General features: G+C 37.8%; 3 protein-coding genes across 8 annotated transcripts in view; all 3 read left to right on the top strand.

The window, feature by feature from the left end:
- The first annotated feature begins 12,265 nt into the window (after positions 1-12,265).
- LOC141606518 (uncharacterized) lies at positions 12,266-43,402 on the top strand. Of its 2 annotated transcripts, none has more exons than XM_074425673.1 (6): positions 12,266-12,753; positions 39,883-40,207; positions 40,468-41,119; positions 41,226-41,530; positions 41,652-41,882; positions 42,377-43,402. In XM_074425673.1, exons 3-6 carry the CDS (start codon positions 40,801-40,803, stop codon positions 43,256-43,258), a joined length of 1,737 nt encoding a protein of 578 aa, XP_074281774.1. In that variant the 5' UTR covers positions 12,266-12,753; positions 39,883-40,207; positions 40,468-40,800; the 3' UTR covers positions 43,259-43,402. The 2 variants fall into 2 exon arrangements, with proteins under 2 accessions (XP_074281774.1, XP_074281775.1); XM_074425674.1 differs by having other exon boundaries at positions 39,964-40,207.
- Positions 43,403-50,620: 7,218 nt separating this feature from the next.
- Positions 50,621-61,306, top strand: LOC141606519 (uncharacterized). Its single transcript, XM_074425676.1, has 6 exons — positions 50,621-51,365; positions 56,252-56,570; positions 56,673-57,356; positions 57,628-58,169; positions 59,048-59,272; positions 59,354-61,306. The coding sequence occupies exons 1-6, from the start codon at positions 50,985-50,987 to the stop codon at positions 60,926-60,928; spliced, it is 3,726 nt and encodes a 1,241-aa protein (XP_074281777.1). The 5' UTR covers positions 50,621-50,984; the 3' UTR covers positions 60,929-61,306.
- A 4,709-nt stretch (positions 61,307-66,015) lies between these two features.
- LOC141606520 (dihydrofolate synthetase-like) overlaps positions 66,016-72,089 on the top strand; it is a 7,200-nt gene continuing 1,126 nt past the window's right edge. The window contains exons 1-9 of one of the 5 annotated variants that reach the window (XM_074425680.1): positions 66,016-66,137; positions 66,534-66,828; positions 67,590-67,687; positions 67,834-67,984; positions 68,415-68,477; positions 68,588-68,749; positions 69,424-69,615; positions 69,729-69,828; positions 70,310-70,441. In XM_074425680.1, the coding sequence (XP_074281781.1) occupies positions 66,580-66,828; positions 67,590-67,687; positions 67,834-67,984; positions 68,415-68,477; positions 68,588-68,749; positions 69,424-69,615; positions 69,729-69,828; positions 70,310-70,441 (1,147 nt within the window). In that variant the 5' untranslated portion in view covers positions 66,016-66,137; positions 66,534-66,579. Of the gene's footprint in view, positions 66,138-66,168; positions 66,829-67,589; positions 67,688-67,833; positions 67,985-68,414; positions 68,493-68,587; positions 68,750-69,423; positions 69,616-69,728; positions 69,829-70,309; positions 70,442-72,089 lie in introns of those variants that run through there. The other 4 variants (XM_074425679.1, XM_074425678.1, XM_074425681.1 and 1 more) reach the window with 4 other exon arrangements.

A 72,089-nucleotide genomic window follows, 5' to 3' on the forward strand; every position in this document is an offset into this window, starting at 1 on the left:
TGACAGGTGATACATTTGTTGAGCTTGGGGGCAGTCATGGGAGAGTCACCACGCTGGATTAGATGACACCATCACGAGCTTTAGTTATTGTTTTGGTAGTTGTTGCCATTTGGATAATTCGTTTATTAGATCTTGGAGACTATGTAACCTTTATAATTACCGTACATTAATAAATGTGTTTGGACTGTTGCTTTTGATATATACTAACCTCGGGCAACCGAGATGGTAACAACCTTTCATGCTGGGGTAGTCCTGGTAAGGTACCTTGGTATGAGGGGGTGTTACAAAGTGGTATCAGAGCCGACGATTCCGGCACCTAAAACAAATGAACCAAATGAACTTAGGGAGTCTAAATAAAATGAACCCGGGGAGAGTTGTTTGGAGCTACCGCAAAGACTTGGGAGACGTCCCGGAGTCGCACTAAGGCCCTTACAATCTCAAGCCGGTCACATGGGGGAAAATTTTGTATGTTGAGTCGTGTGTGTGTAATACTTGTAACTTGAGCCTTGTATTGTTGTTGGATGAAATGAAAGGATCTGACCATGGTGGTATATGATAAAGGAAGTGCGTAGTTGCGTGTGACAGAACCTGGAGCATGTTATGTGGTTACTGCTTGGCTTTTGAAACGGGGTGTGGAGTGTCATATATAGATGGAAAATCTTGTTTAATTGTGTTAACGAAAGGTGAAATAATTGGAGTATATGTAATGTGAGATAGGATGTATTTATATGATCATGATGATGTTAATGTTTGGTTGTTAGTAGTAGCTTGTGATTAAGCTCATGTGTCTATGCATATGAATGTCGTGTTTAATTTTCATGTGAGAATGATAAAAGTTCATCCATGTACTGGTATTTAGAAGTACTAAGTTGTTTTTGTTTGTTTTATGCATGTTTAAGTTGTTTTGTTAAGCAATTTTGATTTGTATACAAACCGATTTTGGAAGGGTTGTCTTAAAACTGTCATAAGTCGAGTTCTGGAAATGATGTTGCTGTGATTCCAAGTTGAGGTGATAGCTTGTCCTCTTACGATTCTAACGATAGGTCACACGCCCAGAATGACCAAGTAACGAGTGAGATATGACTGTTTTACAAAAACTGGACGGTGCTGAGAACTGCGCCTATACTCGACCGAGTAGTCCCTACTCGGCCGAGTGTCTTTTATACTCGACCGAGTATTCCATATTCGGCCGAGTAATATCTCTGTGATAATACTGTTTAGCGTCTGGAGTCGTGAACTCGGCCGAGTAGTCTTATACTCGACCGAGTAAGGTCTACTCGGCCGAGTATTCCCAATACTCGACCGAGTAATCCTTCTGCGGCAATTGAGTTGCTTCTGGAGTCGAAAACTCGACCTAGTAATATAGTTACTCGACCGAGTACCTTGTACTCGACCGAGTACCTCGTTGGGCGGCCACTTTGAGTCGGTGGCTATGTTCTTACTTTTGTTTTGAGTCGGTGGCTATGTTTTTACTTTTGTTTTGAGCCGGTGGCTATGTTTTTACATTGTTTTGAGTCGTAGGGTAAATACACATGTATGTTTTGAGTCTTAACGCATTCTTTTATATGTGAGACGATCTTGATACGTAAGTTACCGGAAGTTATGACATGGAGAATGGCGGCTTATGAGGGACATGTGTTGGGTAAGGAAAACATGTGTTAATGTGGTTGTGAAGGATAGTGGAAAAAGAAAAGGGAAGAATGATGAGCTAATCGAGGTAAAGAGCATGTTTTGTGAGATATGATGAGTGATATAGTCGTGTGTTGAGTAGTATAAAAGTAAGTGCATATGGGCAAGGGTGATATAAGTATAAAGAAACGTGAGAATGAAAGATTGAGGTGAGTGATACGAATAGTGGCGTATTGGGATGTGTAAGGATGTATGGAGAGAGGCGGTTTGGATTGAGTTGCTTAAGGATACATGTGATAAAAGGTCGCTATAGAGAGATGGAAACGAATAGTGTATAGTGAGGTCAAGTTATGCCGCGATGAGTAGATATATAGCAGTTTACTTGGGAAGTTGGAATATCAAGGGGTGAGCCTAGTGTGTAATTCTTTGGACAAACGGTATGAAGTGAATTTTGGTTTCTAGAGATGCGAAAGGGAGATACGACTAATTGAAGAGTAACTGTTAGTGCGTGGACTTGATGGTGACAAGGGTGAGTGTGAAGCAAGATGAGAGTTGATAAATGATAGGAAGAATGATAAGATATTGATATGAATTAATGGAATTAGAGTTGTGGAGCTATGGAAATAAACAAATTACTAAAGAGTTAGGTAGAAAGAGAAAGGAGATGATTTATTATTTGGCATTATTGCGTAAAAGGAGGGAAAGAGGGATGGAAGTAAGTTGAGTGAACGTTGACCGTGGTTAAGGAGCATGAAGGTAGGAAATTATGGAAATGTACGATAGCCTCACTAGAGGGTGTGAGTTAATGGTTATATAGGAGAACATGACGACATGTTAGCCGTGAGTTTTGAGGTATTAAGGGAATAAGAAGCTTGTAAAGTGTTTGCACGATCTGAGAACTTGGTGGAGAGTTAGGTAACGATATGATAAAGGATAGAATTGGGAATAATGTTGAGGTAGATTTTGTTGATGGATTGGATGTTCGTTATTTGGGATGATAACCAAAGAGAGGAAGCGGATTGTCATATTAAGAAGTGATAGTAAGAGAGTAATTGCATGGGAGGTGGTGGTGTCATAATGTTGTCTAGTGGTTAAGGATGAGGGTAAATAGAGAAGTTAGTCATTCTAAAAAGGTTGTTTTGTGGAGGCTTGGTTGGTATGTGTGGTTTTGAGGGACTGTAAAATATGGATATATGAGGTATTCGCTGGTAATTGGGTACTGATGATATGACTACGTTCGTCGGGTGGTGATAATTGAGTGTATGAGAGGGTATGTTATGAAAGGCACCTGAGTTAAGTCCGGATAAGAGGTATTCATTGTCAAGTGGTAACTTATGTGATCGGGATTGACTAGTTGGTTGTGATTACGGGTCTACGATATGTGTAAATGTTTGTGTGAGGTTCTGACCTCACAAGAAGTGGTATGGTGTGATAATTATAAAGTTGTTATATGAATGTTTTGTAAATTATGTTGGGTACGGTATACTAATGGAATGAGGTTCAAAAGGTAATAATTTGATTGATCTGGCATGGATAGTTAAAATTTTATGTGTATTGATGATACATGTTTATTTCGTGAAATGGTAAGGATGATGTTCATGATATTCTTGTCGGTTTATTCCGTATAATATGTTGTGTTATAATCTAGTAAAACGGTTTTGAATGAGTTTTCTTGCTCGAAATGTCATACTGAGTCAGTGTTTATGGGAATTATATGTGATTGAAATGTTTATCGATGTGGTTGTTGTGCCCCGAGTGGTGATCCGGGCATGGTACTTCATGTTGTGATGCGGGCATTTTCGCGCTGCGGTGCGGCTGTTAGTGGCGGTGTTGTGATGCCGTCACCGGTTGTGGTGGAGTAGGCGGGATGATTATGATTCGAGTTTCGACAGCACATACCAGTTATACATAGATTGTTGTTTCGTTTGATGTTACCCCCTGCGAGTTTCAGTTTATGCAGATAGACAGTTGTCTTGTTTATTGATGTTTTCTTTACCAGGTTAAGTTTGGGAATGAGGGTAGAGTATGATATGAAAGAGAGTTGTATATGTTTTTGTTGTTGTCATGGTATAGTGATATTTTGTTGATAGGATACACGGTTGTGAAAGGTTGTTACAGTAATTTTGACCTTGTTTCAGGATGAGATATCGGTAGTCATAGTCATGACAAGTGATTCGTGGAATATGTGTTATAATGATCTGAAAACGGCAGGCGGTTCATAATCTTTTGTTGAGATAGTGAGTGCAGGATATTGGGAATTGGTGTCATGTTAAGTTATGTATGAGTTTTGCGGTAATGAAAGAAAAGAACTTGAGGATCTAGTATGAGTGTACGTAACAAGTGTGGAATGTGAGTTATGCTTTTGGTGATATGAGTTTTATATAGTTTATATAGAGAGGTGTGTCATGTTGCGGTAATGTGGAAGATTTAAAGTTTTGGGTTAAGTTAAAGATTTCGAAATTGAAGGATGAGAGTTGTTTAAGTAAGAGAGCCTAAGATATATGCATGGCGACGGTTCAGATTATAAGTGGTTATCTTTGACACGCGGTGGTGATGGGGATAATGAGAAAATACAGCTAGGATTTAGTATTAGCGAGTTACGAGGACGTAACATTTATCTTAAGAGGAGTAGGATGCGATAAAGGATAAAAGAGATTTTGATGATTGTACATATGGTAGTATAATTGGAAGTAGAGTGTTGGTGTAGCATAAAGGTCGGATATTTGTTTTGATTAAAGGTCATGACCGTGCTTGTAGTAGTTCGATGTTTAGCAATGAGAGAATATTTCAACAGTGTTGATAGTTGAATGACAATGATTATGAGTCCAATAGTTTTGACAGTTGGAAGATGACGTTTATGTGTTTGAGTAAACTTCGAGGACGAAGTTCGTTTTAAGGATGATAGAATGTAACATTCCGTTTTGATGATTGATCTTCTTTTGCGGTTGAGTGCTATTGAGTGTTATGGAAGTGATACAAGGTTGGCAACATTATATTGTGGTTATTGGGTAATGTTATGGAGTCAGTATTGAGAGCCTATGCTATAGTTGAGACGATATCGTGAGCCATGTTGTGGAAGGAAGAGCAGTTTGTGGAGTTGGTGTTAAGTGTCCATGTTTTATAGGTTGGATTGGAACTTCGCGGTCGTGTTTTGTTTTGTTTGTTGTTTTGCTTTGAGTCGGGGTAATGATTTTGTGGTGACTTGTGTAGTTCCTTGGTGTTGTTATATGTGGTTGGTATAGTCTTGTGGCGTAGTGTTGTGCTTTGTTTTATAGTAGAGTGTGAACTTCGGGACGAAGTTCTTTTTAAGGGGGGAAGATTGTAACACTACGGATTTTCCTTGGTGACTACTCGACCGAGTAGCGCCTACTCGGCCGAGTAGTGCTGAGGTTGTGTGTTGTTTTGTTCTGCGAGGAACACTCGGCCGAGTATAGTTAACACTCGACCGAGTATGGGACACTCGGCCGAGTACACTCTTACTCGACCGAGTGTCCGGTTTGGCGGAGTGTTATTTCGACGGTTTGATTAGGGAATGTTTAGGGTATTTTATATTTCCGCGTCGCTTTCTAATATCATTTGAAAGCTTTATCATTCTACGATCTCTCCCTAATCACTCCCTAATCATCCTCATATCTCGTTGTGTGTGCAAATCGTCGTGATCCTTGCGTGTAGTCTCTTATTCTATTGTTGGTAAGTTTCATTCCCTTGTCATTTGTATTCTTTTGGGGTTCTTGAATATATGGAATTGGGGAAAATGGGTTTGTGCAATGTGTAATTGTAGTATGTGATTATTGTTGTAGGTGACGACGTGATAATTGTTATGCATTTGTGTGGTTGATTACACATATAGCGGATTGCGAAAAGGTAGGGTTTCCTACTCGGTTTCACAATTGATTTGAGATTGTGCTTGTTGTAATTGTTGTTATCTGCTGATCATCGGAGTATGGAGATTGTTGTGACGATGTTGGTATGAGCGGATTGAGATGGTTGTGATGTCATGTGATTGTGATTGTGGTGGAGTCACTTGCGGGAGTGGCTTCACACCCTAGTTCGCCCTCCGTGGAACCCGCCACGGGAGGGGATGTGCACATTAAGGGACAGAGATTGTTAGTCGCTCGTTGATGAGCTGGACTAGGTGGGGATGGGCTGCGGTCACCCATTGGCGGCGAGGATTACCTTGCGATGGGTAATGGCGCGGGGCTACACACTTCGGTGTGTAGTCGGTTCTTGTGCGTGAGATCGATGATCCGCTAGCGGTAATGTTGTTGTCTTATATTGATTGAGTAGTATTGACCCCGTGTTGTTGTTTTGTAAAACCTGCGGTGATCCATTCGGGGATGGTGAGCGGTTGTGACAGTGATACATTTGTTGAGCTTGGGGGCGGTCATGGGAGAGTCACCACGCTGGATTAGATGACACCATCACGAGCTTTAGTTATTGTTTTGGTAGTTGTTGCCATTTGGATAATTCGTTTATTAGATCTTGGAGACTATGTAACCTTTATAATTACCGTACATTAATATATGTGTTTGGACTGTTGCTTTTGATATATACTAACCTCGGGCAACCGAGATGGTAACAACCTTTCATGCTGGGGTAGTCCTGGTAAGGTACCTTGGTATGAGGGGGTGTTACATTTTCGACATAACTCGCCTAATCCGTTGTAATTATTGTAATTTTCATTATTGTAATTTATAATTATTGTATTTCTTGTATCATTTGTATGTTTTCATATGTAATTGAATATTAAATTTCTACTTCGACATTAATTGTATGTTAAACTAATTGTTCACCGACTTAGCCTAATTCTCACATGTTAGGATTAAAACTTGGATGTTGCATTGCATGCATATAACCGACGATATATCAAGTACGAATAACTTCCCTAATCATTAGTAGAGGCCGCTATCGAGGCGGGCGGGATTAGGTGTTCGATCAAAAGAGCTTCCTAATACGTACCCTCACCCCTTACTCCAGATCTCCGTGAGCACCCGTGTTCATTGGCATCCACGAGAGTCATTCTAGACATAGAATGCTAAGGGTAACGATTGCTTAGTGTTCATGTCACTACTTTATGTCTTGACATGACATGAGGTATTCGAACGGTTCCAATTTCCCATAAAAATTGGTGGCGACTCCAACAAAAATGCAAACGCTTGTTTCTCTTTCCTTCCAAGCGCCCCCGTGGGCCCCCGCTGTCCACATACTTATCTTTTGGATGCTTATGGTTTTGCGTGATATTTTTATTTCCTATGACGTTTTATCTCTTGTCTCGTCTTATATTATTCTAGTCATTTTTGATTTGTTCTTAGCTTTTCGATGATGTCAAGAGGGGGAAAGAACGTCTATAGTAAGCATCTACCTAAGCTTGCTCCTTGTCAAGACCAATTGTCTCTTAAAGTCCTTAAAGTTTCGGTTTTTGAAAAATCGTTTTGATCTTGCGTTGATCTTTATTAGCAAGATAACGGTATTGTATTGAGGGGGAACTACATACTTAGTCACAATTTTAGGAGGCTTGCCATCATCAAAAAGGGGGAATTTGTTGAACCATATAGCTTATATGTTTATGTTTTGATGATGTCAAGGTGTTTTACATTTTATATACTTGTTGCGTGTAATCGTTTGTCAAGTGTTTTAGAATTAACTTATTACAAATGAGCAACAAAGAAGATTGTGACAATTGCATGTAAAGTTCAAGCCTTCGTTCAAAGATCAAACGGTTCAAAGATTCATTCAAGAATTATGTGAAGACAAAGTTCGTCAAAAGATTAATCAAGCTTGGATGATGACGTAACCTATACTCGAAGATCTCCTTGAAGATTAGAATAGTATAGGTGATTATCTCGTGATGGTAATCAAGAATGAGTTTCTTGAATTGGTAAAGTTATAGCTTTGTAGCTATAACATTACTAATAAAAGAGCTCAATGTTATAGCTCTCCTACTATAACATTGAGATGCTGAGTTTTTACACACGACTTATATTGTTTCGAAAATTATTTTTATAATTGTTTAAAGTTTATTTTAAATGTTTTAATGAAAGTATTTATATAATAAAGCCCGTTTTAGTGAGGAGTTCGGCTTTGTATTGGACGTTAATTAGTAGTCGTGATGGATCAACTTATGAGTTGGACTTTGCTACTAATTAGGGTTCCAACATAGCCTCTCTTAAAACCTAAATTCTAAATCATATGTTAAGACTAAGGTTTGCACGAGTCACGAGGCATATGAGCCGTGACATTTCGTGTTACCTAGTGTATATTAGGTAAAGATTTTATTCTATAATAAAATCTTTACATATCTTATATATCTTACTTAACATATTTGTTTATGATAAAAGATATTCTTATTTTAGGAAATCTTATCATAATCTTAGAATTTATAGTAAAGATAATATTTGGATAAATTATATTCTATCTCGTGGAATATTCTTTATTATCTTTTAAGGCTTTTAGGAAAGAGATAATAAGAAGATATGATTTGTTTACATATCTTATTATTTTCGGCTATTAGGGTTTGTGCAAAAACCGTACGGCCTACTCTCTTCCTTCCTATAAATACTTTGCTATTTACAACATCTAAAATAGAGACCTTAAGCATAAAAATTGATTTCAACTTTACAAATCAAACCGTGTGTTTTCAAAGAAAAACCGTTTTGTTATTTTGAAAGGTCGTGTGTTTTAAAACTCGCATACTTGTTCTTATTTTATCGTTATAAGATAATAGTGCTTAGTTAATTTCTTAACTTGTTCATTAACGTGAACCTTTGTTAGAATCATTAGTGCTTTCTTATTAGCGTAAGTTAGTCACTCGAGTATTTAACGGTACTCATTGAGTTACAGCTAGAGTTAGTTGTACGAGTTGGGTTAGTAAATTTGTAATCCGTAGAAAGGTACTAAATTTATTAATCGAGAATAGTGGACGTAGGTTTCGACTTGTGAAACTGAACCACTTCAAAAACTGTGTGTCTCTCCGTTCTTTCGTTTGTTTCGTTTATTCCGTTTACTTTCATTAGTTGATTAGTTAAAGTTTAATCAATAAACTTTAAATAATCAATAACATACGCATAATCGAAAAAGCTTTAAAAAGTTTTAAATCCTCAATTCACCCCCCTCGTGAGTATTTTGGATCAATAGACTCTTCACAAACACCTCTTCATGATATAAAACTTCAGCATTCCGAACAATATTTTGAGTTGTTAAAGATGCCGGTATTTGAACAATTCAAAAATGAAGTTGATAGTGACGGAGCCACACCAGGGCCGTCCCTGACATTTTGGGGGCCCTGTGCGAAATTGAAAAAATAGGCCCCTCAAATAAACACATCTACGTTAATATATAAATATAAATTTAACAGCAACTTTCTTATAGGATCGTGACCGTCCTATAGCATATGACTGACCCAAAAGGAGAGTAGCCCATAAATAACATGTAATTTTATGTATATTTTGACTTTATCTTAATAACCCGATATCTTATAATGAAAACCAACATATTTAAATGCACAAATTATCAAAATAAATTATTGGGCTATCAAAATAAAATATTTTTGTACAATTATATTCACTAATTTACTTGGGCTTTGTGTTATTGGGTTGGTCTTATGCATAAAATGGTCCTACACAATAATTTGTGTAAATTTAATAATTGTGTACAAATATTAAAACAAATTTGATTAAAAAAAGTTAATGAAGTCTATCAAGTGTATAATATAAATTCAATTATCTTCCTTAATATAACATAAATTGTCTTTGCCATGTTGGTTAATAACCTCCCCTTTCATTCAGGTGGGGCGGGTTCAACTCTCTCTAACATCAAGTGAATTTCATTTTTTTTTTTTAAAAAACAAAACACAAAAATGACAGGGTGCAGAGTCGAACCCGGACTGTTGTGTGTGTAAAGAGTACACTATTACCGCTAAGACACTCACAATTTGGTGCTAAAATAGGGCGACATATTACTAATATAAGATTACTAAGCAACAGGGCCTCATATTGGGCCCCTAAAAATTGGGGGCCCTGTGCGGCGGCACGGGTTGAACACCCCTTAGGCCGGCCCTGAGCCACACCATTGCATCGAGCTATACAACGTGATGACATTAGACTTACTAGGGCCTTGTTGGAAACTAAAGGCATTGAAGTCAGCATCAAGGATAACAAGGGTACAACAGCCCTTTCTACGAGCTGGGTATGTAGCTATTATTATCCATGTTCCTCTACTCTACTCTACCTCGCCTTTTTCTCTTTGAGTAGAAGTTCTCAACATGTTAATGTCGTTTGACTGGTTATTGACGCCATACACGTATTACGTAAAACTTTTTCTTAGACGCGAGTGTGATCCCAAAACTTAAACTTGAGAATTTTAATTTGAATCGGACTAATAATATAATAGACCAGAACAAAAAAATAGTTTATTAAATTGTTTATGTTATAAAGATTGTACATTTATTTTGTGAGATGAGAAAACCATCAAAACGTTGTGGTCTTTGCTGCCTATAGGGTAAGATGTGAAGGGAAATAGAACAAGACGCAACTGTAAAAAAACTCCAACACCTTTTCCGGAAAATATGGTATGCAGAGCTCCTTGTCAGTGGTGGTGGCACTTGTGGCCACCCTTACTTTTGCAGCAGGGTTTGCGGTACCAGGTGGGCCCGATAGCAAAGACGGGACACCGGTGTTGGCAACAAAGACAACATTTCTTGCGTTCTCCATCTCCAACACAATAGCCATGTGCTGCTCCATAATGGTCTTGTTCTTATTGCTCGGCCCAATGATGTGGGACCTTCATCCTTCTCTCTTTTATGTAAACATGAGTTTATACCTCTTAATGATGTCCCTTGGTGGGACCATGGTGGCCTTTATGACCGGTACTTATGCTACCATGGGACCGAAAACTATGGGGGATGCCATCTTCGTAATTGTCTTATGCTCTTTAACCTTATTTGTGGCTTGCATTTTCTGGATGTTGACCTACTCGCCTCGATTGAAGAAGCAATTCTGCAAGCTCTTTACCTGGCCTAAGAAGGTAGCGGGGAATGAAATTACGCAGGCAGTTCAAAGCCTATCCATTGGAACTGTGGAACAGGCCCCAAAGAACTCAAACACGCCCCTAGTCAAGCCTCCAATAACATCGGCTTAATGGGTAATGTGCAATCAGGAAGCTCAAACACGACCTTCACTCATGCCTCTGAGAACAGAACGATTAATGTGCAATCATGAAGCTCAAACACGCCAATGACCGAAGGCTCTGGCTACGTAATGGCTAATGTGCAATCAGGATTCTCAAACACACCTGTCAAGCAAGCATCCTTAAGTCCAATAACGGAACGACAAACACCAAGCTTGAACAAGGAGGTCGGTCAACCCTCAGCTCGTACTTCACATCAGGCACCAGACCATATTAAAATCGAAATCAAACGTAGTTAGATGAGTAGACAACCTTGTAGATAGGATTACCAATTGTATACTACAGCGTGAGTTTTTTTATTTTTTATTTTTTATTTTTTATTTTTTTATGTTTCCAACTTCCATTATGTACTACTCCATAAGTCCGTATAACAAATAATCCTTTACAAAGAGCTCCACTCCGATTTTGACAAAATTTATGTATTTTTTCTTAAGATTTTTTACCTCGAATTTGTGATTGAATCAATGTATTACAAAATGCTGGATATAAGGTTCACTTGCTATTGCTATTGTTTCTAATGTAGTTTAATGTAAACACACTCGAAATTATTCAAAGGTGTATAAGTGTATCACAAATATAGTCAACTATTAAAAGCTTCATTTTTTCAAATTCATGAAAACTAAGAACAGGTGCTTCCGTGAGCACGCAATTATAATGCTCGACTGTTAACATTTTTCGTGTATAAAGTGAACTATAAAAAGTTCCATTTATTGTAATTTATAAACCATATTATACGGAGTAGAATTTATAGTCACTGAGTCACTAACACTACCCCTGACTCTAAGAGTACAACTGTACAATTTATTGAATTTAGTTGACCCTCGATATAGTTTTAAGATGAATATAGTAATGTGTACATATATTCTTATTTAAGATGAATATATTTGTTTTAAATGAGTAATAGGTTAAATATTTTTCATTTAACTAGATAAGTTGTCTCGAGAGTGCAAAAGAATTTGTCGTTACTATCAGTATGACCCTGTTATTTTGGACTTAAAGTCACTTAATTTAAGTTCACCTCAGATCCTATAAGTTCAGTTCAGTTCAGATCCAATAATTTCAGTTTAGTTCAGATCCTATAATTTCAGTTCAGTTCAGTTCAGATCTTATAAGTTTAGTTCAGATGCTATAAGTTTAGTTCAGATTCTATACGTCACTTAATTTAAGTTCACTTCGGATCCTATAAGTTCAGTTCAGATCCTATAAATTCATTTCAGTTCAGATTCTATAAATTCAATTCAGTTCAAATAAAATTAGTTTTAGTCCAAAAAAAACAAGGCCTTATGTGATACTCTAGTATTTAGATCTGTAACATAAAATAGACTTAGCTTGGGCTTAGTTCGTAAACTAGTGCACATGTTTTACGTAGGATGAGGCACATGCAGATGCTAGTGTAACTGTGCAAGTAATTTTTATTGATGACTATTGTAAGTCTTTATTTATGAAATAATTTGTGTTAGCATGGCATTCAATTCTTATTTATACTGCCCAAGTTTAGTGTTACGGATTCACATCATAAACCTCCACAACCTATCCATATATGAGACTGTCTCACGCTATAATAATAAGCTTTACTCAATAGAGTCTCATTGCGACATGGAGAATCGTTTTCTTAATGCAACGAGAAGGGCCGACGTAGAAACCGCAATGAATTTTTACGAGGATAACAACGAAGATCTGAGGCGTCACTTCTTGGACAGCAAAGAAGGGTCTTGGAGCATACTTTATAGAGCCGTCCAATATGGTCGTTACACCTTCTTGTTAAAAGCAATGGAGATCTTGAGCTCATATCCTAAATTGGTCATCGAATCAATCTGTCAAAAACATGGTAGAAAAGGTGACAACCTTCTTCATTGTGCTGTCCGGCGAGGAAATATCTATACACTCAAATTGCTAGTCAATGCCTATACCAGAGCCGTTTCTGCTGTTGGGAATAACCAGGTATATACTTTGCCTGTCCTTATCATTTGTGCACTTTTGATTAAGATACTTTGTACAAAGAATAAAAACTATAAACCAATGAATAAGACGGAAGACGAATTTAAGTATCACACATTCCAAGGCTTGTTTTAGACCTTTATCAAGTCATCTATAATATATTATCAATGATATTCTTAGTACTAATAGTAATCATCTTAATCAGCCTATATAGGCGAGCTATTGAGAATGAGCAACTAATTGTAAAAGATGTAATTTGTTAAATCATGCAAATGGGTATGGGCCTTACCCAAACGGAGGAGAGACGGACCACTCAACAACACAAGGGAGATTCCATCCAAAAACTAATTAGCAATAGGAGTAACCCCCTTGATTATAAAGTGGTGCAATTTCTCTCTCTCCTTCAATGTGGGACACTCACATGTTGGTTAATATGAGATTTTTCGCATAATTCAATAATAGGAAAGGGATATGACCCGATTGTGGGTTAATATCCGTATAATACCCTTTAAATTTAGGACTATAACGTAAATTTAAACATGTGATTATTGTCATAAAACATAAATACAATAGAAACGATAAGGAACAAGAAATAACCTCGGGTCCTTTGATGCACGGCGTAAAGAACAGAAATCAAACGAGATTCCCTCCTAATTGTTGCACCCAAGACCTTGTCCGAGATATGCCCTTGTGCTAGATGGTGTTCTCCGATTGCCTTGCAATATTGGGAGAACTGATGTGTGTTTTTTCGAGATGAGAGATCTCAGTTTTTCAGAGGAGAATGCTCTTCAAAACCCTAATAATTTTTTTTGGCAAAAATGAATTAGATTAGACAAGAGGAGAAAACCCTCCTTTTGTCTATGTGAGGCTCGGCCAAACCGAGTGAGAGAAGAGCTCGCGGGCTTTTTAATTTCCTCTTCACTTAAGCTCGCGGTCCGGTCCAAAACTCGCTAAGTGTATATGACGCAGTCTGATTATAAATCACATCGGTTATCGGAAATTAAGGCATCAGCTAATAATACGGGTTAGTTGAATTATTAATACGTGTCCGACAAAACAAAAGATTGTATAATTATATTCAATATACATTAATTAAATATAAATCGCTTATATTTAATTTTACGAATTAACTCGTTAATTCGCCTTAGCCCATGATATTTAATCAGTATTAAATATAATATCTCAACATCACATATTTGACTAATTACTTAGTCAAATAACTCGGACTAACTTGGTTAGTCAATTTTGGCATCTACATGACAAAGATTTTCATACCGTCACATCTCTCGAACGTATCTTATAGGTGTGACTTTTAGGGACCAAATTGATCACCGCCATCCGTATGACAATAACGTCAAACTTATCTAGCAAGCCAACCGTTATTGATAAACGTGGATCAACTGATAATAATACCAAAGTATGCCCTTTGATCCTTTTAGAGGTTTATAAGTCCTTGCACTAACTGTTAAGGACACCAACCCCAACAAGCTCCCACTTGTCCGTACAAGTGTATGTGCAATGACGTTATCCGCACTAACTGGAGGACACAAGCTCCAACAAACTCCCACTTGTCCGAACAAGTGTATGTGCGATAACCGATTCTCATATTCATTTAAAATTTCTCCCACTCAATGTAAAACAATTTGCGGATCGGATCCGCAAAGGTCGTATTTTACAATCGATCTGTATCTAGAGTGGTTTCCCCGACTAGAGAGTAACTTAACCGATAAAACGAATCCGTATCCGAGCATGGCCATGCATTTCGATTCTGACTCCTCGAGTGGCCCTGAGAAATATCGAGTACCCGATAAAGGCTGAATATTTCCTTCAACTCGACTCCTTCCGATCTAAGCACGGCATGAAATGACCTTAAAAAATCTACTTGGCCCCTTGTTACGGATGACCGTGAGAAAGAAACCAAAGTCACCCAAAATCTGCCTTAGTCTCAAGAGACAGTCGATAGTCAAAAGAATCGACTCTTAGGATCACCATGGAAGTCCTATCCACGACCGGGCAGCAAATGTTATAAAACATTTAGGACTCCACGTCGATGTCACAATGGTGTCCTACGAAATATCCGTATAAATCGCCTCTGTGATTGGTCACCAATCAAGTTGACTTATGGCTCGTTGAACCCACCATCAACCAACGTCACAAAATAATTGCCGAGTTATCGGCTCATGTGGGCAATTAAGGACTGAAAAAGATATGATGTTTGTTCAGTTCACTTTGTGGTGTTCAAAATTGTCGTACAATTCCACATGAAAAACAAAATATATATATATATATATCAAAACGATGATGTCGTATAGAGTACAAACGAGAATGAATCTAATCCATAAAAAGTACTACAACTCAGGAACACGTTTGATTCACATGGAATTAACGTGCCCTTCATGCTTATCTTGTCGTAATGCTTTAGTGAGAGGATCTGCTATGTTATCATCAGTAGCAATCTTTTCTATCACTACTTCCTTTTGCTCCACGTAATCCCGGATTAGATGAGCTTTCCGTTGTACATGTCTAGATTTGTTGCTAGACTTAGGCTCCTTAGCTTGAAAGATGGCACCACTATTGTCGCAATAGATGGTGATTGGGTCATTCGAACTAGGCACTACAGATAGTCCATGTAAGAATTGACGCATCCATATCGCTTCCTTTGTTGCTTCGACGCGGCATAGTACTCGGACTCGGTCGTAGAATCTGCCATAACAGTTTGTTTCGAACTCTTCCAAATGATCATAGCGCCATTAAGAGTAAAAACGAATCCAGACCGAGATTTCGAGTCATCTCGATCCGTTTGGAAGCTAGCATCTGCGTAGAATCAAGTTGCGCATAGCTTTTGAGAGCCTCCATAAGTCAATGCCCAATCTTTAGTCCTCCGGAGGTACTTAAGAATGTTCTTGACAGCCAACCAATGTGGTTCACCTGGTTGCTGTTGGAATCGACTTGCCATACTCAATGCATATGCCACGTCCGGACGTGTGCATATCATGGCATACATGATTGATCCTATTGCCGAATCATAAGGAATCCGTGTCATGCGCTCTTTCTCTTCCGGTGTCTCCGGTGCCTGAGACTTGCTCAAATGCACCCCTGGAGCCATAGGAAGGAACCCCTTCTTGGAGTTAGTCATGCTGAATCTCTCTAGGACTTTGTCTATGTAAGACTCCTGACTGAGAGATAACATCCGTCGTGATCTATCTCGATAGATACGGATGCCTAGAATTCTTTGTGCCTCTCCCAGATCTTTCATCTGGAAATGGTTTTTCAACCATATTTTCACCGAAGTTAAGAGAGGTATGTCATTCCCAATCAGGAGTATGTCGTCAACATACAATATTAGGAAAACAATCTTGCTCCCACTCGACTTGATATATAAACATGGTTCCTCGACCGATCGAGTAAATCCATTTTCTTTAATCACTTGGTCGAAGCGATGATTCCAACTCCTTGATGCTTGCTTAAGTCCATAAATGGAACGCTTAAGCTTGCACACTTTCTTAGGATGTTCAGGATCGATGAAACCTTCGGGTTGTACCATATACAACTTCCTCCAAAAAGCCGTTTAAGAAGGCGGTTTTCACGTCCATTTGCCAAATTTTATAGTCATGAAAAGCGGCAATCGCTAAGATAATCCGAATGGAACGCAGCATGACTACGGGTGCAAAAATCTCATCGTAGTGCAAACCTGGCACTTGGGTGAAACCTTTAGCAACTAGTCGTGCTTTGTAGGTATCTTGTTGACCTTCCACAGAATGCTTTATCTTGTAAAGCCATTTGCATTGAAGGGGACGAACCTTAGCAGGTAAGTCAACTAGATCCCACACGTTGTTCTCATACATGGAGTCCATCTCGGATTGCATGGCCTCAAGCCATAGCTTTGAGTCAGAACTAGTCATGGCACCTTTATAGGTTGCGGGTTCACTACTCGTTAAGAGTAGAATGTCATCTATGTCATGTTCCTCGACCATACCGATGTATCTGTCCGGAGGAATAGAGACTCTTCCCGACCTCCTAGGTTCCTCGGGAATATTCACCGCAGCCGGGATTGAAGGAACAGGTTCCTCCAATGGTTGCTCGGTGTTTGGTTCTGGAATCTTCGACAGGTCGAAGGTTCTATCACTCTTTGCATTCTCGAGAAATTCCTTCTCTAAGAATGTCGCACTAGCCGCAACAAAAACGCGTTGTTCGGTTGGCGAATAGAAGTAATGACCAAGTGTTCCTTTAGGATAACCTATAAAGAATGTCTTGACCGATCGCGGGCCGAGCTTATCCTCGTGTCTCCACTTGACATAAGCCTCGCAGCCCCAAACCCGTATAAAGGACAAGTTAGGGACCGTTCCCTTCCATAGTTCATATGGAGTCTTGTCAACAGCTTTAGACGGACTTCGGTTAAGTATTAGAGCGGCTGACAAAAGAGCATAACCCCATAATGAATCAGGTAAAATCGTGTGACTCATCATGGATCGAACCATATCAAGTAGTGTTCGATTTCTCCGTTCGGACACACCATTCAACTGAGGTGTTCCAGGTGGAGTTAACTGTAGGGCAATCCCACAGTCTTTGAGGTGTTGGTCAAACTCGTGAGAAAGATACTCGCCACCACGATCTGAACGTAGTGTTTTAATCTTTCTACCCAATAGGTTCTGTACCCTATTCTGGTATTCCTTGAATTTATCAAAGGATTCACTTTTGTGCTTCATTAAGTAGACATAGCCATATCTACTTAAATCGTCCGTAAAAGTGATGAAATACCTATAGCCTTCTCGTGCGGTGATTGACATAGGACCACATACATCCGTGTGTATGAGTCCTAATAGGTCAGCAGCGCGCATTCCAACACCTGTGAAGGAAATACGAGTCATCTTACCGATGAGACATGATTTACACGTGCCAAATGATTGAAAATCAAAGGCCGAGATAGCTCCATTTTTGATGAGCTGTTTTACGCGTTTCTCATTAATGTGTCCCATACGGCGATTACCATAGATACGTTTGATCTTTGTCACCAACCTTTAACTTTTTATTCATTACGTGTAATATTTCCGTGGTCGATCTAAAACATAAATTCCGTTCATGGAGACTGCGCTTGCCAGTAAATCATATCGTGTAATGAGAAAATGCAAGCATTATTTTCTATTACAAATGAAAAACCAAGTTTATCAAGCGCAGAAACCGAAATAATGTTCTTAGAAAGACTAGGTACATAATAGCAATCATATAATGACAACTCAAATCCGCTAGGAAGCTGGATCACATATGTCCCCTTGGAGATGGCGGCTACTCTTGCTCCATTCCCGACACGCAGTCCACCTCACCCTTTACGAGGGGTTCGATGTTTCGGAGCCCCCGCACATGATTACACAGATGAGAACCACAACCAGTATCAAGTACCCAAGTTCCGTAACTTGCGTGGTTAATCTCAATCATATGAATAAAAGTAGAAGAAGAAGACATACCAACGGGTTTAACACGACCGCTTTTTAAGTCCTCATGATAAACAGGGACATGTGCGTCTCCAATGCCCATCATGTGGCGGTGATGGCATTCCATGTTATCTTTCTTGCTCTTTGTCGCGCCTGATGAGTTACTCGACTCACCAGGACCACTCTTACCTGAGCCCGACTTCTTGAACTTCGCCTTACCTACTGCTAGGTTTGCCTGAGCTTTGCCCTTACCTTTCCCTTTATTTGCCACAACGAGAACATCCTGTTTCAGCTCCCACTGAACTTCATGTCCTTCTCGGTGCATGAGAAGGAGTGCGATTCATGGGGAGTTTTCTTCAAATCATTCATATAGTAATTCGCTCTAAATTGCGAAAAACCATCGTGGAGTGAGTGAAGCATACGGTCGATAACAATGTTCTCGCTGATGTTACAATTAAAGGTCTCCAACTTCTCGACATTCTCAATCATGCTGAGAATGTGTGGGCTAACCGGTTGGCCCTTCTGGAGTCTCGCATCAAAGAAGCGAGTGGTATGCTCATAGGTCACGATTCTCGGTGCTTTCGAGAATTCCTTAGTTAGCGTGGTGAAAATCTTGTTTGCACCATGGGCTATGAAGCGTTTCTGCAAATTGGGTTCCATTGCAAAAATGAGTACGTTTTTAATCGCACCCGCTTCCATACGTAAATCATTAAACTTGGTGATTTCGTTTCTAGCCGTGGGACTGGGTTTGCCGGGATGGGCTCTAATAGATATTTGAGCTTCCGTCGCCAGCAGTGCAGATTCCGTAATGCCGCCTCCCGATCCGCGAAGTTGGATCCATCATTCTTGATCGAGTAGACCGATTCATCCGATTCATGAAGATCCGAAGCCAGGACTCACGGTCCAATGTGGCACTTGGCATTGGGTTATCGGTAGAACCACCATTTGTTGTTTAGCGAGTTTAAAATCGTGATCTACACTGAAAAAGAAAGAAAAACAAAACGAAATAAGCAACTCATCGAGGTGATTTAAGTCTATTTAAAATTCATTTTAACATGTAGACTCTCGCACTTGCATAATTGATCTCCCTCAAGAATGATACAAGTGATCCCAAGACTCAATTTCTGTAAATTGATAAGCCAACTGTTTAGCTAATTCTTCCGGAAGAACTCTTGGTCGATAGATTTCCGTAAATCCTATCTATAGTCCACCATAGTCACAGGATCGTACGAGTGACCATAGTGTTGAGATAAAATAGGTCAATCGGTTCCAACTTATCCGACGTAGAAGGGGTCATATTATGCCTACCGACGAAGAAGGGACTCATTGGAGTTTGACCTATAAAGACCGTTCTCAATTTTGGTTTATACGAGGAAAATACCATCAACTAAGTTTTAATTCATTTTAAGTGAACGAATAACTAGCGTCTGTCGTGAACGAATTAATTTAGATGATGGCTTTAAAACGTGTGACATGAGAATGTCAATGAAAACTAACTCGTGACCTCTATATGTGTCAGTTTTCATGCAATAATTAGGTGGTTTGGTTTTTAGGCGGAATATGATGCATATTATCGTTACGAAAAATAAATAAAGGAATGCAATACGTAAATAAAAATTCCTAGTGTGGCCTATCCTAGTAAAACAAAACATAAAACAACTTTGGAATCCACCGTTGGACCCGAGAAGCTTGTCTTGATGTTCCATCTTGATCCAAGTAGCGGGAGTGAGCATCCGGTCTCCATCTTTTGGTCTTCTCAAAAATTACAATTAAAATTACAAAATATAAACCTAATTACATTCTAATTAAAACTGTAATTACAAGTGAAAAATCCAAAACGGAGATACGAGATCTCAAAATACAACCAAGACCGTGTTCCATCATTACGGTAACACGTTTGATAAATAGTATTTTAGTCACTTTTTACCCCGCATTTATATCTTATTACGACTCGATTTTGCGTGCTTAATTGTCTAATTAGCTCATTTATTTACTAATTTATAATATTAGTCGTCGTAGTTATATTTATTAATTAGTCGGATGTTTTACTCAATATTAATATTACTATTACTTTATTACAATAATGTGTAGACAAGGAGGCAAATTGACACGGAAATTGAGGAGCAAATTGGGTTGAGACGGAAATAAGACGGAAGATGGACGAGTTAATTGAAGAAAATGAAATAACTTGTTTAAGGCAAAGTCAAGCTTGACAGTTGACTTTACCAAAATAACAAGTTTGTTCACTGTCGTCCCTGTCAATGAACTCTAGAGTTGATCCCTGCATTTCCAATTTCCATAACCAAATACCACCATCACCATTATTCATAATCACCTGCATCTCCAATCACCATTTCCACTCCGTCATTCACCATAACTAGCAGCAGCTCTACCAATTCCAACCATTCATGACAACCACGGCCACACTAGCAGCAACTCCGCTCCATTAAACAACCACCAACTTCACTGCAACCACCGTGCCCATCGTCGGATTCACCATTACCTCCACTCAAGATCACCTTACAAATCAAATTTCCATCTCCATTCATTTAGAATTCCACCATTCATTTACATCTTTACTCTATAACCTTCCATCAGCATACCAATTAACCCAATTCACCATTACCTCCACCATTTCCATATTCTTTGCCGAAAACCCGACATCGGAGCTTCACAATTGCATCCACCATGGCGACATCAACAACGGCAACTCCACCATCACTAAAGCACAATCAGATTCGAACTCGGAATCGAAACAAGTTATTTAGAAACCATTGTGCTCCATGCCGGTGCCCCGGCAGTCGACGTCCTCTACCGGCAGAACACACCAACTTGTTCTCTTTTTTGTGAAGGTCTCGCTACCGGTATAGGGACCGGCAGCCGGCTTACCGGCACGCAACACCAAAATCAACATTCTCGCATCAAATTGTGCTCCATGCCGGTGCCCCGGCTGCCGACAGGCCGGCATAACGCACAAGACATCAATTTCTTCCCCTTTCTTCAATGGCCTCGCTGCCGGCATCAAGCCCGGCCGCCGGTGGACCGGCGAGACACCCCTAACTGCGTAATTGCTGTGTTTCGTCCGTGTCCTCCCATCTTTACCTTTTTGTTTTGGTTTAATTAGGAAGTCTTATGTAAAAAGTGTCGATTAGTTTTACTTCTTAAGTTTAGTATATTAGTAATTAATATTAGCTGTATTATTTATTTTAGACTAGTATAAAACACACTACCACATTACCCCTTACATTACTACCTTAGAAATTAGATTAGAAATTATTCTCTCTTACTCTCTCAATATTTGTAGAACCCTAAATATTTCCCTTTCAATATTTCTTCAATAAAATTTGTAATCATTACTCAATTAGTTTAATCAATCTCTTGTTTATCCAAGTTATTCATTCCATCAATTCAAGTCCCCATGTTATTGGTATAATTCCTTACTCTTATTTCACTCTTTAATTTCAATTGTTTACATTTGCCTTCTTTTAAGTTTTGTTTAATTGTTAATGTTTGAATACTACTTCTTATTGTTTAATTGAGGTTATTCTCTTTCTTGTTCATCTTTTCTCTATTCACCATTGTTGTTTACAAGATTGAATCTTTGATTTCTCATGTTAAAGATTGAGTCTTTGTGTTTATTGACTTAAAGCTTGTGCCTTTAAGTTTAATCTTCATTGTTTCTTGAATTAAATTGTCTTTCCTTGTAATTGGAGTTGGGTATTTGCATGATTAGTAATAGAATTCACACTTCCATCATGATTATGCATAAAGAAACCATCTTTGTTATTTTTATTGCTCTTGGTACCATGATTAGTGAGTAGTCTTCTACTAGGACTCGGTTTGACCCAACATGAGTAATTTCACTAATTAAATCTCATAAAGGCTAATTATTTGGGGAAATTGGTGAGGGTAGTTTGGAGGATTGATTTGGTTTATGGGTTGATTTTGGGTAGTGTCGATTTATAACCCTTGTCCACCAACGAGAGTTGGTTAGGTTGTGATTTGGATATCCGGGACTTGACCCTATTGTTAACCTTGGTTGAGACCGAAAGGGAGAACCGGGGTAGGACACCTCTAAACTAGCGTTTGAAATCGACCCTCGAGAGAGGGAGTGGGATGACCCGGAAATTGATGGGGCTTAATGACCTTGACCAAGTTCTTGACCTCCTCGGAAATATGCATGTTTTTGGGGTAGTCGGGTATTGAGTTAGGGATTCCGACCTTCGAACCCGAGAGGGGGGTTGGTGGGTAGTACTAGTGTCCTATTTCGAACCCGAGAGGGGGGTCTTAGGCGAATTAGAGACATCTCCTCCTTGCCCGTTTACCTAAACGATTAGCCTAGGGAATTAGTATGTGGAATTACGAATTGTTGTGGGAGAACCGAGTTCTAGGCCTTTTAATTATTTGAATTACAACTTAGTCCTTCTTGCTCATTTTACATTCTCTAGTTAAATTGCATTTCATTTTGTTTAGTCTAGTTTTTAGATATTTACACTCATCATTTATTGTCGACTTAGCTAAACAAAAGAGTTAAAACGATTAGTAGTCTTCCTAGCTCCTTGTGGGATCGACCCTCAATTTTGCACAACGATAAATCGTGCACTTGCGAGGTATTATTTGATAACCATCAACGTTCTACTAAGGCCACACTAAGTTACAACTGTAATACCCCGTATTTTTATATAATTAATTAAACGGATATTACTAATTAAGGCGGGTAAATTGTTGAGTCGATAATTATGTTAAGTTATTTTATTTAACTCGCGTCGTATCGAGCTAAGTTAATTGAGTCGGTTTTATATGGAATTCGAAATGTGAGCTGGACCATTGAGCTGGCCCATTAACTGTTCTGCCCATTTAACCCTAATTAACCCTAAGCCCAGTAATCATAACCCTAAACCTAATTACAACCTAAACACTACCCTAATCCCTACCCTCTACCCGCCTCCCTCCTACCTCTCTTCTTCAGATCCAATCTCAAGCCTCACGCAATTCGAGAGAGAGAGAGAGAGAGAGCGTGGGCAGTGACGACGCAGCAGGGAGGAGCTTAGAGTGTTTGTCGACGTCTATGGGTGGCCGTGGTGGCTGTGGTGGCGGCAGAAATGTAAGTACGCAACCCTTTCCTCTGTTTTCAGTTTTCTGTCGAGTTATTGTGGATTGTTTCGTGTCTTATATGGGTGTTGATGGTGGCTGTTAGTAAGGTGAGGGAGTAGTGTGGTAAGGGTCGAGTGTAGTGGTGGTTCTTTGAGGTGGTTATAGGTGGTGTTGGTGGTCGTGAAAGGCGGCAGCGATAGGGGAGTAGAACACGGGTTAAGCAGCAGGTTTCAGATGGGTTTTAGATGGTTGGGTTTGGGGTGGTGCCAACGTCGACTAGGGGGAGGTCGACAAGGTGGTGTTGTGGTGTCTGTGTTCGTGGGTTGGCGGCGAGCTGAATGGTGGTGATAAAATAGTTTATGGTTGGTGGTTGCGGTGGTGGTCAGGAGAGAAAATGAGGTGTTTGGGGGTGCGTGGTGGTGAACCAGGCCAAATGGCGGCCGTGGTTCACCTCGCCGGCGGGAGTCGACCCTACTGGCGGTGGTCTCTGGTGGCTGGGATGAAGTGGGTGTTGGGGCTGGTGGTTGGCACGGCCCTGTGGTGGCCGGTGGTGGTGCGTGGGTGAGAGCGAAGGTGTGCGTGTGTGTAGTCGGGTGCGATTCGTTCTCTTTATTATTTAAATTATCGTGTTGGTAATTTAATGAACTTCCGAGTTATTTAAAGACGGGTTTTCATAATTTAATCATTATATTTCGTAATGGGTCGCATTCTTAATTAATTTATTAATTCCCGAGTGTATTAAAATAATTAAAGACGGGTTTGAGTCGGGATTGTCGAGTTGTTCAAATGGTTGATTCGGGTTTTTCTTAAATCGCATAAATCGTTAATCCTTTAATTATCATTTGGTTTAGTTCCGAGTTGCTTAAAATAAAATAATAATTAATCATAATTAATTATCTTGAGTCGGGTTGTTAAAAGAGGAAAGTTACTATATCGGGAAACTTCCATTTTAAGAAATTCTACTTTGGTAACCTTCTATTTTGGGAAGTTGAGTCAAATACTAATCGGGTTATTTTAGCTATCAATTAGGCATAAGTTGGTGTCGGGAATGTATTTCGGGAAAGCTTCTATTTTGGGAAATTACTATATTTAGTAGTTAGTAATTATAATTATTATAATTGTTTTAGGTGACGAATTCGTGAAGGATCGATAATCAAATTCATTGCTTTACTTTCCTGGACTCGCTTAATCGCTTAATTGGATTTGGTTTGCACTTTGAGGTAGGGAAATACACTTGTCCTATTATCGTTATTGATCGAATTGTGTTGACTTGTTTCATGGTGGTTGAATTACGTTATCATTTATATTCGGGAAGGTGATTGATTGATTTGATCGTATTGAGTATGATATCACAACATCGGGTAACTGGCATGACTTTACGATTTATCGGTTCGATGATTTATATACATATTGCATTGCATTAATTACTGTTGAGCATTTCATATGCATTGGAGTTGGAGGATGATGTGGTAGTGACGATGTTGAGATACGATGTGATGTTGTGATAAGGCCCAGGCGGGTTCTGCAGGACTTGCCCTGGTGTCCTCACTGCTGAGGTGGGATCGGCTTCGGTCGATATATAGTCTACAATGGATCGGTATGGTCAAGGCGTTCGGGGTATGAGATGTGTGTGATGAGTTGAGATGGAGATGGAGGTGGCAGAGTATCATGCATATCATATTTTATTGTTTTATTGTTTTCCCTACTAACCTCGCGGTTGACCCTGTGTATTCGTGAACACCTGTGATGAACCATAATGGGGAGCAGATTTGACAGGTACTAAAGATTAGCTGACTTGGGAGCTATGGGGTGCGTGAGGACTTGGCCAATCTACCTAGAAGTTTAGACCACATAGAAGAATTTATCACATAATTTATTTTCCGCTGCGAGTTGTATTTATCTTATATTAAGTTTAGTTGGATAAATTGTAATAACATGTAATCGTTAAGTTTTAATTTAAAGTACTTTGGTATTGTTGTACTTTGTTATTCACTACCTCGGGAAACCGAGATGGTAACAGTCCGGTTTATTAGGGAATGTCTTGCTAAAGGCTCCTAAATAAACCGGGGTGTTACAAAGTGGTATCAGAGAGAACGATCCTCATGCCTAAACCAATGAGCCCAATGAACATAGGAAGTGTCTAATTAAAATGAACCCCGGATAGAACTCATTAGAGCACACTAAGGTAAGGTATGAGTTAGGGGCCCCCTCACACCGAACCAGCGGCCCTCTCAGTTTGACCCGGGAACCCTGAGTGTACATGAGAGAAAGGGTAGAAAAGTTGCTTGAGGTTGAACATGAAATTCAAATATCGTTGCCTAAGTATTAACTGATTGATACGTTGATTATTGCCTAATCAAATTGATGAATACCTTGAGACCCATATATTCTAACCATTCTCACAGACCACGCTACGGTAGGTATTTTGTATGACTGATGACGTGATCATAAATGTTGTGGAAGTGAGAAATAAGATTTCGAGTCAGGTTAATAATCAATGAAGTGTTGTGCTAGTCGTGAGCATGAAAACAATTGTGAGTCGATGATAGTTACCTGGTTGGATGTTGAATGATGTGTTGATAGTACTATTATGTCTAGTAATATGCGGTTACGTGATCCCAAAGCCATGCTAGTATAGTCTTGTGATAGTAATTAGAAACACTTTTGAATTGCATGTTTATAGTCATAGCAATCGTGATTTAGATGTACGGAGTAGATCGATAGGCGAAGGGATTCTACGGGATAGATGTTTACGAAAGTACAGTGTGAGATTTAAGTTAGGATGGGTTAGTATCGATAATATGGTTGTAAGAGTTTGGAACATAGAAAATGAACGACTTAGTCTTTGAAACTTGCTTTGTTTGATTGTACCCTTTAATTGACCTTACTGCCATTTCTTTTCTGTTTATTACCCATCGATGAAAATTTAAAGAGAGATAGCCTCGTGAGTTAGCGTTCATTTGACGTTGGCTTCATGCTTATATGATATACAGACTAGGAGTAATAATTATTTTAGTGGGCTGTGGTCAGGAAGTTTCTGTGCAGTGATGTTTGACCAACGATTTTGTAAAAAAAAAAAAAAAAAAAAAAAAAAAAAAAAAAAAAAATCCTCATTTAAATTGTATTAATCATTTTCGCATAATTCCAACTCCATCAGTCATAAAATTCGCATATGTTTTCAAATTGATAAGCCACGAAAATTTTTGATGTCTCTATATTAAACGGTAGGTTTTGCAAACTGACCCAAGTTTTGGACCAATTGCTGTCACATGTTTGTTTGGACCAACTGAGTTGTAAAATTCTTTAAAAATGAAATTTTGTGCTTTAGACCTAATTCTTTTTCCCCTGTGTTTTTTATCTCTCCGTGTTTTATAAAAATAATATGAATCAAGTTTTAATCGAACGGTTATTTATTCGTGATCTTTGAAAGTTACAACGTGAAACATGACTTGTAAATGTGTGTTCTAGGTTGAGTTTCATACAGTTGTTGATTAATTCATGAGCCTTAGTAATGTGAATTTATAATGCTTTATATGACGATAGTAGCACGCATGTTCAGTAGTTATGTATCTTAACCAGTGATAAAATTAAAGTCTAATCAATAACCTTGTTGGCATGATAGTATGAGTAGAATTGGATAGCTTAATTTGATTTTTAATCAAGGGTGAAATGTTATACGAGTCCAGTTGTTTGCATACGTTATATACATTTGGCATGTTGTAATATTTCTAGGGTGTTCATCATAATTGCATAGTGGTCGGATATATATAAATATAAAACTACAGTGTCATATCGTGGTAAAGTCGATGGCGTTAAATGATAATTTGATTGTTCTAATATAATCGCATGAATTTTTGTAATAATTATGTTTAAATGTTTACACATGGATGGTAATAATGAGTATGTCCAAATGTTCACACATGTAGGATGTCATCTGAGTTTTTAAGACTTTCATGTGAGTTGTGTGCCTAAAGTTATACTTATTACTTTCATTGCATTAAATTATTTCAATTGAACCTAAAACCTATAACATGATAATAACCGTGTTGCTATTCATTATTGAATATGTTTGTTATTATATTGTCATAAAATGCTAAAGTGATTCTTGCAATCGTAACACGACATTTAGCATATCTATATTCTCGAGTCATCACTAACAATTATATTCTAATAAGGATTGTTTATGATAACTATGTTGGCAATATTATAATGGGATAACCCTTTTATGATTAAATTACGATATATGAGTCGACACCTAAGCTTGTTTTGTTTAAAGGAATTGAATTAAGTTTATCTGCTTTTGAGTTTCGTAATAAGCTGTAAGTGGATTCTATGACGGCCCTGTTATAAGGTCGTGTTAAGAAAATTATTCACCGTCCAGTATGAAAGTAAAAGTTTTGAAAAAGGAAGTTAAAATTTGTCATATGAGTATAAATTGAATGAGATTTCCGGCCGATTAATGTCCGTTGCATGGTTCATAATTTTGCTAGTCGGGGGGAATGAAACTAGAACGGAGTCACAAGTAGTGAGTTAATTTAGTCATGTGGTTTGTTCATGTAACGAATTGGTGGGTTGTGGTTAGTTATGAATGTCAAAACGGGAAAGGTAACGTGATGATTTAAGTGAGTTATGTGATTAACGCGATATGTTGATATTAGCATGATATGCAAGGGAATAATTGTAAATTGGTGCAGTTAAATACATTTAATCTTTTATGTCATGGTATTGGGTGCAGTCAAAATATATTTAAAACCAAGAACGAAATTTTATGCATGATAGTCTTGTATGTTAACTTTCCAATATCGTTGTTTACTCGCTTGTTTGACTCGACCAATATGTTTGTAGAATTCATCAATCAAGGTGCATTCGTCATTCGTGAATAATTCCCAAACCCTTTGCTATAAGAATTAAAAATATGTCTAGGATGATAAGTAATGCGAAACTGGATGTCTTCATTTTATTGGTGATTCTGTGTCTTGACCTAAATCTGTAAAATTAAGTAAAGGAAAGTCAGATTGGACCTATTAGGTTATAAATTTTCATAAATCGATTTATCAAAGTATTGACCCTAATTCTTTTCGGATGTTGAGTGATTCCCTATGTTTCTAAGGTAAAAGACTACCCTAATTGGTAAAATGAATAATTACTAATGCTTTTTACTGGAAACGGTAGTCTCTTTCAGTTGTTAGCCGTGGTTTGAGATCTGTAGTTATAATAATAAAGGTTACGAGGACGTAACCATGTTTTTAGTTGGGGAGGATTGTAAAATCTTGATGCTTAATTTGCACTTGTTTGTAGGTTATAGTTGACCAAGTTGACCTTTAGTTGTGGGGTACCTATGCGGATGAGTTCGATATGTTTTGTTCCTACTTCGGTTAGTTGATTGATGTGTAAAAGGAGAGTGTGATTAAACTACTGGTAATGTGTTATGAGTTAGCCTATGAGCTGAGTTATGGTTACGGGAGATACGTTTGCGGTCCAGTGCGACCACGGTTAATGAGTTTATGTTGAGTTTGAGATCGGAATTGAGATGGAAAGATGATGGTGTTCTCAGATGAGTACTTAGTTGTTATACATTTGTGTTCTCAGGTAGTTAGTAGTTGCAGTTAGTTGAGTTAAGAAAAGACGAGTTAAACTTCGAGACGAAGTTTATTTTTAGGAGGGCAGAATGTAACATTCCGTATTTGTCATGTTAATTGGTGTGTCAAAAGTGTGTGTTAACCGTGTTAGAAATGCGTGACGTCCGTAAGTACAATATACAATACCTTTCTGTTGTTGAGTATGGGAGCGAACTTCGGGACGAAGTTCATTTTAAGGGGGGAAGACTGTAATACCCCGTATTTTTATATAATTAATTAAACGGATATTACTAATTAAGGCGGGTAAATTGTTGAGTCGATAATTATGTTAAGTTATTTTATTTAACTCGCGTCGTATCGAGCTAAGTTAATTGAGTCGGTTTTATATGGAATTCGAAATGTGAGCTGGACCATTGAGCTGGCCCATTAACCTGTTTCCGCCCATTTAACCCTAATTAACCCTAAGCCCGAATCATAACCCTAAACCTAATTACAACCTAAACACTACCCTAATCCCTACCCTCTACCCGCCTCCCTCCTACCTCTCTTCTTCGTATCCAATCTCAAGCCTCACGCAATTCGAGAGAGAGAGAGAGAGAGCGTGGGCGTGTGACGACGCAGCAGGGAGGAGCTTAGAGTGTTTGTCGACGTCTATGGGTGGCCGTGGTGGTGGCCGTGGTGGCGGCGAAAATGTAAGTACGCAACCCTTTCCTCTGTTTTCAGTTTTCTGTCGAGTTATTGTGGATTGTTTCGTGTCTTATATGGGTGTTGATGGTGGCTGTTAGTAAGGTGAGGGAGTAGTGTGGTAAGGGTCGAGTGTAGTGGTGGTTGCTGAGGTGGTTATAGGTGGTGTTGGTGGTCGTGAAAGGCGGCAGCGATAGGGGAGTAGAACACGGGTTAAGCAGCAGGTTTCAGATGGGTTTTAGATGGTTGGGTTTGGGGTGGTGCCAACGTCGACTAGGGGGAGGTCGACAAGGTGGTGTTGTGGTGTCTGTGTTCGTGGGTTGGCGGCGAGCTGAATGGTGGTGATAAAATAGTTTATGGTTGGTGGTTGCGGTGGTGGTCAGGAGAGAAAATGAGGTGTTTGGGGGTGCGTGGTGGTGAACCAGGCCAAATGGCGGCCGTGGTTCACCTCGCCGGCGGGAGTCGACCCTACTGGCGGTGGTCTCTGGTGGCTGGGATGAAGTGGGTGTTGGGGCTGGTGGTTGGCACGGCCCTGTGGTGGCCGGTGGTGGTGCGTGGGTGATAAGTGGCATTTTAGTCGTATTTTACCACGCATTTATACCTTATTCCGACTCGATTTTGCGTGCTAAAATGATTAAATAGCTCATTTATTAATTAATTAAAAGTTTGTAATTTTATTATATTGATTACAAATAATTGATGTTCTGGTAGAATTAGTTAATGCGGTTGTTGTTATATTGGCTATGTAGGTACGAGCTCGTGAATAAGAGAAAGATCGTGTAACGAGATGGATCGAGATGGGTCTATAAATAAACAAAGAAGGGAGCAAAGTACAATAAACAAAAGTCAACTATTGACTTCAACCAGATTTTCACAAACAAACCAGTTGGCATTCACTTCCCCTTGATCCATCTTCATCTGCAACATAGACAACATCACCTGCATCTCCATTCACCAACACCAAATTCATTCACCATGCTCGTGTTCATACCTCCATCACCATTAACTCACCTCCATGGCCGTACACATCATCCCCTGCTCCATCTTCATCGTCTTCACACCGTCATCATTCCACCATCAACCTTTTCTCGCATCACCAGCAGCAACATTGCAAACAACTCCATCAATTACCACCATTCACCATCCACCATCACCATTGTTGCGCGCCTGAGCTCAGTCCATCACCATCCTCCGTCAATGCACCTGCAAACGACATCCATGGCAGCTCAAACACAATCTCCATCACCACCTGCTCCGCCCCATATACTCCACCATTCATCCACCAACATCAATAACAGCAGCCTGGTTTCAAAACCCGACACCGGAGCGACAACAACAGCCGCATCCCCATTTCAGTCATCAAATTGACCAACCACGGCCACCACGGCATGACCCAGTCAGCCGCTGACAACCCGACTCCAGTCCGCCACTCAGTTTGATTGAGCAGCCCAGAAATAATCCTAGATCGAGTCGCCTTGACTCGATTGCGGCATCGAAACCCGAGTTGAATTGCGGTCGATGCTTTTAAGGAAGAAGGAAGAAGAAATCAAGAAGGGGATTTAATTGCAGCTAACGGGTAAAACTTTGCAGCCGAGGGAGTTAATTATGCCCGGTCGGGTGAAGGTGATGCCCGGTCGGGTATAATGTTACCCGGTCGGGTACAATCTTGGAGGAAGCTGATTTGGCCTTTTGCAGAAGAAGACAAAGGATACTTTGAAGCTGTGTGTGGCTGGATGCTGATGTCGTGTGTCATTTGAGGATTAGATTATTATTATTATTATTATTATTATTATTATTATTATTATTATTATTAGATGAGTATAAAACAAAGACCTCATTAGACACAATTAGCTTACCTTAAAAAAATTAGATTAGAAAATTAGACTAGTTCATCCTTCTCTCAAATATTTTAGAACCCTAAATTAATTTTCCTCTTACCCAAATTGTAATCTTTACTCAAAAATTAATACAATTGTTCTCTTGTTTATCCAAGTTCTTCCCTTTTCATTAATTTACAATTAGTAATTTTGGGTTGTATTTGGGGAATTGAAGAATCTTTTCATTCTTTCAATCCAAAGTTTACACCTTTTGCAATTAAGTGGTATAATTTCTCTTCCTTATTTCATTTGTTTACATTTTGTTTTTCTCTTAATTCTTGTTTAGTTGTTCATGTTAGAATACTACTTCTTGTTGTTTAATTGATGCTAATCTCTCTCTTGTTCATCTTTTCTTTGTTTTCCATTGTTGTTGCTCTCAAAGATTGAGTCTTTGAGTTTATTGAGTTAAAGTTTGTGCCTTTAGTTTAATCTTCATTGTCTCTTGAATTAAATTGTCTTTTCTTATAATTTAAGTTGGATTGTTGCATGATTAGTAATAGAATTTGTACTTCCATCATGATTATGCATAAAGTTTCCATCTTTGTTGTTTATTTAGCCTTTAGAGACATGATTAGTGAGTAGTCTCTTTCTAGGACTCGGTTTGACCCGATATGGGTAATTTCATTAATTAATCATCATTAAGGCTAATTTGTGGGGGAAATTGGTGAGGGTAGTTTAGAGGAATTTGCTTGCTTAAGGTTTGGGTTTTGGGTAGTGTCGACTTGTGACCCTTGACCACCAACGGAAGTTGGTTAGGTTGTAAGTGGGATACCCGATATTTGACCTTAGAACCGACTAAGGTTGAGACCTAGGAAGGAGAACCGAGGGAGGGTGCCTCTAGACTAGCGTTTGAAATCGACCTCCGGAAGGGGGAGTGGGATGACCCGGAATATGATGAGTGCTTAATGACCTTGACCATTTACTTGACCTCCTTGGGAAAATGCATGTTCTTGGGGTTGTCGGGTTTTGAGTTAGGGATACCGCTTTCGAACCGGGAGGGGGTTAGTCGGAATAGCTAGTGTCCTATCACGAGACCTAGGAAGGGAGGTTCTAGGCGAATTAGAGCCATCTCCCCCTCACCTAACTACCCCTTTTGATTAGCCGAGACGATTAGTATGTGGAGTTGCTCATATTCATGGTCGAACCGAGTTCTAGTCCTTCTCTTTATTTGATCTATCCCTTATCTTTTAACTTGTTATTTTCTTGTCTAGTTCATAGTCTTTAAATTTGTTAGTCTAGTGTTAGTTCGTTACCACCATCTTTGTTTCTTTCCGACTTAGCTAAGCACGAGAATTTAGACAATTAGTAATCACCCATGCTCCCTGTGGATTCGACCTCGACTACCCTACTACATTAGTTGAGTAAATTGTTTGATTGGGGGAGTGCGACAAACCCCGTATATCAGTGGGTGAGAGCGAAGGTGTGCGTGTGTGTAGTCGGGTGCGATTCGTTCTCTTTATTATTTAAATTATCGTGTTGGTAATTTAATGAACTTCCGAGTTATTTAAAGACGGGTTTTCATAATTTAATCATTATATTTCGTAATGGGTCGCATTCTTAATTAATTTATTAATTCCCGAGTGTATTAAAATAATTAAAGACGGGTTTGAGTCGGGATTGTCGAGTTGTTCAAATGGTTGATTCGGGTTTTTCTTAAATCGCATAAATCGTTAATCCTTTAATTATCATTTGGTTTAGTTCCGAGTTGCTTAAAATAAAATAATAATTAATCATAATTAATTATCTTGAGTCGGGTTGTTAAAAGAGGAAAGTTACTATATCGGGAAACTTCCATTTTAAGAAATTCTACTTTGGTAACCTTCTATTTTGGGAAGTTGAGTCAAATACTAATCGGGTTATTTTAGCTATCAATTAGGCATAAGTTGGTGTCGGGAATGTATTTCGGGAAAGCTTCTATTTTGGGAAATTACTATATTTAGTAGTTAGTAATTATAATTATTATAATTGTTTTAGGTGACGAATTCGTGAAGGATCGATAATCAAATTCATTGCTTTACTTTCTCGGATCGCTTAATCGCTTAATTGGATTTGCTGGCACTTTGAGGTAGGGAAATACACTTGTCCTATTATCGTTATTGATCGAATTGTGTTGACTTGTTTCATGGTGGTTGAATTACGTTATCATTTATATTCGGGAAGGTGATTGATTGATTTGATCGTATTGAGTATGATATCACAACATCGGGTAACTGGCATGACTTTACGATTTATCAGTTCAGTGATTTATATACATATTGCATTGCATTAATTACTGTTGAGCATTTCATATGCATTGGAGTTGGAGGATGATGTGGTAGTGACGATGTTGAGATACGATGTGATGTTGTGATAAGGCCCAGGCGGGTTCTGCAGACTTGCCCTGGTGTCCTCACCGTGTTGAGTCGGATCGGCTTCGGTCGATATATAGTCTACCGGGGATCGGTATGGGTCGGGCGTTCGGGGTATGAGATGTGTGTGATGAGTTGAGATGGAGATGGAGGTGGCGGAGTATCATGCATATCATATTTTATTGTTTTATTGTTTTCCCTACTCAACCTCGCGGTTGACCACATTCCCGTGTATTCGTGAACACCGTGATGAACCATAATGGGAGCAGATTTGATAGGTACTAAAGATTAGCTGACTTGGGAGCTATGGGGTGCGTGAGGACTTGGCCAATCTACCTAGAAGTTTAGACCACATAGAAGAATTTATCACATAATTTATTTTCCGCTGCGAGTTGTATTTATTTTATATTAAGTTTAGTTGGATAAATTGTAATAACATGTAATCGTTAAGTTTTAATTTAAAGTACTTTGGTATTGTTGTACTTTGTTATTCACTACCTCGGGAAACCGAGATGGTAACAGTCCGGTTTATTAGGGAATGTCTTGCTAAAGGCTCCTAAATAAACCGGGGTGTTACAACAACCGTTTGCAAAAATTAAATACGTAATAAAAAGGCATTCACGGCATTCAAGATAAATGATAAATAAAAATGCATCAACTAAAAACAAATTCATTCGTGACATAATTCCGTAATTATGTTAAATTTATCCAAACCACCTTTTAATGATTAAAATTCATGTGATAAAACCGCTTCTATCATTTAATTTTAATCCATTACAATCCGTCACTTTAAATACGCTTTAAAATAACTTAATGGTACGTGTGTGAACCGTTTCACAATCATAGCGAGCGTACAATATCCGTATAAAGTACATATTGAAGCCAAAAGAAAATTTAAATCAAAAGAAAAAAATTTTCAAAGCTGTTAAAACGGAAATCCTTCGATCCAGGGACATAAGTGCTCGATCGAGGGACAAAAGGGCTCGATCGACTGAACTGCAAGTCGATCGAGAGGGTTGCAAACAGAAGTGCTCGATCGACTAAACGGTAGTCGATCGAGTACTTATATCAAACAAAGCCGCTCGATCGAGTACGAGGACTCCTCGATCGAGCAGTGGGGTTTTGGAAATGGTCGATCGAGTACAGCAAGGACTCGATCGAGTGAAAACAAGACAGAAAACCACTCGATCGATTAAAAACATGGTCGATCGAGCACAAAACTTTCTGAAAACTTCAAACCCTCGAGAAAACAGTTTTGTTGAAGCAAAACAAATGCAATTTTGATCAAAACCGATTAAAATCAATTCTACAAATTTGCAAAACTTGACATATTGTTATAATCTCCGTATAAAACAACAATATGCAAAAAAAAAAAACAACGAAAACAACATGAAATAACCGTGTAAAACATGTCACGGTTTCATAAAAAACACAACAGCCAAATCAAAAAAATTTCTGCCGTGAGAAAAATTGGCTGATGCCGCACGGTTTTTAAGACAAAAACAATCGTTTCAAAATCGTTTTATGAAAAACACATAGAAAATTTACGTGGCCTCGCTCTGATACCACTTGTGGGTTAATATCCGTATAATACCCTTTAAATTTAGGACTATAACGTAAATTTAAACATGTGATTATTGTCATAAAACATAAATACAATAGAAACGATAAGGAACAAGAAATAACCTCGGGTCCTTTGATGCACGGCGTAAAGAACAGAAATCAAACGAGATTCCCTCCTAATTGTTGCACCCAAGACCTTGTCCGAGATATGCCCTTGTGCTAGATGGTGTTCTCCGATTGCCTTGCAATATTGGGAGAACTGATGTGTGTTTTTTCGAGATGAGAGATCTCGCCGAGGAGAATGCTCTTCAAAACCCTAATAATTTTTTTTTGGCAAAAATGAATTAGATTAGACAAGAGGAGAAAACCCTCCTTTTGTCTATGTGAGGCTCGGCCAAACCGAGTGAGAGGAGAGCTCGCGGGCTTTTTAATTTCCTCTTCACTTAAGCTCGCGGTCCGGTCCAAAACTCGCTAAGTGTATATGACGCAGTCTGATTATAAACTGTTATCGGTTATCGGAAATTAAGGCATCAGCTAATAATACGGGTTAGCTGAATTATTAATACGTGTCCGACAAAACAGTATTGTATAATTATATTCAATATACATTTAATTAAATATAAATCGCTTATATTTAATTTTACGAATTAATCGTTAATTCGCCTTAGCCCATGATATTTAATCTGTATTAAATATAATATCTCAACATCACATATTTGACTAATTACTAGTCAAATAACTCGGACTAACTGGTTAGTCAATTTTGGCATCTACATGACAGCATTTTCATACCGTCACATCTCTCGAACGTATCTTATAGGTGTGACTTTTAGGGACCAGTTGATCACCGCCATCTGTATGACAATAACGTCAAACTTATCTAGCAAGCCAACCGTTATTGATAAACGTGGATCAACTGATAATAATACCAAAGTATGCCCTTTGATCCTTTTAGAGGTTTATAAGTCCTTGCACTAACTGTTAAGGACACCAACCCCAACACCGATTTCCCACCAACAATTCGAGTTTTTCGTCATGATTCCCTATGACTAGCTATTGGGGTGATACGTAAGCATGAGATGACTCTAATTCGCCTAATACCTCCCTCTTGGGTTCACATTATGACACTAGTTCTCCCAACCCCCTCCCTTTCGGTCTCGGAGGCCGAAATCCTAAGGTAGAAACCCGGCTAACCTTGAAATGTGCACTTTCCCAAGTTATCCTAGCTTCACCTAAGTCCATTAAGCCCTCATCATTTTCCGAGTCATTCAACTCCTTCTCTCAAAGGTCGAATTCAAACACTAGTCTAGAGGTGCCCTCACTCGGTCTCCCTTTCGGTTTCAATGTAGGTTAGCAAAAGGTCCAATTTTCGGATACCCGATTCCTGACCTAACCAACTTCCGTTGGTGGACAAGGGTCACAAACCAACATTACCTAAATTAATCAAATTATCATATCAATCCTCTAGCCTATCCTTACTAATCCTCCCCAACAACTATTTTTATAGGAATCAATCAAATAAACCACTCATGTCGGGTTTAAATCGATTCCTAGTTAAAGGACTACTCACTAATCATGTTTATTAAGACAAAACAAATGATAAAGGTTGACACTTTAACAATAGACATGTTATCAAATTGATTTCTATAACTAATCATGCAATTAGTAACAATGATGATGATAATAAACTAATTACGCTTTGATTAAAGTTTAATTAAAAAAAAGTTGATAACTTTAACTACAAGTAACGTAAATATTCAAAAATAAGACAAACATAAACTAAGGAAAATGAAATTGATGAAATAAAACAAAAAATTAACGAGAAGTAAAGAAATTATACCAACAAAGATGAAATAAATAAACTTGATTGAATTAATTGCTTGAATAATTGAAGAACAAGATGAGATTGTTCTTTCGCATGAATAACCAGAAAAGAAAGTGCACTTTGTTGATATGAGTAATACTTTCAATCCTTTTAAGCACTAGTCAGCTTTTAAGCCTATCAATGGACCTTTTCAATGGGGTACCCCACCCGAATAACGTCTTCGGTTCAGTGGAGTATTACACACCCCCACTTGAAAAACGCAACGTCCTCGTTGCGCCTGACATCATCTGACCACATCCAATTAGCGAAGCCCATAATCCCCCCCCGCTATGTTGGCTGACTCGGGTACTCAAGACCACAGGCTCACCAGACGGTCGTAGGATTGCTCTGAAACCACTTATAACACCTCGACCCAAATCTAGGGTCGAGAGCGGTCACTCATGGTAACTTGCCAAACTGTGTACATGACCCACAGATCAACACGGGTCCTTTCCAGCGCATTTTTCCTCACTCATGAGCATCCCGGGAACCTTCACAGGAGGTCACCCATCCTAAGATTACTCACAGCCAAGCACGCTTAACTGTGGAGTTCTTTCGTATGGATAACAAGAATAGAAAGTGAACTTTGTTGATATGAGTAGTACTTTCAATTTCTTCAAGCACTAGTTAGCTTTTAAGTCTATCAATAAACCTCTTCAATGGGGTACCCCACCCAAATAATGTCTACGGTTCAGTGGAGTATTACATATCTAGTGGTGTTGCAAATAATAGGGTTTAACTATTTATACAAAAGGCCTAAGAACACAATTACAAGAGTCAAAATTGAGCAAAGCCCAAATGACGGACCCGTCCGGTGTTGGAGAACGCCAGCCGCCTCCTCTTTACGCCGGATGGACCTCGGTTACGCACATTCCTAAAAAGATACACCCACAAGGCTAATTTTATACACCCTATGTGTAACACTCCACATACCAAGGTGCCTTACCAAGGACTAGCCTAGCATGTGAAGCTGCTACCATCTCGGTTGCCCGAGGTAAGTATATCAAAAGTAACCATTCAAGAACAATTATTAAAGTATAAATTTTAGTGAATACATCGTCTCAACCGAAAACCAAAGTAAAAGTATATAAATCTCAATACATTAAAACAAAGTATCTAAACTCGTAACAACGGAAGCTAGACTCAAAGTGATGACATCCCATTCTCGTCCCCGCAGCTATAGATAACCATCACCTGTCAAAATATGCTCACCATTCCCGAATGGATCACCACAGTTTTACAAAACAACAACGGGGTTAGTCAACTGAATAATCAAGATAAGCAATACATAAGAACAGCCACGACAACAATTATACAACCATCCTCCACTTCTATTCATGCCTCATGTCTCATATCTGACTACACACTCAAGTGTGTAGTCTTGCCAGATTACTGCCGCAATAGATAATTCACACCGCTAGTGGAGGACCGCAACCTTGCCCATTTAAGCCCCGCTCATCGCAACGAGCAACAACCCATGTCCATTAATGTGCACATCCTCCTTGTGACGGGAACCACAAGGGGTGAATCAAGGGCGTGAAGCCACTCCCGCAAGTGACTCCACTCAGTTGAGGGCGCACCTCGCAAACCACAGACAATCAACAACCAACCACAATACTGATACAATTAATGTCAATAAACAATTACATACAACAGCATGCCAATCAATCAAATAACCATCTTAAATCAATTAAGCAGTCAAATGAGTAGCGAAATCCTACCTTAGCGCTGATCCAAAAACAAGTATACAGCGGAAGTTAGAAACACTCTTCTACAAATCCTTCGCCTAACAATTAACACAACAAAACCTATGTCACAACCATAATATTCTACCTTTTTCCTAATATAAGCCACTAGGGCAAACCCTAGAAAGCAATATAACCAATTAACAAAGATACTAGTGACTTACTGACGCAACTGATATTGAAGAGACGAACAAAAACATCTCGAATGATAAAAATTGCCTTGAGAGTGATTAGGGTGATTTGGGAGAGATGAACGTCGTTAGGTTTTGGTAAAAATGATTTAGAAACTGTAAAAGCGTAACTTATATAACCCCTAATCACCTTAACTAAACCGTGGAATTTAACCTTTCAGACCAGATACTCGGCCGAGTAATAAGAGTACTCGACCGAGTACGCCCTACTCGGCCGAGTAATACACTACTCGTTCGGGTGTTCCCAGACAGTACCCTGACCAGAAAACACTCGACGCTCTACTCGGCCGAGTTAGCCCTATTCGGCCGAGTATACTAGACTTAGAAAACCGTGATATTACACTATGAGGTCTCGTTGCACCTTGACTGAAGTCGTTACACCCATGCTTAACTCAATACACCCACAAGGCTAATATGATACAACCTATGAGTCATTGTTAAACCTTGACTGAAGTGCTTACGCCCATAAGGCTTAGAAGGACTTCAAGACGGCTTCAAATCTTCACTTCTCTTCTTGCAAATGGTTCCGGCCTCTACACGATCTCTTACTTCACCTAGAAAAGCGCGAAGTATTACAATAATCTAGGAAAGCCATGAATAAAGTATGTAAATGCAAATTGATCATAGAGCAAGACTAATTAGCATAGGAATGCATCAAAATTGAGATAAAGTAAAGAGTTTTCGGTTAAAATTGTAGGGCGATAATGTAGTTATCAGGACGCCTGTATTTTTGACTCATATACCATTTTCTCTTACAGGAAACACCACCTTGGTTAGCAAAGAATTCTGATGAATATAATCCACTTTGTTGTTGCTTGGGGAACGATATGACGACACAGGAAAACATAGCAAGGTACTTAGTTTCACTGGATGAACATTTGTTAAGAACTTTGGGCAAAGCTAGGTACCCATTGGACCAGTGTAGCACTCTAATTTTGGACAAAGGCCATCGAAGCATTGTCTTCATTGCTATGCAAAGAGGCTTCTCGCAGTTAGTGAAGCAAATACTCAACTCAGATCTTCCTTACGAGTTGAATGGCCAGAACGGTGAAACTCCTCTACACTATGCCTCTAAATGCAACGGTATGAAGTTCTCACCATCGTCTTGATTCAATATCATTTCTTTGAGACTTTGACACCACAGTTTAAGAATCCGGCGCTTGACACTTGGACAAAGGTATGACACATTGAGACTCTGACACCTCATTTTAAGCTAAAATAAATATGGTCTAGCCTGACCCTTTGACACGCACCTATGTCAGATACTTTTAAACGAGTACGAATAACATAACATACAAGACAATAAACACCACCATTCATGACCTTGGAATTAACATATGCAGAGGAAGTGTCGAGGCTCTTACTTAAAAAACATCACGAGCTCCTCACGAAGGTGTCTTCATCTGGTAAGACGATGCTTGATCAAGCTGTCGAAGATGGTGCTACTTGGTTTATTAGATTGATGCTTACACAAGAAGAGAGCATACCATGGACCAAAGCATACAAGAAACTAATATGGCACATGAACAAAAATGGTGACACTCCCCTTCACATAGTCATGAAAAGGGCACATTGAAATTGCAGAACTTTTAATCCAAGGTTTCAAGTCTGCCCTCCAAAAGGAAGCCGAATATTGCGATGCTGCAGATGATGGGTTTGAGCCTGGATATGATCTCATGGGTGTAAATCCACTCTACATTGAGAATTTTGAAAAGGACATACCATTAGTTCTGTCCTTGCGAAGAAAACACGACGATTGTGGAGTAATGTTGTCCAAGGAGACTTTTCCATTAGTAGTGAACTACAGCCTTATTCCCTTATACAAAAAATGCTTACCTGTTGCCATGGATAATGGTTGTCTATCATCTGCCAAGATGATACTAGAAAGAATATTAACTCATGATATAGGTAATTTGGGAGATCGTCTCCATGGTGCTGGAATTACAAATCCTGTTGTTCGTAAGATGGCCAATCACTTAACTGTAAAATATCCAGGTACATACGACACGCTTACATCTATTAGATATATTATATATACCTCATCATGCAGTCTCTCTCTCCTAGTGATTGAACTTATTGTTTAAATTTTTTGGGTTGTTAGTGAAGCAAATAATGATAAACTCAGAGGACTTTGAAAAGTTCTTAGAAGTACTTCCTAGGTTCCATGGGAAAAATCATAAGGATTCAAAAACAATCCTCAAAGAAGCTGTGGAAAGAGGTGAAGATTGGTTAGTCAGATTGGCTTTGAAGAGCGACATACACTTAGTTACAGAGTCCGCACCAGCTTGGCAATTAGAATGCGATAAGGGCTACTTTTCCACTCTACTTGTCTTTCTTGAAGTGTGTGATCCTGAAAAATTCATGAAAATTTGCAAGGACGAGAACATCTTAGTTTCTACACGATGGGTACATAACTAATACGGTCTTGAATGCAATTTTCTTAATGAATTATCCTAAAACAATAACTTTTATTATGCAAAAAGGGTCACTACTCACTAACTTATCATATACTGTCAAATTTTTGCAGTTTGAACATTCACAAAATATGGACTATTTTAAGCTGCCATTGTTTAAGGCGCTCTTGAACAAACGTGATAAGCATGGAAGGACACCATTGCATCATGCTATTCAGCGTGACGACCTTGAACTGACTAAAGCGTTGTTGGAAATTGAGGGAATTGACGTTAGCATCAAGGATAAAAACGGTAAAACAGCCATTGATTTACTTCAAAAACACTGCAGATTTTCTCCTTCCTGGGTACGTTCCAATCCCTGACTTTAGGATGTATCCATGTTATATACAGATTTTAGTTTTTTTTTTTTTTTTTTTTAAAGTGAAATAGCCTAAAATAGATTATGACATAGCTCTCAAAAGTGTCAAAAATAATAATATTTGATTCATAATATAGTCTCTTCCATTCCTTTGCCTTGTCTTTTTCTCCACTAATTAATGGTAATTGTCCATCGATCAGCTTCATGCACAACTTTGTTTGAATTTTTTGTCAAATGCGTGTATGATTCCGAATATTGAGAATTTGAACCAAAAGGAATACAATAGAGCAACGAAAAAAGCAAGTGTTTTTGTTAAAGCATTATCCTCGTAACCATTAAGGCATCGGAATTAATTGTTTGGTTAACCAGTATTACTTGAATATTTCAAAAGCAAGTGTTCTGGTTAAATAATCCATTTACTCTATGTTCTGTGTAGTGTAAGATGTGATATCATCATCGTGTGGTGTTTGTTGCCTACAGGGTAAGATGTGTGAAGAAATCAAACAACACTCGGCTCTCAAAGAACTCAAGTACCTTTTCTGGAAGATATCATTTGAGGGAATGAAGAACACTATGTCTGTGGTAGCAGCCCTTGTGGCGACCATTACTTTTGCCGCAGGGTTCACCGTACCAGGTGGCCTCGATAGTAAAGACGGGACACCGGTTTTAGCAACAAAGGCAGCATTCCTTGTGTTCTCCGTCTCTAACACAATAGCCAGCATGTGTTGTTCCATTATGGTCTTGTTCATATTGCTCGGCCCAATGATGTGGGACCCTTATCCCTCCCTCATATATGTTAACTTAAGTTTGTCCCTCCTATTGATGTCCCTTGGTGGGACCATGGTGGCGTTTATCACTGGGGTTTATGCCACAATGGTAACCAAAGCCAAGTGGGAAGCCATTTTCGTAATTGTCTCATGCTCCTCGATTTTATTTATGGCTTGCATTGTTATGTTGCTGATCTACTTGTCTCACTTCCAAAAGCTACTCAGCAAGCCGTATATCTGGTTTAAAAAGATTTTTATGGAACACAACTACGTAAACGGTTGGACCTCATTTATTGCTACTGCCAATAGTTCACAACAGCCTGCATGGAGCTCAAACAAACCTATGTCCCAATTCTCTGACAGCACAATGGCTGATGTGCAACCAGGAAGCTCAGACACGGTCGTGCCTATAGCCTCTGGCGATACAATGGCGGTTAATGTGCAATCAGGAATCTCAAACACACTTGTTACTGAAGTCTCCTCAAGTCCACTAACGGAACGACACACACCACGCATAATCATGGAGGTTGGTCAATCTTCTGGCACTTCATATCTGGCACCGAATGATATCAAAATTGAAATTAAACACAACTGAATGAATTGGTAGCACGAATTTTTTATTTCGGCTTGAAACTATCACGTACATTTTAGTTGTATCATCATATCATGTACTAGTACTAATGTTCATGTTCAAAGAGTTCCACCCTGGTTTTGCGAAAAATAATATTGTTATAAACTACTCCCTCTATCCCCGGTCATTTGTTGTCATATTCCTTTTTGGTGTGTCTTACTCAATTATTGTCTTTTCTATATAAAATAAGAATGTTTCTTCAAGCGAAAAAAAAAAAAAAAAAATGGATGACAAAATGCATAGTTGGTCGAATCCATCTTTACCCGGCCCATCATCCATTTCGTGAAAAGATGACGAACTCTATACATTTACTAAGATGGCCAATAAAGAAAATGAGACCGCTCACTACAAGGCTCACAATTCAGCTCTAGATTTTATTTCGAGTTTTATTGAATAATAAATTTCCGTTTATTAAAAACAAAAAAAATAAACATTCTTAAGAGTAGGCCCGGCAAACGGGTCAATTTGGTCGGGTTCGGATTCAAGTCAATTTTGGGTCGGGTCTGCAGACTTCAGGTCAGGCCGGGTTATTTTCAGATAAACTATTATCAAGTTATTTATAGATGATCTTCATTTTGCAACAATGAAAATTTGGGTGGGATTATGTTGGATCGGGTCAAGTTCGGGTCTTGAATACGAATATCAGGTCGGGTCAATTTTGGTAGATCTACTCAAGGATATAACCTTTCCCTCAAAATAGTTCTCACTTAGCACAAAGCGTACTACTAACAACATGGGCTCATATGCTCAATGATGCAAAGTTTGGAGCTCGAGTTAGGCCCAACTTACTACTGGGCTTGAACTTTTTAGTGGTAGCACCAGGGACTATGCAAAATCATTATATACTACTTCATGTTGTGGACTTGTGGTACCTTGCGTATAGACCTGACAAAACGGGTCAACAGGTTGGGTTCGGGTTGGGCCAATTTGGGTCGGGTCAGTTCGGGTTTCTCATTGATTTCAGGTTAACTCGGGTCGGGACGCGTCATTTTGGGTTTCGGTTCTGTTTCGGGTTTGTTTGTCGGGTCAGTTCCGCGTCAAGCGGGTCGGGTTGTTTGGGGTCGGGTCATTTTTGGGTCAATGAATAATAGAGAAATTGTCATTTCAAGTCTTTTCAGTTCAATTAGAGTTATATTTTGTCGGGTCATTTTCGGTTCAGGCCAGTTCAGGTCAAGAAAGCTCGGGTAATGTTCGGGTCGGGTCGGGACAATTCGGGTTTTCAATCACATTCGGGTGATGTAGTTCGGGTCATTTCGGGTCTCAGGTCAGCCTTTTCGAGTCGGTCAATCGGGTCGGGTTGCTTTTGTCAGGTCTACTTGCGCAGCATGAGCTGTTGAGCATCGGAAGTAATAAGACGGGAGATCAGATGAGACATAAAGGTAAGAGGTAAGACAGATATCTCAACTCTTGCCGACGATAAAGTTTGGAATTAATAACTATGTACTCCTCTGTCCCGGTTATTTGTTGTCCTTTTTCATTTGGGGGTGTCTCAATCATTTGTTGTCATTTCTATTTTAAGAATGAACTTGATGAGTAATTTGATTACTCTCATACAATTTATTCCATTTGTCATTTAGTTATTGGCCCTCTCCTCTTTCCTTGGTTTTTGTGCCAGAACCAAAGGACTGTTAGGAATATTTCCTAGTTTCATATTGTACATATTTTGTTAATATTCTCGCTTTCCTTATTCTCGTAATTACCTTAGCTAGCTTGTTTATTTTAGGAAAATATGTTAATAGTTTTCTTCTCTTCCAAGCCTTGTAATAGTATATATATTATGGTTGTAACCCTTGTAAAATCATCAATAACAATTAATCTTTTCAAAACCTTACATGGTATCAATCGCCTCTCGATCCTCATAATCATCGTTCTCCTTAAAACCCTAGCTAGCCATGTCGAGCAACACAATCAAAAACATTCATGAACCGAGTGTCCCACTCTACATCGTCAACCTCACCATGGTGGACAAACTTACACCATTAACATTCATGCAATGGCAAGACCAAGTTGCATCGTTCCTTGTTGGTTACGACCTTCTCAAGTACCTCGATGGTACTCACCCATGCCCACCCGCCACCATCGATGTCCCAACCGAATCCAACAAAACAGCCACCACCACAAACCCTGCCTTCCACACCTGGACTCGCCAAGATCAACTCCTCAAAGGCGCCTTACTTGGCACCCTCACCCCGGAAACTCATGCCCTCGTTATGTGTGCACCAACTTCGCATGATGTATGGACCATACTTACCAACACCTACGCCAAATCAACCCGTGGCCATATCCTACAAGTAAAAGACCGTCTCAAATCCATTTCCAAAGAGGCTACACAATCTGTCACTGACTACATGCACTCCATCAAATCCTGCACCGACAAACTAGCCATCCTAGGCAAACCTATGGACCACGATGACATTATTGCTGAAGTCATTCGTGGACTCGACTACGAAACCTACAAACCCATTATCGACGCCATCAATGCTCGTGGACTCGGTAGGGGATTGGTAAACTCGGTTAGGGGAGAGCTCAGATCGGATATCCGATCCAACATTCCAAAGTACTAGTTCGGATCGGATATCCATATTAGAAATTCCTGAAGTCAGATATCCATATCCAAACCAAATGTTTCGGATATCCAAAATAATCGAATCGGATGCGGATATCCATATTTTGGAATTTACTTTAAATTTAAGTTTGAAACACGATTATATTCATCGTCTTACATGATGATTTTCTTTAGTATTCTTACTCCAATGTTCTCGACATAAAATTTAAGTACCGCTTACATATTTCTCTAATATTTTAAACTTTAATTAAGTTATTGTATAAGATAAACTGTATTTTCACGAAATTATACTAGAAAACTATAGTTTTGGATCGGATCGGATATCCAAAAATTCGGATCGGATATCAGATCAGTTTGAATAATCGGATAAATTAATTTGTTAGTTTTGTATTAAAAAAAATTTACCACGTATTTAGTTTGTAAAAAAAATATGAACTAATATATTAATTTTGTGAAAAAAAATCTTTAAAATTATTTGAAAAAAATTATAAATTAAAATCAATAATTTCATGGTAAAGAATTTTATTAAAATACACATTTCATGACTTTAATCAATTCTTTTGTTTAGTTTTCCGTTTCAATTTTTTTTATCCTCATATTAAAATATGAAAAATTAATAATATTTCTATTTTAAATCTATAAATAATCAATACATATATATAAAGCAGAAACTTTTCGAGCGATATTAGAGAGTCCAACTTTTTTAGAATTCCTAACAAGAGTAGATTTCGAAACAAATTTAATAAAATTATCCTAATAAAAGTAGATTTCTTAATATTTTAATAAAGTTATCCTAATATAAGTAGATTAAATTTATTTTAATAAGATTATTCGAGTAGGTGATACTCAAAATACACAATGTAATTAATTATATGATATATATTAATTATAATATAAACATTATTCATATACTATATCGAGTTAATTAGATTTTAGTCCCTTTTGAAATTCACACTTTTAAAATTACTCCCCTTTGATTCTTTTTGCTAAATTACTCACAAGTTGCATTTCTTCCTAAAATTACTTCAAAACTCCAATTTAAGTGACCTATTTCGTCTGTTTTTGAACTTATTCTGTTTGCGCCTTAGCCAATTTATATACTTTGAAGGTATAACTATGTAGACAAATGGATGGAGAGTTCAAAAATAGAGAAAATAAGTCACTTAAATTGAAGTTTGGAGCAATTTTAGAAGGGGAAAAAAAAGCAACTTAAGGGAGTGATATTAGCAAAAAAAAAAATCAAAAGAGAGTAATTTTTAAAATGTGGATTTCAAAAGCGCGTAAAACATAATTAACTCTACTATATCTTAAATTTCGTTTGTCATACTAACTGAAAAGTTAACTGAAACCTAAAAATGTAGCTTAAAAGGTAATTGAAAATTAAGAGGTGATAATTTAATTGATTAAGCCAAAAATGTTTGGCAAACTAACCGAAAGGTAGCTTTTTTTTTGGTAAAATGATATAAAAGAACATAATAAGTTCTCTATATTTAATATTATAAATTGAATAAATAAAAAAAATAGGTAACTTATTTCTCACATTGCTACTCTTATTTTGGTAAATAATTTATCTATCAAATATTTACAAAAAAATTAAGATAAATGAAATTTTGCTTAATAGCTAATTTCTTTGAAATAAAGCCTAAATATGAGATTTTTCGTGATCTCCCGACCTTCCTCATATCTAATTAATTAATTCTTGATTTTTTTTTTTTTTTTTTTTTTTTTGCTAATGTTTACGTATTTTTGACCCTATTGTTAGTAGTTGATCTTAAGTTCCAATAATTTTCATTATAGTTATTGGTTCAGAATAAATATTAGCAATTAGACATTGTAACACAAGGTACATATATATTCAAAATCATGAGGAACATAATAAATAAGTAATTGGTTCAAATAAATGTTCGCTTTCTACATACGAATAAAAATTATTGTTAGCTCTACAATAAGAAAAAAGTAAATTAATTTGATCAAAAAGGAAAATCTATCACAAGTGTCCAACTATATCGCATTTGTCTTGGATGTAGTGAATATAAATAAAGTTTTAGACTCAAACTGAATTTTAAATCGTTCCAATTATGGGTGTAATATATGGGTAAAATAATATCAGAATTATTTGAGAAAGTTATTGAATAGACGACTATATGACATTTAAATGGAACGAAACTATTTTAAGATCTCCCAAAGTTGAAGCGGTTATGGTTTTGAAATTTTTTACTTGCAACAAGTAAGGGAATGTAATTTTTCTATTAAATACGGGTATGAGAAGGCCTGACATTCATCATGTCTTATCCCCCATTTGACATCCTTACTTTTAGGCGTTGCTTTTATTTTCATTATGCGAGATTCGGTCGGGTATTTTAGTTGGTGTAGACTTTGGGAGTAAGATTCATTATCTTTTAGGAATTTCACACTAAATGTATTTCATCCTCTTTGCAATGATCTTCCGTATTGCTTCTACACAATTGTTAATGCGGAAGTTTGATCATGATTTTCGACATATTAATGGTCAAAATTATAAAAGTTTGACTTCTAAGAAGCAAGGTGAAAGAGTTTAAGAAGGGGGAGAGAGAGTATACATCATGAATTTTTTTAATATAACTCATAATAGTATGCTCAACCAAGTGTGGTATAACAGGACCTGTCTTATTATCAATCGCCCTCGAAAATTCATAGTAGAAGGGAAGATACTTACGGGTTCCAAAGTCGGCAAAAAGTCCTGAACCCGAGGATAGTAATGACTTCCTCGGATACAAAGATTCTTTTCGTTCTTAAGCATAGACAATATACGTAGAGGCCTTGCTACGTAGACGTGACAAACAGAGCAGGTCGTGTCGGGTTCAGGTGTCACGTTTAAACAGGTCACGAACTCTTCAACCCAAACCCGAACCAATTAAATCTCGTGTCTTGTTCGTGTCGATCCAGTTACATTAATAGGTCATCAAATCTCAAACCTCAACCCTAACCCGTTAATTTCGTGTCGTGTTTTCGTGTCATGTTATATTTGGAAAGTGTAAGTATATTTATGTGAGTATCAAGAAAATTTGTGATTAATTTAGTAAATAGGTTATTCGTGTCTGGTTCGTGTGTAGAGTCCCCAACCCAAACATAGCCCAATTAAATCTCGTGTCGTGTTCGTGTCGACCCACTTACATAAATGGGTCGTTAAATGTCAACCCAAACCCGTTAATTTCGTATCGAATTCATGCCGTATTTTCGTGTCGTGTCATTGTTTGCCCGCTCTAATGCTGCGCATAACAATAAACTAGAGTTAAGGACAGTCACTAAATCATGTTAAAATTTACCTGCTGAAACTAATTTTTATTAATGGTCAGCTTTATGTAGTTTCAAGAACAACGTCATTCGAGAGATTAAGGTTCTACATCGATGATAGAGACCAAATGTATCAAGGCCACAAGAAGGACATTGTTCGCAAAGAAGTTTTCATAATTTACCAAATTAAGATGTCGTATTGAATATTTTGCATGGAGTTTCTAAGGATAAGTAGTCAAAGACTATTTCGGTAAAAAAATAGATGGTGCTGATACAATAAGAACGGTAACTCTATAATCCAATTATATCTCTGAATGTTAGTATACAACTGATACCAAATGTCACAACGCTTTCGTTGCTTTTTTGTAATAGGAACTGGTGATTAATCTGTCCTCATCTAAATCAACCCCCGAAATTTTGTTTACTTCCATTTTTAACATAATTTGACTTTTTTTAAAATTTAATAGTTTTCTATTAGCAGACCATGGTAACGTAAAATAACGTTTTCAGCTGTGCCATAAAATATACTCCCTCCGTCCCGGTCATTTGTTATCCTTTGGTTTTGGCACCAAGACCAAGGAAATGGGAGGGGGCAATTACTAAATGACAAGTGGAATAAATTGAGTCTGAATTATCAAATTACTCATCAAATTCATTCTTAAAATAGAAAGGACAACAAATGACTGAGACACCCCAAAATGAAAAAGGACAACAAATGACCGAGACAGAGAGATTATACTACTAACTGACATTATTAAACTAAATTGGTAACCCAACTATTATAAAAAATGACATAAACTATTAACTGATATTGTCACATATAATACTACTAGGTGCCCGTGCATTCTATGTAATAGAACCAGAAATATTGCGTGATGTCTATAAGGAACAAGTACTCTTAATTGTAAATAATCAAGGTAAAATTATGTTATAAGAGATCTAACATTTTCTCTCAACGCACTAAATATATATAATTATGATACATGCTATTTTTTGTAACATCATTCAGTTTTACGTAGTTGTAAAATAATTTGCAAAACTCATAGAGATATGTCTTCGTTATTAAGGTTTCATATTGATGAACTCCACCATGTTTATAGAGAAAGTGTTTTGTATTTAATTAAAAATCGGTTGTGCCTGTAACACTGAAAAAGCTAGCGACATATTGTAACTATGTCACTTGATGTTATACTAATTGATGACAAAAGTTTTATACTAAAAGCACTAATAATTCATCGGTTATCATCTATACCAATCACGATTTTTTTTCCATCGATGATAACATAGTAGGACTTTTTATCAACTTAAGAATATATTTTTACAGATAATCCTAATGGGAGCCCCGTGCATCGCACGGGCTTTCCAACTAGTACATTATAAACTAAAAAAATTATAAAAATTTATAAATACCGTGCATATATGTCATACATATGCTACCGCCACCGGACATGTATTATGGGACGACTGGACGAGGCACATGCTAGTTTAAATCTTTGCTTTATAATTTATTTTTTTTATTTTTTTTGTTGACTTGGTCTAAGTCTTTATTTATCAAGTAGGTGGTGTTTCACAGTTGTCTAGAGAAAAGTAGGCGGTTTGGTGTCTTAGTTATTTGTTGTCCTTTCTATTTTAAGAATGAACTTGATGAATAATTTGATCATTTTCATTCAATTTATTCCACTTATTATTTAGTTATTGATCTTCTCCTCTTTCCTTGGTCTTTGTGCCAAAACCAAAGGACAATAATTGACCTGACCGAATGGGTTGACATCTCATATTTCCACAAGCCATCCGTTGGTCCGTAGAATTCAGATCAAAATTAGTAGTCTTCTTGAAACTACCAAGGGTGACATGGAGAGTTATCTTCATGATGCAGCGACCGAGGTTGACAAAGGGAAGCCTCTTCATGATGCAGCGACTCGGGGCGACATAGAATTTGTAAGGAGATTGTACAACGACAACCGGGAAGATCCGAGTTTGTGTTTCCTGATTTACAACGACAGCGATAGATGCAACTTCCTTCATGCAGCCATCGAAAGTGGCCATTACACATTCTTGTTTGAGGCACTGAATATCTTAAGCTCATACCCAACACTAGTGATTAAATTAATCTGTCAGGAAACCAGAAATGGTAACACTCTTCACGTTGCCGCTGAATATGGGAATATCTTCATCCTCCAATTGCTAGTCAATGCCTATACCAAGGCCATTTCTGCTGCTAAGAGCAATCAGGTGATGTATCATCGTCTTCCCTTTATGATTACAATATACTCCCTCCTATTCATTCATTTTGTCCCTCTTTCCCTTTTTGGTAACTTTTGTATGGTCCAAATTTAATTACATGTGGGGTAGGGTATTGCTTGAAATTAAGGTCGGCACGACACGACCCAAAAGCACGACTGATCGTGTCTGGACCGGGTCGAGGTTAGGGGTGATGGGATCCCGGAGCTGGGCCTGCACGACACGTCCCATTCCGAACTAAAGTCTTGATGTGATTAATCTAAAATAGTCACCCTTTTAAAAGATTGTGTGGTGTGTGGACCCAAACCTTCCGTTTTTTTTTTTTTGGTTGAAAATGAGCACAGTGTGTTACAATTGAGAATCAAACTCTCAACTTCATGATTAGGATAAAATGCTCTTATCAAACTGTTAACATTAAGATTTTTATTATAGTCCCTTCACACCATATAATACTCTCGTCCCGTTTAAGTGATCAACTCATTTATTATCTATTTTTACTTTTAGGATAAATTATCAATTACTCCCTTTTAAATTACACATTTTAAAATTTACTCCCTTTTATAAAATTTTCCAAAAATTACCACCAAAATATTGTCAAAGTTTAAAAATTGCTACCAAACTCCAACTTTTATGTTTGAAGGACGAAATTGCCCCTAATTAATTTAGTTCTCATGTTGCATCAATCTCAATTGCCGCCCTCCAACCTCCAATCACCACTGATCTCCACCACCACTATCACCCACCCTCACCCCATCCCTGAACTCGCCATACTCCGGCGATCACTCATCCTTTAAACACCCAAACTATATCCTCTTAAACGATGTTCTTTAGTGCTGTATATGGAGTATTTAATGACGATGAAGTTTCTTGCTATTTTTTTAGATAAAAGGTTTCTCAAATGCATTATATGGAGTACTTAAGGTTTCGTTAACCTACATTAGTACTATATTAATATGATTTCAGAAGGTTGTGCCTATTTTGTCATGCTTGTTGTGAATGTCTGCCTTATTATATTTGTCTTTCGTTCTTCCTAGCTAGTTCTTTGTACATACCAAGCGCCACAATGCTTGTTTTCTTGATTTTTACAGTGCTACATCCCTAAAGAAATTACAGTATTAATATATAAAGTTACTGACTTGTGGTATAGTTTGGGTTTTTAAAGGATGGGTCACTGGACTTCGGCGAGTTCGAGGTTGGGGTTAGGGTGTGTGATAGTGGTGGTTGGTGGTGGAGATCACTGGTGGTTGGTGGTTGAAGGACGCCAATTGAGACTGATAAGTAATAAGAGAACTACATTAATTAGGGGCAATTTTGTCCTAAAAACATAAAAGTTGAGGTCTTGTATCAATTTCTAAACTTTGACAATATTTTGGGTGTAATTTTTGAAAAAAATTATAAAAGGGAGTAAAATTCAAAATGTGTATTTTAAAAGGGAGTAATTGATAATTTACCCTTACTTTTATTAAGATTTATACAAGTGTATGAGTGGGTGTGTAATATGGCTAGGTGGGCATGTGAGACAAGTCCTTAATTTATCATTGTTTTTTTGTCTTTTGTTTCTCATTTACTTGGTTTTTGTGTCGAAATGAATATATAACAAATGACCATAACGGAAGGAATATCGTTTATAAACAGTCAAGTTTTCTGAGTAATTACAAAGAGTCTAACTTTACAACGATTTTCCAACATTCACAATTATAACCTTTAATGTAATAGTACGTCATCATGTTTATCCAAAGACTGTAGTCATTGTCATGAATTACATAACATTTAAATGTTGTATTCCATAGACAATAAAATAAGATACTTGTTTTAGAGCAATAACAATAGTTTTTTTTTTTGGTACATAAGAGGGGTATCCCCCGTAATTAACTAGCTACTAGACGGGGGATAGCTACCCCGAAAATGTCTTCTCTAAGAATAGGTCGGAGATCGGAAGGTGGATAATCCAGAATAGTCGGAATGGTGCTAGAATTGACTCCATAATTGGCAAGCCAGTCGCTGGCTCGATTAGCTTCTCTATAAGTGTGCTCCAGTTTAATTGTCCAGCTCGCATCGTTGATTAGCTCTTTGCATTTTTTAACCAAAAACTTAAGACTGTTATTAACGAGCTGATCCTCGAGAATAAGATTGATGCAAGGCCGATTATCCATATGGATTAGGAGCTTCTTCAGACGAAGTTCTCTCGCCTTTTCAAGACCCGCCAAAAGAGCAAGTATTTCGGCTTTCATGGAGGTGCAGATTCCAGCTAAGAAAAAATATGCGTTGAGGAAGTTACCTGTTTCATCTCGAAATATTCCTCCACATTCTGCTTTTCCCGGATTTCCTTTAGCTGCTCCGTCAGTATTCAGTAATGTCCATCCATGTGGAGGTGGGAGCCATCTAATGAATACTTCTTTAACCGCTGAGGTCGGACTGGGAGTGAAAATTGAAAAACGATCAAATGCTTGCTTAGTCACTTCAAATTGACCAAAGAGGAAAGCTCGTGGATTAATTGGATTCTCCTCATCACGACCGAAGACAACATTATTACGCCACTTCCATATCCACCAACATGTAACCGCAAAATGCATTGGCTAGTTAACTAAGTTCAAACTTATGTTATTGCTCGCATTGTTAATAATCCAACCGGAGAAAGAAGCAGTATAGAATGAATCAAAAGGAACCAAGTCACCTATTTGGCTCCAAATTTGACGGGAAACCTGACAAGATCGAAGCAAGTGATCATGAGTTTCTTCTTCCACTCCACATCTGGGGCAAGTCGGATCATCGCTCATATTTCTTCGAACGCGATTAACATTCACTAGAAGTCGACCATGAGCAGCTAACCAAATAAACATTCTGGTTCGTTGTTGAACCGGGAGGCGCCAAATAACACGCCAAATGGGAGGTTTCGGATCAAGAGTGGCATTCGTACCTTTTAAGTAACCTAATGCGGATTTCAGGGAGAATTTACCGGACATGGAACCTTTCCAATAGAGTGTATCTTCCAAATCCGGGTCTTGGAAGAGCGTAATTGAAGCTATTCGCTGAAGATCAACTTGAGGAAGATAATTAGCAAATAAATCCCATTTCCAACCCGATTCCTCGCTCCACATATCGCTAACAGTGGCTCCTAATATCATCTGGGATAGGAGCTATAACATTATCCGAAAGACATTACCCATCCACCCATTGATGATCCCAAAACAGAGTCCTTCTTCCATTACCCACCGCCGTGGCCGTCCCATTCACTATTGTCTTAGCTTGAGTTGAAATGCCCGCCCACACATTTGACATTTTTTGCTTGAGCTGAAACATGTCCACGTCACACCGACCATTACAATACTTGGAGCGCAAAACTCGAGACCAAAGGCTAGACCGTTCAGTTAGTACTCTCCATCCCAATTTAGTAAGAAAGGCAGCATTTGCTTGTCTTGCTGACATAATTCCGAGACCCCCTTAACTTTTTGGGCGCTGCACTACTTCCCATGAAATCAAATGAATGGATTTTTTTTGTATCATTGCCACTCCACAGAAACCTTCTTGCTTTTTTGTCAATGGAATCGCAGACAGAGCGTGGAAGTTTAGCAGACTGCATACTATAATTAGCTATCGATGTCAAGGTAGATTGGACTAAAGTGGACCTTCCTTGAATTGAGCTTGTTACCAAAAACTTTATTTTAAAAGTTTATCTATTGCATTCAAAAATTTGTTCTTATTTTTAAGAAATAAGTTCTAAAATAAGAACCAAGTTTGTAAATATTAAATATTGGAAATGTACATCTAATAAATATAACTCTGTAAGATGTGAGAAACCATCAAATTGTTCATTTTCAAGTGTTGTCCATCTAACAACTTTATATAAAGTTCATCTATTGTGAATAAAAATTCTTAAATATTGGGTTTCGTGTAGTGTGACATAGAATGGAAAGAGCTTTATATAAAATTCTTAATATTGCTGTTGCACTTAGGTTATTTCACAAAAATTAAGAAAGTATTGAGAAATGTTGTATTATTAATTAGGTGTTATAAATGTTATTTGAAAATAAAAAGACAAACCTTTTCCACCAATAAAATGGTTAATGCCCTATTTTTTTTCCTAATTGTTAGTGCTTTGTAAATGAAAATAACATGTACTCCACTACTCCGTAATACATAGTAAAATGTAAAACGACATATTTAAAAAAAAAAAATTCCCTAAAGCGACTTACATTATGAAACGGAAGGGGTATATAAATAACCGGGAAAATATACAAATTACCCCATAAATTTGATACTATGTGCAATTAAGCCCTCTAACAAACAATTTTATAGTCACACACCAAGTATTTGACGAATTACCGGAATTCATTCGAAACTTGTATTTAGACCAATTAGCAATACTTGCACATGATAATGCCTATATGAGAAACCTACGAACCATGTGAATCCCATCAACGGGTACGTGTACATATTCGACGAAGAATTCAACGTATATATTCAAATATGAGTACGTGTACATATTCGACGAAGAATTCAACGTATATATTCAAATATGAGCCCAAACTCACAATTTCCGCCATTTATGAGCTTACTTTTGTGCTTTAAAATCCTTGAGTTTGCTTGATAGTGAAGGAGAGAATGAGATGGAGCCATACAAGGAAGAAAAGATGACGGGGAAGCAAGTATATTGATTTTAAAGCCAAAAAATATCAGAAAAGGAGTCCAATAAATATATTTCTTTTTTCTTTAAATGTCCATGCTAACACTTAACGGAAAAAGTAATGGCGTTGGAGTTGGAGTCCCTTAACTGTAAAGTTTCATAGTTAAGATCCTTAACTGGGATAAAAAACCGATAGTATAAATCCTTGTCTTTGGGTTAACTCCAACTTTACATATACCATATTCTGTGACAGGAAACATTGGCATGGTTAGCAACGATTTATTTCGGGTCCACTCCACTCCATTTCACCTCTCCTAACATTATGCCGACGTCTGAAAATATAGCAAGGTACCTAGTATCACTGGATGAACATTTTCTTAAGACAATGGGCCAATCGTACCCTATGAACCAGTGTAGCACACTAAGATTGGAACATGGTAAAAGCATCGTCTTCATTGGTATGCAAAGAGGCTTCTCTCAGTTAGTGAAACAAATACTTATCTCAGATCTTCCTTATTCATTGAGGGGCGCGCATGGCAAGACTCCTCTACATTATGCCTCCAAATGCAACGGTATGAACTTCTGATCATCGTCTTTGATTCAATACCTAGCCATAATAACGGGGATTGTCGATGAATACCACCGTTTTTATGACATTGGTATGATATATGCAGAGCAAGTGTCGAGGATCCTACTTGAAAAGCATCCTGGGCTTATCAGGGTGGTGTGTTCGTTTGGTATGACGATGCTTGATCATGCCGTTGAAGATGGCACTACTTGGTTGATTAGATTGATGCTTACACAAGTAGATAACACTAAACCTACCATTCCATACCCGGCAAGATTACCATGGACCAAGGCATGCGAAACTACTCGCACAAGAACAAAGAAGGGTGACACTCCTTTTCATATAGCTGCGAGAAGGGGGGACATTGAAATTTTAGAAATTCTAATCCAAGGTTATAAGTCTGCCCTCGAAGAGGAGACCAAATATTGCGATGGGGCAGATGCCGTGTCTGAGCCTGGAAATGATCTCATTGGTGACAGTCTATTTCACATTGAGAATTTTGAAAAGGAAATACCTCTAATTATTGCCTTGCGAAAAAAATATGATGATTGCGGATTGATATTGTCCGAGGAAACCTTTCCATCAACAATGGGATCTGCTTTGAGGTTCAATTACAAGAGATCCTTACCAATAGCCATAGAGAATGGTTGTCTATTGTCGGCCAAGAAGATAATAGAAAGAGTGATATCATGTAGTCGTATGAGTAGATTGGAATTTCGTCTCAACCAACTTGAAATTCATAATCCTATCATTCTTAACATAGCCAGACATATAGCTAAGAAATCTCCAGGTATTGAGTGACATATTTATGGCCATAATTCTCTTGTGCAACGGTTTTTCCGTGTTTTTTTTTTTTTTGAAAAAATAGGGACCATTTTTTGGTCAATAGTGACCATCTTGAAAAAAGTGATCAATTTTTGGTTCTAAAAAGTCGTCACTATTTGTCAAAAAGTGTTCACTTTTTTCTCTTTGCATGTACAACGGTCTTACAATAGAATTTGTGAATCTCAATACATATGTCGAGTATCAAGAGCGGTAGCTAACTATTTTTGTGTTGCCAGGGATGCACGAAATGGTAGAAGCAGAGGAATTTAAAAAGTTTTTGGAATTAATTCCTAGGTTTCTTGGAGAAAATAAAAAAGATTCGAAAACAATTCTCAAAGAAGCCGTGGAAAAAGGTGAAGATTGGTTTATCAGATTGGCTTTAGATAGCGACAGAGATTTATTTAAAGAGTGTGTACCAGCTTGGCAAGTAGCATGTGAAAAGGGCAACATATCCTTTCTACTCGTCTTTATTGAATTGTGCGGTCATGAAAAATTTATTGAGCATTGCCAGGACAAGGGACAAACACCTCTTCATCATATAAAACTTATGCGATTTGAAGAGTATGTTGAGTTGTTAAAGATGCCGGTGCTAAAAGAGCTCACAAACCAACTTGATAGTGATAGAGCGACACCATTGCATCGAGCAATTCTACGCTGTGACCTTGAACTGACTAAAGCCTTGTTGGAGACTGATGGTATTGATATCAACATCGAGGATAACAATTGTACAACAGCTCTTGATTTACTTGAAAAGAACTGCAAACTGTCTACAAGCTGGGTATGTAACTATTACTTGGGCTTTGTGATAGTACTCTCTATCCATGTTATATTCTGTATCCATGTTATATTGTTATATACTAGTCTCTCCCTTTGCTTTGCTTCACTTTCTTTTTTCCTCAACTAGAAGTTTGCATTTTGTAAATGTTGTGAAAACATGAGAATATAAACTAATAACAGTAAGAGTACAATAGAATTAGGAAAATAGCTTATTGAATTTGTTAGTATAAAACCGATCTTGAGACTCCAACCATCGGCTTAAACTTTAGCTTTTGGTTGAGATGATTTATTGATATGGTATTAGATCCAGTGTGACTAAAAGATTACATGTTTGAATCTCACACTCCTCAATTCTAAAGTGGAGTATTAGGACCAGGTATGGGGAGGGTATGGGGAGGCTTGCGATTGCATCCACACTTCAAACTCAAAGAGCATTCGCGTGAGGGGGCGTGTTAGAGTATAAAACCGATCTTAGGATTTCAACCATCGGTTTAAGCTTTTAGTTGAGATGATTTCTTGATAGAATTGTTTATGGGGGTAAAGATTGTGAAATATCGGTTGCGGATGCAATTTTCTTAATGGATCATAAAAAGACAATGACTTATTTTGAGCACAAATTCCCATTTGTGACGGACAATATCTATCACAAGCTAATATCACCCACATGGGAAGATAAAGACAAGTCATTAGTCATTCTCTAGGCACTTTAATTTTTATTTTATCTACCAAGTAGTAATATTTAACCTGTGACAAACTTGTGACGGTAAACTTACTATTGTTTGAGAGTCTACGCAAATTGGCAAGTAGCATGTTAGTTAGAACTTAGAAGTTAGAAGGGCCCCTAAACAAACGTCACTTCATTTTGTAAAATTTTTGCAGCTTGAACAATATATTAAGTTGTTAAAGATACCGGTGTTTGAGAAGTTCTTGAACCAACGTAAGATGGATGGAACGTCACCATTGCATCGAGCTATTCAACGCGATGACCTTGAATTGACTAAAGCTTTGTTGGAAATTAAGGGAATCGACGTCAGCATCAAGGATAAAAACGGTAGAACAGCCCTTGATTTACTTCAGAAAAGTTGCGGACTTTCTCCAAGCTGGGTACGTTCAAAAGCACTTGCTTTTGGTAAATAATATATTACTCCATGTATACCATCACCTAGTTGTGTTTGTTGCGTGTAGGGGAAGATGTGCCGGGAAATCAAGGAAGACTCAACTGTAAAAAAGCTCAAGTATCTTTTCCGGAAGATATCATTCGAGGGAATGCAGAATACCTTGTCAGTGGTGGCTGCCCTTGTGGCCACCATCACTTTTGCGGCAGGGTTTACTGTGCCAGGTGGGCCCGATAGCAAAGACGGGACCCCAATGCTAGCAACAAACGCAGCATTCCTTGCATTCTCCGTCTCCAACACACTAGCCATGTGTTGCTCTATTATGGTCTTATTCCTACTACTCGGCCCAATGATGTGGGATCCTCATCCCTCCCTCTTCTATGTTAACTTGAGTTTATCCCTCCTATTGATGTCACTCAGTGGGACAATGGTGGCCTTTATGACGGGTGTTTACGCCACAATGGCACCCAAAACCAAGTGGAACGCCATCTTCGTATTGGTCTCATGCTCCTTGGCCTTATCGATGGCTTGTATTGTTTTGTTGTTGACCTACTCACCTCGCTTCAAGAAGCTATTCACATGGAATACATACAAGGAGGCGGTTCAAGCCCCATATGTTGCAACTGCGAGTATTTTACACCAACCTCCGGGGAGTCCAAACAGGTCCCTGAGTCAAGCCTCCAATAACATCGAATTAACCGTTATTGTGCAATCAGAAAGCCTCACTCTCCAGGCCTGTGACGACAAAGCAGGAAGCTCAAACACGATCATGACCTATGACGACAAACCGGATAGTGAGCAATTTGAAAGATCAAACACGATCTTGACCTTTGACGGCGAATTCATGACCTTTGACGACGAACTGGATAGCGAGCAACTTGGAAGATCAAACACGGTCATGACCTATGTCGGCAAACCGGATAGTGAGCAATTTGAAAGATCAAACACGGTCATGACCTTTGATGGCGAATTCATGACCTTTGACGGCGAACGGGATAGCGAGCAATTTGGAAGATCAAACACGGTCATGACCTATGTCGGCAACGCGTATAGTGAGCAATTTGGAAGATCAAACACAATCATGACCTATGACGGCAAACCGGATACTGAGCAATTTGAAAGATCAAACACGGTCATGACCTTTGACGGCGAACAGGATAGTGAGAAATTTGGAAGATCAAACACGGGCATGACCTATGTCGGCAACGCGTATAGTGAGCAATTTGGAAGATCAAACACGATGATGACCTATGACGGGAAACCGGATAGTGAGCAATTTGGAAGATCAAACACGGTCATGACCAATGACGGGAAACCGGATAGTGAGCAATTTGGAAGATCAAACACGGTCGTGACCTATGACGGGAAACCGGATAGTGAGCAATTTGGAAGATCAAACACGGTCATGACCAATGACGGGAAACCGGATAGTGAGCAATTTGGAAGATCAAACACGGTCGTGACCTATGACGGGAAACCGGATAGTGAGCAATTTGGAAGATCAAACACGGTCATGACCAATGACGGGAAACCGGATAGTGAGCAAGGGAAACCGGATAGTGAGCAATTTGGAAGATCAAACACGGCCATGACCAATGACGGAAACCGGATAGTGAGCAATTTGGAAGATCAAACACGGTCGTGACCTATGACGGCAAACCGGATAGTGAGCAATTTGAAAGATCAAACACGATCATTAACCAAGTCTCTGACGGAACAAGGACTAGTGTGCACTGAGTCACCGAAGCCGTCTGAAGGGAGGTCATCATCCCTCTCGCAATTCACATCTAACACCGGAGGATATTAAATTGAAATCAAACAAGGCTGAATGACTATGAGCCTTTTTCTATACTGCAGTATGAGCTTTATTTCTATTTCAGCTTGAAAATATAACATAACATCTTATAGTTCTTATCATATGAAGTACTAATAATATTCCTGTGCAAAGAGCAACACCCTGGTTTTGCCAAAAATAATGCCGGTGTAAACGTGTATTATTCCCGGACTCAAACTGGGTCTGATGGCAAATTGGTGTTTATTAGCAAAATAGTTAGGAAGTTGGGGTTGGTTTGAAACTATTTTGACTCATGGTGTCCACGTCATCAGTTTTTATTTTTATTTTTCCAGTTTTTATGGTAAGTTTTTTTTTTTTTTATATATAAATTTTTTTTTAAAATGAATAGTAAAGCCGCTAAGAAACCTAGCGGCTTTACTATTCAATTTTTATTTTTTTCAAAAACCGTCACCTTCTAACACTGATGAGCCTATTCTAGAAATGAATAACCACTAAAGCCGCTAAGAAAGTTAGCGGCTTCCCTATTTCTCTATTTTTCATAAGCTTATGGCATTTATTATCTAAAAATGACAAAGAAAACTTAGCGGCTTTGCCTAAAAATTGGAAAACAAATGAAACTGATGACGTGGACACCATAAGTCAAAATAGTTTCAAACCAACCCCAACTCCCTAATTATTTTGCTAATAAACACCAATTTGAATCGTTGTCCGTTTTACAGAATTTTAGACTAATAATTGAATTATTTGGAATACTAAACTTTTGCAATAGCTCAAGAATATGCGGATATGCCTAAAGAATGAATCTTTACTCTCTACCGTAGTTTGCATTACAGAGATTCTAAGATATTCAAATACACCTTTTTCGAAAAGGATACGGTTACACTCAGTGTATAGAATCTTCTATACACTGCGAGTAACCTCATGACACGTGTCAATGGCGAGGGCATGAGATAGAATCTTTTTCAACTTTTATTCTGTTATATTTTGGGACCCAACATTAAAAAAAAAATTTGAAACTTTTCCAAAATTATTATTAATTCTTTATACCATACTTTTTTCTAATTTGGTAAGATAATATTTTCATTCTTTACTTATTTACATTTTTTTCTTTTAACAACAAAGTGAAGAACTAATTAACACCAATCCCTACCACCACCACCATCACCGCTGCCTCCTCCCCGCCAGGCAACCACCTACCGGTGCCGGAGACCTCCCGAGTTAGGGAACGACTCTAGCCACCAATGTGAACCCTTACCCCACCGGTGCACCAACTTCCTTAACTCCACCTAATAGCAGACCCGAGAATCTCACGCCTCAAGCCTGTAAACTACCACTTTACGCTACCAACCACCTTTTCGTCCTCCTCATGGGTCGCAATGGCCGTACAAACCACCCATGTCGTCATCCCTGGCCGCGCCAACCACCACCCATGCCATCATCCCGTCAACAATCAAATAGAATCATTGGATCGTTGACGCTATTAGATCAAAGCAAATCGATCATTGATGGTATTAATATCTTTGAAGTTATTACTTCGTATGTAATCAATTTAAATCGATTCATTGACATTATTATCCGTCTAAAAGAAGTCCTGCACCAATAATTTTGAGCAAATTAACTAGTCGATTCTGCAACTATTCTGGAAATTGCACCTACAAGTATTTTTATTGCTCTTGCACCATCATAATGCTGCTATTAAATGGTACAAATGTTCTATAAAAGCATTTGGCCTGGTTATATAAAACGTAACATTTTTTGAATATTAAAGATGAAAATTTTTCTTTTTGTAATTAAAACTAACCTTGGCACAATGGACTTACTAAATTTTTAAAATTAAAAATAACCGTAAAAATATGGTGCAAAATATTTGGTAAGTTATGATAAGATTATGTTAGTAGAAGATATTATCATTAATTTTGGTAAAAATATTTCCCTAACAATTTTTTCTCACAACTTTCTCATATATATTTCCTTCCAAATTGAAAATAATTTCCTCCATAATTAAATAACAGATTCCGCCACATGTTGAACTTTTATTGGTAGTGTATAGAAGATCCATACACTGAGTGTAACCGTAGCATTTTCCCACCTTTTTAGCTACGTATTCTTCCACAACTGAAAACCACTGATGATTGACGGTATAAATAATTGAATACCAATTTTTGTGAATTTTTTGGTTAATGGGTGTTAATTAGCAAAATAATTAGGTAATAAGCGTTCACTTGAAATTATTTGGGTCCATAGTGTCCACGTCATCACTTTTTATTTTTTTCCAATTTTTATATGAAACCGTTAAGAAATCTAGCGGCTTTACAAAATATCATCGTCCAAATATTTGTATATGTTTTATTAAAAAAAAAAAAATTGAAAAGCAAGGCCGTTGAGAACTTCAGCGGCTTATTCCAAGTTTTCAACAATTTCCAACAACTTGCATTAGCTACACTACAAAATGGCCGTACTGATATGATAAGCAGCTAAGATTCCTCGCGGTTTTGCCTTTTATATATAAAAAAAATTAAGTGAAGCCGCTAGGTTTCTTAGCGGTTTCATATAAAAATTGAAAAAAATAAATAAAAAGTAATGACGTGGAAACTATGGATCCAAATAGTTTCAAGTGAACACTTATTACCTAATTATTTTGCTAATTAATGCTATTTAGCCAAAAAATTCAATTTTTGTTCTAATGTTTAAGGGAATATGATATAGGTGGTAATTAGACCCCTTTACTTTGATCAATTGTGAAATTTAACCCCTTAAGTTTTAATTGGAGTAATTAGCCCCCTTACCATTTCCAATATGTGAAATCAAACCCCTTACAATTTTTCCGGCCAATATCTTACCGGATACGGCTCGAGTCATACGGTTATGGGTCAGATTATGGTCAGAATACGGGTCAAGAAATAATTTATAATGTCACCGGGTCGGGTCAGACGAGACGGGTCAGAATACGGGTCGGGTCGAATACGGCTCGAGTCATACGGTTATGGGTCAGATTAGAGTCAGAATACGGGTCAAGAAATAATTTCTAATGTCTTTTTTAAACGATTTTTTTTATTAAAAAATATTTTTGTAAAAAAAGTAAAACATATTTAAAATTAATATTTTAATCATATTCAATGTTTACATTAATTATATTGACATAATTTATTAAAAAAAATTAATAATTATTTCATTATTAAATATTACTAAAAGTTATATAAAATTGACTTTTTAGTTGTGTTTGTAATTTTAAGTAATGAAAAAATAATTTTTTAAAATATAATATATAAATATCAATATTTTAATAAAATTTTTGATTTACCTTTGACCCAACGGATCGACCCGTTCGGGTCGGGTCTCAACCCTAAAATAACGGGTCATTTCGAGGTTGGGGTCAAACGGGTCGAAAAAACCTGGTTTGTAATCCTAAAAACGGGTCGGGTTTTCAGATCGGGTCGAGTTTTGACAGGTCTACTACAAACCCAGAAAATGAAAAATGAAGAACCTTAATTTGAAAAATTAAAATCTTATACTCCGTATCAAATAAAAGAAGAAAAAAGTAGAGATATAAGAATTACCTGAACTTAAAAAGAAAAAGTTGAAATAAGAAATGAGAATCAGATTAATGGAATGGAGAGAGAGAGAGTGGGAATGAGAATTAAAATTGGTGAAATTGAAAATTAATTGAAGTGGGTTGATGAATGGATTAGAAACAACAGCTAGTCTTGCTTGTGATGGACTAATCCCGTCACAAGCTTGTGACCTCTCACAAAAAGGGAGCGGGGACGAGGTGGGGCACCTCCATGTGCTTCCTACTTACCTTTTAATGGGCATTTTGTGAGAGAAAACGGTATCCGTCATAAGCTTGTGATGGCGCCCGTCTTCAATGAGATTTTGTGTAGAAACAATAAGGGAGGGAGTGAGGGCATTAAAGGAAGAAAAAATATAACTTAAGATGACAATTTAAAATGGGTGGTGAAATTTTCTCTTTTTGCTCTGATGTGGTAGTTACTAGTTAGTTTTATATCGAACCAAATGAGAGTAGTTTTTAAAGAAATTTTATTTTGGAAACATTGATAAAATCTAAATTTTAGATGGTATAGTAGTTGTAAAAAAAACTTCATTTTAAAAACAAAACTTAAAATCTTTATTTTAATGTCCAGAAACCATACAACTGGTGGTTGCAAATGTAATGACTTCGGCGTTATTTGGTAAACGACATATTGACCAATTTTAGCATATTCAATGGTTTTAGCATGTTTGACCAATCAATATGCTAATTTTAGTGTTTGGGGAAACAACATATTAAAACCGCATATTTGGGGTCAATATGCTGTTTTACAATATGCTGCTTACCTTAGCATATTGGTTAGCATATTGTAAAATAGAAATTTTTTCTCCATTTTACAAATAAAACTAACAATCTACTAATTTTAATCTGCCAATTACCCAACACTTAGACCCTGTTTGGTAAACAGCGGATTAATATTAGCAGAAGCAGATTTAGAAAGCAGATTTGACTAGCATAATGATTTAGCGGGTTTGACTAGCAGATTTATTTAGCAAAATTGTTTTAGAGATGTTTGGTAATTGACAGTTTTAGATTAGCAGATTGTTTAGATTCTTTGTAAAATGACAAATAAGGATATGAATAAATTATTTATTAAATATATAAAAGGAAGGTTAGTATTTTTTAAGGGGGTAAATATGACAATATTTTTTCATTCTAATCCGCTAACCTAATATCTAAGAGGAGAAGATATTGCAAAATAAAGATATTGGACCCCAATATGCTATTTCAATATGTCATTAACCAAACGCTCTAAATAGCATATTCGTAAGTCAAACATGCTAATTATAATATGCTAGTCAAACCTTCTGATAAAATCTGCCATTTATAATCTGCTTTTGCAATCTGTTTATAATGAAATTAATCTGCTGTAATATTAGACCTACCCATAAAGGCATAAAGGTAGTCTGATGGAGATTTCATGAGATTCAATTATTCAAATACACGTTTTACCTACCTACCTATCTATCTATTCTTCAACAACTGAAAACATCAGGTATCACTTATCAGGTATAAATAATTGAACAGCAGTATTTGTTTTAATGATTTTAGGCAATATCATACATTTTCAATTGTTAAATTAATTCATGATTACCCATTTGATGAATTCTTTCATATTTTGATGATCAAATGTTGTGGGTCTAATGTTATTATTATTAATTTGATGCTGATTGCATTTTTTGTACTCTAGAAACCCATTTCATATGCGCTAAAATCAGTGATGTTTTCGGTGGCGGAATTAGGGGGGCTAGCAGGGACAGTCACCCCATCAATTGAAAGTGTTCGATTTTTTCGATTTTTCCTTAATGCATTAATAGCCCCCCTCTCTCTGAAAATTTCCGAGTATAAATCCTGGTTACGCCACTGGATGTCCACTGTAATGTATTTTATTTTCATACTGTGTAGACATTATTTGGGTGATTTCAATGTGTGGAGTGATGAACAATTGCTAATGGAGGTGTTGAATTATGCTCATCGGTATGGGAAATCGCCATGGCGAAAATTGGGGTGCATTAGAATGTTGTGTGCCTGGTCTGAATGTCAGCAGACGAAAGAGGTGGTAGATTACTTGGATAATCTCAAGGATTATGAGAAATCTGGAGTACCGGAAAATGCTGGTACTGATTCAAGTGATGGGTTTGACTTGGGTCGTATGAGGCGCTTGATGGACCGCCTTGGTAATCCACAGTCTAAATACAAGGTTATGTGTATCTGCTTTTCTTGCTTCAGTTTATTATGTGCACATACGACAGAGTATGTAGTAAGGATCTTTGCATAGGTGAGGAATAAACGCTGATGTTGGTAAATTATGACTTTGCATTGTCCAGAGCTATATTGAACACCGTTTATTCCTATCCTATGCAAAGATCAATATAGCTCTGGACAATAAAAACCAAAAGGTTAAGATGATGGTTGAGTTCCATGATTGATTTTATACCCTAACCAAAGCTGAAGGTGATAGTTGGAGTCCTGTAATTGGTTTTATATTCTTAACATATTCCTTTTCGGCACCTTTCACCTTGCTAGTGTCATATTGGCATTACTAGGCAATGGAACAAGTTTCATTGACATTCAAAAGAATCTTTGATGTTTGGTGGTTTCAAAAATTTCTTATTAAGAGAAAAAACCAACTCCTCTTTATTTTTTGAAATTTCAATTAAAATGCTTTTACTCCGCCATCACTTTCCTTTGAGATGATGATGTGATGATTGGTGAGATATTGTAGAAGGGAAAATGTTACTGCAATCTGGTTCTTAGCACTATCATCTAAATCAATTCTATATTTCTATGTAGCAGAAGTGTAGATAAATTGACGAGTTTTATAATTATTTTAAAATCAGAAGCCAAAGAATTGTAATTGTACTCCAAATCATATTAGAAGTAACTGGTCTCTTTCTATGGATGTTTTTTCGTCTTTTTGAACTAGATAATATGGTCTCTGACTGCTGATCATCTATGCAGATAGTTCATGTTGCTGGGACCAAAGGTAAAGGGTCTACTTCTGCGTTCTTGTCCAATATCTTGAGGGCAGAGGGTTATTCTGTTGGTTGTTACACGAGGTATATTCATGAATATTCTTTAAATTGAATACGGAGTATATTTGTAGAAGTATGTAGCCAATTTATTCAAGAGCTACCTGTTGCATTTGAAATGATTTTTTTGGTACACTAATTTATCTTTGCCATAAACCTCATTCTTTGGGCAGCCCTCATGTACGAACTATCCGTGAACGGATGTCTGTGGGAACACATGAGACCCCAGTGTCAGCAGCTAAACTATGCTCTACTTTTCAAAGAATTAGGAAAATACTTGATCAGGCTGTGGCACATGAGCATGGATTCCTGAGTCATTTTGAGGTATTGTCTTGTCTACTATTTTGTCTGTGATAAGGAAGGTTGGTAGATGCTTTTTTCATCATATGGGGACGAGTATATTTTTATTATTTCTGTTTGCCAGACTTTTATACTCACAAACTCCTACTATATGCATCCAAATAGTATCTGGACATGAGTTTGTTTCCAACATCTGTACCACAATACACAATATGTTATAGACTTGGTAAAGTTCTTGAGTTGTGGTATGAGTGGTACTCGTGACCTGAGCTCGAAACCCATAAGTATCAAATGTCAGAACTACCCTTGTAACTCCCAACACACCAGAAATATAGATTATATACATCAAATAGAAAAGGATGAGCATAGCTCTGTCAATAGCTCATTTTTTATATGTGGATGCACTTTTGTTGTTGTACTTTTCTTTTTTCTAATAAAAAACCAATATGTTCAGGTCCTGACAGCTCTAGCATTTACAGTATTTGCTGATCAGAATGTTGATATTGCTGTTGTTGAGGTCCGTCTCTTGGCAGTTCAGTGAGATGCACCTCGTTCTTTTTTTTTTTTGTTTGACCTATGGGAATGTGCTGTATGTTCTGAACTCACATTGTCTCTTTAATCTCTTAGGCTGGGTTAGGTGGAGCACGAGATGCGACAAATATAATATCTAGTTCAGAGCTTGCTGCGGCAGTAATAACAACTATAGGAAAGGAACATCTGGCTGCTCTTGGGGGCTCCTTGGAGAGCATAGCATTGGCAAAGTCGGGGATAATCAAACACAGCTGCCCAGTTTGGTGATTCTCATTGATTACTTTTTTTTTTTTTTTTTTTTCCTTCTGTCCTCTATATCAGATGCTTGAAAATGAAAACATGATGTTGAAATATGGTTTCTCTGTAGGAGTGAACTTGTAGCGTCTGAACTGAAATATTTCTTTAAGAAGTCTGTATCGATCCAATTGTCAGTGGTCAATACATTAGCCCAAAATTTAGACACAAGGCATATGATTAACAATCTCTAAAAGCCAGATTTTTGTTCGTTAAGTGTTTTGTAGGTCCAAACGCGGTGGCCTTAGTAGTTGGGTGGTATTATTGGCCATGTTTTCTTTCAAGCTTGTGACAGTGATGACTGTTATATCAAACTTAACTTATAAGATTGTTTCTATAGGCCTGAGCAATGTGACTTTTTGCAAGTCATAACTCATATCATCACCTTGATTCTTCAGATGCAATAGTGTAGATAATAAACTGTTGGCATATTGTAAACTAGTTGTTCTATGGTATTTCCGTAATAGTATGCAACTCCCTTACCTCGCCATAGGAGGGAGCCTTTGAGGCACCTGGGAAATGTTATTATTGTTGTTGGTTAGTTATTGTTAATACTGAAAAACTATGTTTGAGTTGCCTCCTTGCGTTCACGCAATTCACATTATTATCTTTAGCTCACAATTGTTTAACCATATTAGGTAATTCTAGGGGGACCTTTTCTCCCTCACATTGAACAAATCATACGCAATAGAGCTCTAGCAATGTGCTCGCCTGTGATTTCTGCTGCGGAAGTTGGAAACAGAAGTCGCATAACTGGTTTTGGAAGTGTCAACGAGAAACCACACCAGTCTTGTGATATACTGATTGAGATAGAGAAAAAAACACCATTAGTAAGCAATCCCAGCAGTCTTGCACGTATTTTTTTTAATGATTTTGTTGACATCTTTCTTTTTCAAGCACGGATTTCCTTTGTTAAGCCACTTTGCATGTTCTGCTCATGCAGTTTATCCAGCTACTTGACGTGAATATTTCAATGCTTGGCTATCACCAACTTCAGAATGCTGTAACTGCAACTTGTGTTGCATTATGTCTCCGTGATCAAGGTGAGAGTTACCACTTTTACTCATGTTTTTGTACTGATAGCCTTCTGGGCGATGATTTGGCCATCTGTGAGGCTCATAAATCATAAATGTATATCTAGAATTAAAGATGCACTTCGATCCTGCTTATACTTTAATCAAATTAATAACCTCAGACCATCCTGAACTCTTTGCATTTCTGATGACACTCGGAATTGTCTTAAGCTATGTTACTTTGACTCGGCTGCAAGTGTCGGACACGATACGGTGTCGATGTCAGAGTGTCGGATACGGTATTTTTCGGGAAGTTTTCAAGTTTTTGGACTAAAATGAAGTGTCAAACTGTCGTGTCGTGTCGTTTCGTGTCGTGTTGGACACTCACAACACGCGACCAAAGTCAAAAGTCAAATGTCGGAATAACATAGTTCTTCAGCGTTTATGTATATTTATTGCTTGTCCCTTTCAAACTCTTTCAAAGCTCTATATGCTCTGCTTCTTTTGCCAGGATGGAAAATATCTGATGTATCTATTCGTACTGCATTGGAGAGCACACAGTTGCTTGGGAGAAGTCAGTTTTTGATGAAGGAAGAAGTAGAGGCACTGGGACTACGTGGGTCAATGGTTTTGCTTGATGGAGGTTTGTTGAAGCAATCTGTTCGTTCTGTCTTAGAAAATTACTCAAAGCACTTGCTCATGACAGGTTGTCAAAGTATTCAATATTTTGTTGATAATCACCACCTCACTACTTTTAACATTCATTAAGGTCATATCTTCAGCCTATAAGCTATTCTGTTTCCAAACCGTTTGACCATATTTCCTCACATAGGACTTCTATACCAATGCTAGACCTAACTGACTGAACCCGAATAGCTTAACCCAACATCCATAGTCTGAATAAGACAGCCCAAAAATGATCAAAAGGCCAAAACCTGATGTAACCTAATCAGACCCTTGGTATGAAATTAGTTGGACGCGATATTGACCTGATAATGAATTCCTTCACCTAAAGGCTAAAACCACCATATCCGAAAATAACCTAATTAAAGTGACGCAAAATTGTTGATTCGAAACTACAGTTAAGTTTGTCTATTTTACAGATGATAGAGCCTTAATAGATATGTCTCGAAACGACCAACTAAAACCTAAACGTCTCGACCTGTAACCACTAGAGTACTAAACGCACAACAATCCGATCTACATTGACGATACCTGAAATAACCCGATAAACACGTCCGAAATAGTTTTGAGACCAGATAGACCCACTCGGATCCAAAGAGCATAATATACACAAAATGAATGGAACTTACCAGTATCCATTATCTAGAGGTATGGCCAATAGACAATATGTTTTTCTTAGTGAATGGGCATCACTATCAGAAGGCAGTGAAGGGTTCTTCTATATTATAGTGTTTTTCTTTTTTCACATTTAACCGAACTTTAATATCTGGAAAAGTATATATGACATGGCGTTGGAAGGAGTTTTCTGCCTTTTGTTCTATAGATCGTCAAACTTCAGAAATTATCATGTTCTATCTAAAATTGTCTTGGAGATAACTTCAGACATGTCATGTTCTATTTTGTTCTGATTCTTATATTATCACGATTCACGAGTAGAGCTTGAGGCTTCTATAGGATGGCTGTTTGAGTTTTTAACATTTGTCAAACATGGTGCTTATATGTTTCTATTTCCAATGGAGCCAAAGACTCGTTACTCTTTGGTTCTGGACTATGATGGAATAAATAAAAAGGGCTCACTAATGTGCATGCCCTTCTTTCTATTGGGTAGTAACTAGTACCAGTCCTTCAATGCAGTTCTTGACGCAATTGTCATCTTGGGTCATTTGGAAACGGCCTCTTTGTTGCTAACACAAGGTTAAGACTATGTACATTTGACCCTTACCCCGCAATTTGTGGGAGCCATTGTGGCACTGAAGTAATGTTGTTGTTGACAAACATGGTGCTTATAAGTTGTTTATCAAGGAGGTGTATGGAGCACCTTAAATTGCCACAGACCTGTGAGTTTCTAATAGAACGAGTTGGATGTAAAGAGTCATATATACACCAAATTTTATCCTTCACTACATCATTTTGGTACGTGAGATTACTTATCAAGGAGGTATATAAGCACGTTAAATTGACATAATATTGATCTGTGAGTTTGTAATGGAATGGGTTGGATGTGAAGAGTCATAAATACACCGAATTTTATACTTCGTTAAATAAGTTTGATACGTGAGATTAGCAAGTGCATTCCAAGAGCTAAAAACCCTTTAGTTAAGGGTATT

The sequence above is a fragment of the Silene latifolia genome, chromosome 10, assembly GCF_048544455.1.
Source record: "Silene latifolia isolate original U9 population chromosome 10, ASM4854445v1, whole genome shotgun sequence".
NCBI lineage: Eukaryota > Viridiplantae > Streptophyta > Magnoliopsida > Caryophyllales > Caryophyllaceae > Silene > Silene latifolia.

Bases quoted from the DNA above. Each gene is read 5' to 3' on its own strand.
- LOC141606518 (XM_074425673.1), top strand. From the start codon at position 40,801: ATGGGTGTAAATCCACTCTACATTGAGAATTTTGAAAAGGACATACCA. The intron at 41,120-41,225 runs GTACATACGACA...TTGGGTTGTTAG, and splicing joins CTTAACTGTAAAATATCCAG to TGAAGCAAATAATGATAAAC. The intron at 41,883-42,376 runs GTACGTTCCAAT...TGTTGCCTACAG, and splicing joins GCAGATTTTCTCCTTCCTGG to GGTAAGATGTGTGAAGAAAT.
- LOC141606519 (XM_074425676.1), top strand. From the start codon at position 50,985: ATGGAGAGTTATCTTCATGATGCAGCGACCGAGGTTGACAAAGGGAAG. The intron at 56,571-56,672 runs GTATGAACTTCT...TGATATATGCAG, and splicing joins TTATGCCTCCAAATGCAACG to AGCAAGTGTCGAGGATCCTA. The intron at 58,170-59,047 runs GTATGTAACTAT...AAATTTTTGCAG, and splicing joins GCAAACTGTCTACAAGCTGG to CTTGAACAATATATTAAGTT.